Source organism: Zosterops lateralis, assembly GCF_965231275.1.
Source record: "Zosterops lateralis genome assembly, chromosome: 26".
Taxonomy (NCBI): Eukaryota; Metazoa; Chordata; class Aves; order Passeriformes; family Zosteropidae; genus Zosterops; species Zosterops lateralis.
Window position 1 is genome coordinate 2,079,167 of NC_139786.1, and position 66,068 is coordinate 2,145,234.

General features: G+C 44.5%; 3 protein-coding genes across 4 annotated transcripts; 1 reads left to right on the forward strand and 2 right to left on the reverse strand.

The window, feature by feature from the left end:
• The first annotated feature begins 10,396 nt into the window (after positions 1 to 10,396).
• On the forward strand, positions 10,397 to 34,008 carry TSPAN2 (tetraspanin 2). Its single transcript, XM_083878384.1, has 8 exons — positions 10,397 to 10,751; positions 13,396 to 13,498; positions 25,359 to 25,456; positions 25,895 to 25,969; positions 26,446 to 26,547; positions 27,707 to 27,778; positions 28,515 to 28,598; positions 30,102 to 34,008. Exons 1-8 carry the CDS (start codon positions 10,683 to 10,685, stop codon positions 30,165 to 30,167), a joined length of 669 nt encoding a protein of 222 aa, XP_083734510.1. The 5' UTR covers positions 10,397 to 10,682; the 3' UTR covers positions 30,168 to 34,008.
• Positions 34,009 to 37,121: 3,113 nt separating this feature from the next.
• On the reverse strand, positions 37,122 to 39,125 carry TSHB (thyroid stimulating hormone subunit beta). Of its 2 annotated transcripts, XM_083878598.1 has the most exons (3): positions 39,080 to 39,125; positions 38,077 to 38,239; positions 37,122 to 37,421 (listed from the first exon to the last, which is right to left on the reverse strand). In XM_083878598.1, exons 2-3 carry the CDS (start codon positions 38,236 to 38,238, stop codon positions 37,179 to 37,181), a joined length of 405 nt encoding a protein of 134 aa, XP_083734724.1. In that variant the 5' UTR covers position 38,239; positions 39,080 to 39,125; the 3' UTR covers positions 37,122 to 37,178. The 2 variants fall into 2 exon arrangements, with proteins under 2 accessions (XP_083734724.1, XP_083734723.1); XM_083878597.1 differs by lacking the exon at positions 39,080 to 39,125 and having other exon boundaries at positions 38,077 to 38,449.
• Positions 39,126 to 46,557: 7,432 nt separating this feature from the next.
• LOC310919131 (bile acid receptor-like) lies at positions 46,558 to 58,574 on the reverse strand (the record flags this gene model as incomplete). Its single annotated transcript, XM_083878311.1, has 11 exons — positions 58,364 to 58,574; positions 54,071 to 54,196; positions 51,958 to 52,314; positions 50,975 to 51,115; positions 50,197 to 50,336; positions 50,002 to 50,106; positions 49,811 to 49,910; positions 48,619 to 48,747; positions 48,176 to 48,295; positions 46,908 to 47,021; positions 46,558 to 46,787 (listed from the first exon to the last, which is right to left on the reverse strand). The coding sequence occupies exons 2-11, from the start codon at positions 54,159 to 54,161 to the stop codon at positions 46,558 to 46,560; spliced, it is 1,527 nt and encodes a 508-aa protein (XP_083734437.1). The 5' UTR covers positions 54,162 to 54,196; positions 58,364 to 58,574.
• Between the last annotated feature and the right edge of the window lie 7,494 nt (positions 58,575 to 66,068).

Here is a 66,068-nt window from a genome sequence, read left to right on the forward strand (position 1 = left end):
GGCTGTTGAGTGCTGTTGGTTCCATTCCCACAAAATCAATCATTTTAGGGCATCACACTCCAAATGGGGACACAACAGGGAGCAAGACCATTACAGTGGGAGCAAAGAGCAGCTCAACTCTCCAGGCATTTGCTCTGTTTGAATTTAGATTTTCTTTAAAACTCCCAGAGTATCCCACATTTCTGTGGTTGATCCATGTACAAAGACAAAACACTATTGCAATCAATCAGGAACTTTTACATTATTTCCTCCTAATTGCTTACAGCACCTACAAGAAAAATTTAGGCCTGTAAATTCACACCTATTCCCCAATATTGGGATGTTGGTGGAAATCACTGATTGTTCTACCAACCTGATATTGATAAATCCTGATAATTCCCGTGTTCAGTTCAGTCCACTGCTGCTCCTGGATAAAGATCCTACTACTCTGACCTTTATCTACTCAAGAAGAAGCAGCTCAAGTGCCCTCTAGTGTGGTTTCAGAACATCCAGTCCATGCTTTTCCCAAGTTTTTGGAATGAAATGAGAGGGTTTGTTTTTGGTTTGAAGCATTTCTATAGATCCATAGAATTTCATCACTTAAGCCACTGTGAAAAACAGGTTGACTGCAGAATTGATGGTGATTATGATTTTTTAAATAAAATTACTGAATGATAGTTATGGCTACTCTCACTTTATCCCCAAAATAGCAAAATTTACTCAACATGTCTGATATTTTCGTGACCATTATATCTGCTTCTGGAGTGTTGCTATTATTGGATTGTTTTTCCTGATATAAAAGGGTTTGGAGCATCACCATTCTACAAAAAAAAAAAAATAAAAATAAAGATACTACTATTTACTTTTCCAGTTTCTTGTAAGCCCAAACTTTTAATACATATTTATCAAAGTCAATTTTATTTTTCTATCTCCTGCACTTTTAATGGCTCCCACAAACATTCCCTGAACTGCTCAAGAGATTCTTACTGCTCCATTTGAATTACTTTCCTTAGCTGATTCAACCCGAAGAAATTTGGCCCTTTTAAAGCTATTCACAGTGTCTGAATAATGAACGTGCTGAGATCATCTCGGAGCACATGTTTCTGGAAGGTTTCCTGGCTGGGCTGCACAGGCTTTGAAATAAGCTTCCTGTTTTAGCTAATTCTGATTTAGCTCCAGTCGTGTGTGCACCATGTGAGAGAACAGACCCGGGCACCAAATGGATTTGTTTTTTTCCAGACTGAAGGTGGAAATGGGAAGAACACAGGCTGAGGAGAGGGGGACTCATATTGTTTCAGACATCTTGCATGGTAGTGAAATTCTCAGAGCTGACTCGAAAGAAATGCCAGAGAAATGAATGTATGTTCTGGTAGCAGCGATGGACTGTCCTCTCCATGGGCAGCTGCCAGTAAATGCTAAAGGAAACAGCTTGGGAATGCAAGGGTTGGAATAGGAGGAGCACATTCCCAGTTTGGCCTGCTGGAATTCAGTGATGTTTGTTTTAAGAAGATCAGAAGAAGAAAATTTAGAGTAAGAATAATGGGAATAAGGGCAGGCTGGAGCTGTGGGATGGTTTCAAAGGAAGAGTCCTGTCCCTTGGCTCGTGGTTACACGGATTGGAGCACTGCAAATGGGGCTCTCCAATTCTCCTCTGCACTTCACAGCCAGCCACGAAGACTCCAATACCTTTCCCCTAATTTTTCCTAAACACTTAATCCTACTCCACTCTTAACAGCCTTTTCTATTACTTCTTAGACCTGGGAAAATAGAGAAGTCTATTTAAAACACTGGCCACTTTCCAAGCAGCAGCAGCAGCAGCAGCAGCTGTGCTCAGATCGGCTCTCCCTGATGGAAATTTTCTCTTCTTGTACCCAAACAGCATCACACCACGATCACACCAATGTATTTCCTTCAAGTGTTCCAGCCAGAAGAGCAGCACTCATGTGAATGAGACAGAAAATGAGATTCTCCCATGATTGAAATAGGGATCCATGCGAAATAGGAGTTATGTCCTCGTACTGCCACGATTTTCCTTTCCACACCTGCAAATATTTTTCCACACTGCAAGTATTTTAACAGTCCTGATGAGTGTTTTTTACAGGGGTTAATAGGAACTGAGGAAGGGGAGGAGATTTATAAAACTCAGTGAAGTTTTCTGTGGTTAACAAGCAATAAATATTGATTTTAAACATGGGGTGATTTGACTTTGCATGAAAATAGATATTTTGGTCTTAGTGGCAGGTTCTTGAGATAAACATCAGTCACTATTAACATCTGATTTCAGTCTTAAAGTCAAAAGTACTTGAATTTTCTACCCAGATTCACAAACAGTTAAACACCTTTATGAGTTGCCAAATATGTCTGAATTAGTCTGAGTACGTTTGCTCTGGAAGGACATTTTGTACCTCTCTGACATGCAGTTACAGATGCAAAGGCTTTGTATAAATAGCACAAGAATAGTTTTGGATACATAATTTTTAAAAGTTCCCCTTCTCCTCAGTTCCTCTGCTTTCTAGCAAATTTCCATGGAAGATGGAAGACTCAGCAGCATTTCTGTTTATTTGAGGGGCAACCATTCACACAACAAAGTTCATTTTGGACTTTTCCCTTCTGTTTTGTCCTTGCAAAGGAGTAACTCAGGGTAAAATTCAGAAAATCTCTTTGTACTCTTCAGTCATTGACTGAGATTCTGTCCTGAGCAGCAGCTCATCCTGCAGGGATAATTTTACATTTAATCAGTGCTGAGGCTCTGGACCCCAAAGTTTCCCCAACATTGATGGTGGATGTGAAGGAGCTGAGTTAAAACCATTGAATTCAAGGGGCAGCCCAGCAAAGAAATTTACTCCTGGAGTGAGGAAGAGGAGCAGGAGAAAGGCATTGGTGCTGCCAGTTTGAGTGGAGCCCTTGCCATCCTGTAGCCTGCAAGACAGATTAAATAGCAAAGAAATCTTCCAAAAAATTAACAAAAGTATTTATCATAAACATGTTGTACTGATGATTTCTTTGAAAAGAAACCAAAACTTCCCTCAGATAACTGAATGCTGTGTCCAAATATTCTTCTGATACAACACAGGCAGAGTTTTTCTGTGCCAAGAGAAAATCACATTTCATAGTAAGGGTAAGAGCAGGCAGCATGGTGGTGCCCCAGATATAACAATAACCAAATGTTAATAATGATGAAGCTTTTAAACTCCACAGTGTCATTTGTCAGTTTGTTTTAAAAGGTGCCCTTCCTGATGGAAAGACATCAATATTCAGAGAAATAGGAAAATAAATGTGCTTTCTAGGCTTCTTCAGTTACCTTCTCTTCTGTTTAACCAACAAACAAATCTACATCCTTAAAGGCCATAAAGGTGTTGAGATTTCCCTTTGCCTTGGGTGTCAGGGAATATTTCCTGTGATACCGAGCACCTGCTACAGTTCATACATCATCTGCTGCTGCTGTCCTTAGACTGAAACTTAAAAAAATGCCTAAATCTCCATCAGTTCCCAGCTTAAAGCAGTTTTGTGGAAGCAGACACTTCTCTATACAGATTTCTGCTGCCTGCTGGGTACAGCACCATCATTCTCCACCATCACTACGAGATACAAACCCTGCAAGTGCCACTCAACCCCTGCTGTCAGTGAAATCCTCATCTCCTGCCAGCTGGAGGCAGCTCTGAACTGCAGCCAGGCTCTGCTGGAGGGAGCACACCCAGCAAGGCATCCCTCCCGCCCCGGGAGCTGACCCTGCTCCCAGACCTCACTGGTGGAACTGGTATTTCTCATGGTGCAGCAAATGAGCCCAGTCCCCGATGGCAGCGCAGTGAAAGCAGAGAGGACGTGGCACGTTTCACCACTCGCTTCTCTGATTTCACATTCCAGCCGCGATGCATTTTTGAAGGACCACAGAAATGTGCAGTTTAAAACCTGTCTAGTAAACTTCCTTGATCCCGAGGCATAAGCTTTGAATTTGAGCAACTTTCGCTTTTTTCCACTGCCCTTTGGAGCAGTTTCCTTTTCCTACTTGGCTCAAACGATTTTCAAGTCAAGGCAGCAGCGACAGCAGCAGCAGCTTGTTCCCTCCTGTGATGCAGATTGTGAGTCAGGGCCTTTGGGACGGTGCTGACTGTATGAAATTCCCTGTGCCCCCAGGGGATTGTCCCAGGGGTATTCCTGGGATGGCTGACAATGTTTGGAGCTCTCTACAGCACCCTGGCTTTCTGCTGTTGCCACTTTCCAGGCTGAGGGCAGAGCTGCACACCCTCCTCTAGCTCCTAGAGTCATTAAGATTGGAAAAGATGATGGAATACAGCTCAGAGATTAGCAGAGCTTTTTAATAGGCTTTCTGTAATAAACAGTCCCAGAACAGTATGAAATAAGTCACTCTTAGACCCTTTTATATGTATTAGATTTTAATTCCCTAAAGAGAACGACAGATTATATGGGAGTAAACCACAGGGCTGAGCTAGGACAAGGCTCAAGAATTTACAGTTCTGGGATCACTCCATTGGCCCAATCTCTGCAGAAAATCTCCACACTGGTTGTGATACACATCCCCTGGACCTGTGGAAGCCTCCTGAGCCCAGAGGAAATGGACACACAAAAGTTCTGGAAAAACAGCTGTCACTGGGCATGGAGAGCAGGCAGTGTGTCAAGGTGTTCAGTCTGTAAGAATGAGGATTAGAGTGTCAATCCTTCTCACTGGGAAGGCTGTAAATACAGGAGAAATATCCACGTGCAAGGAGGGACCCCCTTCTGGGAACTGCTCCCGCTGTAATCCACAGCAGAGACTCTTTGGCCTGGGGAAAATAAATTAATCCCTGTCCAGCTGTCCAGACCCCCTGTGACTCATCATGGAATCAGTTCTCATTTTCCATGCTGACCCAAACAGCCAGATTAGCTCAAAAAGACCTCAGCCATCACACGTAACAGAAGAATTCCTTCTAATTAAACTTGAGCAACAGTTCTGATAACCTGTTTTTCCTTAGCGTTTTTCACAGTTTGACAGATCATGTTATTATCTTCTAGGCCAGGTTTCCTGGGAAACAAAGCATCTTCTTACTTTTCTAATCCTTCCAGGGAAATGATGCCAAATTAAAACATTTCATGAGCATTCATTGCATTTTGTCAGAGATTGTTCATGGATAAATCAACGTCAACTGCCCAGAATGTGCTACTGATTAATGGGGAGCAGAAACAACTAAGTTTGCTTTTTCAAAGTCTACTTCATGTCCAGAGGCAACCAGGGACAAAAGTTACTCTCTGGCAGTTCTGTGTTTTGGTCAAGGAAACTCCACTGCTGAAAATGGGAGGTTGCTACAGCAAAAATGTGTGAAAGGGGCTCTTCCTGTGGATACCACATCACAGAATCCCAGAATGGTTTGGGCCATTGGGCCAAGGAAAGGACCTTAATGCCACTCTCCTTCAACCCCTGCCATGGGCAGGGACACCTTCCACTGTCCCAGGCTGCTCCAAGCCCATCCAACCTGCCTTGGACACTTCCAGGGATCCAGGGGCAGCCACAGCTTCTCTGGGCACCCTATGGCAGGGCCTCCCCACCCTCACAGGGAACAATTCCTTCCTTTAAGGGGTTATGCTAGAAATAATATCCAGATCATGCTTGCTGTAGAAATGACAGGATTCTGGGATTTTACACCCTTGCAATGCATTTTCTGAGAAGCAGCTTCCAGAGACAGGCCAGGATTTGAAGCATAGCATATTCTGAATACTCCTGAAAAAAGAAAACAAGGCCAGTGCATTTGCCAGGGCATCCAACCAGTTCTCAACAGCCCTGGATGAGCTTTGCAGACTGACCCAGCGTGCAAGTGCCTGATGCAAAACAAGTAAATATATCAAAAAAACATTTCAAAGCGTGGAAAGGTACAAAGGAGCAGATGATTTGCCCAGACACTTGGAAAAGTGCAGTCTCTTCTGACCTCCTTTGTATTCCAGGGAGCAATTCCTGAGCTGCATTCAGAGACAGAGACAAAGTTGCCAGGCCCAGAATTCCGGCAATTACTCAGTGGAAATGGAAACAGCAAGTGAGATGCCAAAGGTATGATGCAAGTTTCATTGTCCCTGCAAGAATAGGAGTCCAGTATGGGTTTGGGGCTGTTTGCTTGGAATTTAAAAGTAGTTGTAGTTCCACATAAATCAAATATTTAAGTCAGAGAATCAGATTATTTTTATTAAGGAAGCTCCTCCTCGCTCCCTGGCTGATGTTTCTCTGAAAGGCTATTTTGGACCCTGAACAGGGAATTTGAGTTTATCATGCACAGAAACAGCTGAGAAACAGGAAACAGGACAAGGGGGAATGGCTTTAAACTGAGAGAGGGCAGGGTTAGATGGGATATTGGGGATAAATCCTTCCCTGTGAGGGTGGGGAGACCCTGGCACAGGGTGCCCTGAGGCTGCTCCATCCCTGGAAGTGCCCAAAACCGGGTTGGAGCAGCCTGGGATAGTGGAAGGTGTCCCTGCCCACATCAGGGGGGGATTTAAGGTTCCTTCCAACCCAAACCATGCTATAATTTTGTTCTTTAATTCTATGAAATCTGAACAATCCTCTGCAGAGCTAAGAAACACTCATAGGAGTTTTGCTGTCCATAAAGCATAAAAGTAGATTATAAACCACTTAGGAAACAGTCAAATGCCGGAAAGAAAAAATAATATTGTGCTCTCCTGATATCTGAAAGGTTAATGGGTTACCAAAGAACCATTTGGAACATTGAAAAACAGAGGAAGGGTAGGTCAGATGTGGAAGGAAAATGGTAAAATTCACCCCTCCCTCACCCAAATACATTTTTAAATATTTTAATTCTCAAGTCAGGATCATATTTATGGGAATAATAACTCAGGCTTTCTTCTTGTAATTGAAATTAAACAGCACTTGTTCTAGCAATGACAGTTTCTTATCCATCTGTCACCACAAGTACAAATAATTCCATGTGTTTAGCAGTATCTGAACACCTAGTGCTACAGTTGGATAACACTTCCCTGGAACCTTTCCTAGCATGGTCTGCAATCAGAAAATAACCAAAACCAAATAGTCTTTGCCCCAGGAGCTGCATAATTTAATCTAAGTGCAAAGAAATTGCCAGACTTGAAGCCTGTTATAAATATCCACATGCTTGTTTCATCTAAGAACCTCAGGGGGAAAAGACACTTGGATAAGTGAAAAGCCTTTAATATAAAAAGCAATAAAATCCATGGTGGACATGTTCAAGGTGGAAATGTCACTTTTCCCAGCAAACGGGACTAACTACAAGAGCTCATGGAATAATACAAGCAAATGTTTCCTTCACAATCTGATAACCCCACTGACAAAAATTCAGTGCCTCTCTTCTTCCCTCAGCAGGATTGATTTGTTCCAAATAGGCTGTGAAATAAAAACACTGATGACTTTTGTCAGGACCAGCATCCAAATGTTCCACCATGACCACAACTGGTTCTGGTGCTGGCGGCACATCCCAATCCCAATCCCAACCCCTTTGCTGCCGGTGATCCCCAAAATTCCGGCTGGGAGCCCCAAAATTCCAGCTGGGATACACCAAAAATCCCCTCAGGAATTGCAGATTTCCCTAGGCACTCAAATTCCAGCCGGGAGTCCCAAAATTCCGGCTGGGAGCCCCAAAATTCCACCTGGGATATCCAAAAAATTCCGGCTGGAAATCCTCAAAAATTCCAGCTTGGAGCCCTGAAATTCCAGCTGGGATACCCCGAAATTCCGGCTGGAAATACCCCGAAATCCCCTCAGGAATCCCAGATTCCCACAGGAACTCAAATTCCAGCCAGGAGTCCCAAAATTCCGGCTGGGATACCCCAGAATTCCGGCTGGAATTGGCTGGAAATACTCCGAAATTCCAGCTGGGAGTCCCAAAATCCCATCTGGGAATCCCAAAATCCCTGTTTGTCTTTCCCCACACCCTCAGGACCCGCTGAAGGCCTGAGGCGATCAGCGCTGTTCTATCCGCGGCCGGGATGAGGCGGGAGCGGGGGGCACGCCCGGCCGCCAGGGGGCGCTGCCGCCCGCGCCGTGAGGGCCCGAGCGGGACCCGCGGAGCCTCCCCGGGGCTGAGGGGCGTCCTGAGGGTCAGCGGCACCTGCCCTGCACAGACAGACACAAAATACCGCCCTGGGCATCGCTGGAGCGCTGTGCGAACTCTCCTGGAAGCTCTGGGAGCCTCAGAGCTGTGCTCATTCTCTGGAGAGCCTGGGCAGTGCCCAGCACCCTCAGGGGGAAGAATCTTTCCGTGATATCCAGCCTGAGCCTGCCCTGGCACAGCCCCAGCCCTGCCCTCGGTCCTGTCACTGTCACTGTCACTGTCACTGTCACTGTCACAGAGATGGGGTTGTCCCTTTGCTGCCCCTCGGGAGGAGCTGCGGCCTCAGGCTGGTTCACGCTGAACAAACCAAGTGCCCTCAGGCGATCCTTGTGTGGCCCCTCCGGACCCTTCACTGTGTCATGTCCCTCCTTCGGACACTCTCCAACAATTTTATATCCTTCTCATGCCGATATAAAACTTACCCCAGCCCTGGAGGCGAGGCTGCCCCAGACCAGAGCAGAGCAGGACAATCCCTCTCTCACCCAGGCCATGCCTGGTGGCCCCAGGACAGGGATGGCCCAGGACAGGGATGGCCCAGGACAGGGATGGCCCCAGGACAGGGATGTCCCCAGGACAGGGATTTCTCCAGGACAGGGATGGCCCCAGGACAGGGATGTCCCTCCTGGCTCCAGGACACGCTGACTCACATCCCACCTGCCATGGCCAGGAGCCCCAGTGCCTTTCCAGGGCACTGTTTTGCAGAGTCTCATTCCCCACTCTGTCCATACACCCAGGGTTACCAGGTCCTGCAACTCCTCAGGTGCAGAATTCAGCACTTGCCCTTGTTAAACTCCGCGTGGTTGGTGACTGCCCATCACATTTATCAAGATCTCTCTGCCCCAGAGGGAGTGAACAGCTCTTCCCGGGTTTGTGTTGTCAGCAAAATTCCTCAGTATCCCTTTGAGGGACGATCCTCATCCTGATCCGAGTCATTTATGAAGACACTGAGCCCAGCAGAGCCCCACTGGTGACTTTTTGCCACCCTTTTGTAGTCCCTGTGCCCCCAAACCTGCCTGAACCCCCCTGGGCACCCAAAACTTTGCGACCCCATGGCAGTGCCAGGGGAGGCTTGAGGTGCCTCCTGGAGATGCCAAAAAAGCACATTCTGAAAAGCAGCACCTTGGGGTTAATTCATTGCAAGAATTATGTGGGAAGGAGATTTACTACTTATGCTTCATTCCTACACTTTTAGAGAAAATCAGCATGAAAATTACCAGAGAAATAGAGAAGCCTAAGAAAAGATTTTTTTTAAAAACTGTTGATGTTGCCATCACAATCCAAGGCAAAACTGGTCCCTCGTTTTTCCTCTGCTTCAAATGTATTATCAGAATATAATGAAGACTTTTGCTACTGTTTGATGCATCTCATTGTCGTGGAGTTATTTTGATTATTCAAATGCATTCATGCTTTTGTCATTTTAGAAGGAATACATTTGACCTGATAGGTCAACACTATATAGAAGAGAATCATGGAAGCAAAAAAAAAAAAAAAAAAAAGGAAATTGTGGGTTTTACTCTGAGTTATAAGGTAGATTCAATGTTTCTTAAAAAAAAAAGAAACCCAAACAACTAAACTATAAAAACCCCAAACAATAAAAGGTGTTTCATTACAAATGGAATAAGGTATTCTTAATTAAACTCTCTCATTGCAATTCAAATAAACTGTTTGGAATTATTTTTCCAAAATGTGGCGAGGCTTTAACGCAACCGAAAATGAAGAGCAAAGTGGGTGAAAAAGGAAACCACCTCCAACGTGCTTTGGTATTATTGCGTCATTAGATGAGTGTGATTTGAAATAACAACAGCAAACATCTCTTCCCACGCATTTTTGCATGGTTTCCATCCACACCTCAGGGAAAATTTATACTAAACCTGAAAATAATCTCAAGAGGTAGAACTCTACAGTTATGACTAGAGAACAAACTAAAATAAATAGGAAATATGTCCTTTATTCGTTAGATAAGGAGAGGAAACGTTTAACATAGAAACCCCACTTTTCCACAGACACAACTTTACTTGTCAAAGCCCCACAGGCAACTTGGGACTCAGAGTTCCTGGAGACTTCGAAGGAGCAGTTCAAAAAAAAAAAAATAAAATCAGAAGATGGTAAAGCTGTAAGATTTTGACAGCAGAGGCAGCATTTTGGGTCAAATTAGAGAACAAATTAACGACTAGAAAATGAACTTGAGGGGCTCTTAGCTATGCTATGAACCAAGATGGTAAAGCTGTAAGATTTTGACAGCAGAGGCAGCATTTGGGGTGGAATTAGAGAATAAAGAAAATGAACTTGAGGGGCTCTTAGCTATGGCTATGAACTAAGACAAGTTTAACATCACATTCTTGGTCCTGGCTGTCAGTTTGTGGGCAGCATCTGCAATATCGGAGCGTCTTTTAGAGACGAGAGAGATCTCACCGACGGCACGGGGCGAAGGGACTCCCGGCCCCGCCCGTGCCCCGCCCGGCGGCCGCAGGAACCCCCGGGCTCGGAGCCGGGCACAGAGTCCGCCCCGGGGCGGGCCCAGGTCGGCGGATCCGCCCGGCCCCGCACCTGCCCCCGGGGCCGCCCCGCCGGAGTCCGCCCGAGCCGCCTCGGGAGCTGCTGCCGGAGCCGGCGCCCGCCATGGGCGTGGGCTATGGAGGGATGCGCTGCATCAAGATCCTGCTCTTCATCTTCAACCTGACCTTCTGGGTGAGCGGGGCCGGGCGGGGCAGGGGCACCTGCTGCGGGTGCGGGGAGCCAGGAGTACCCGGGGTCTGGGGGTGCCCGGGGGTGTCCGGGGACTGGCAAGGGCGCGGCTCCCTCCGAACAGCCCTGCGGGATCCGAGCTGAAGCTGCTGGAGCTCCCGCCCAGCGCTCCCGGCTTCTGCTCGCTGCTAGAGAGATGCAGCTCTCCCTGGGAAAGCACCGCTCGGTGTAGGATGACATTGCTGAGTAGAGACAGCATCTGTCTAAACTGATCGTTTAAAGTAGCGATCATTTCCCCGGCAACTGCGCGGCTGCAGGAGGAGGCTGGGAGAGATTCCCCCAGTGCAGTGCAGTGAGCAGGACATTTCACAGCATCATCACGGTGCTTTTTACTAATGTCATCGCAAGTAGGGAGCCAACAGCTGCTGCAAGTTCATCCTAAGACAAAGTCCTCGCATCACCCCCAAGAGTTTAAGGAATGCTGTGTCCATTCTTCCCTCATTGCACCTTTTCAATAGTCTCACAGTTCCACGCAGCTGAATTCACGCTTTCTCTTCTCTCACTTTCCTTCATTCTCTGTTCTCCCTTCAGCTTTCCAGAAAACAATCAGCAATGTTATCTTCTTAAATGTCTTTTTCTTTCCTTCTGATTCACTGGGGTCTTTTTAAAAGAAGTCACAAAGTCATCCTGTTCAGCCTCTCTGGAGCAAGCAGTTTTGGGCTTTTGTCTCCTTTATGCTTGAAGCACAGTTAGAGCAAAGGCTGTTCCCTCGTGGTGACAGCGCTGCGCGCTCCGGGGACACAGTGCTGCTGTGCTCGGGCTGGAGGGGCACAGTGATGCTGCCCAGCTGCAGCTGCAAGGCAGCAGAAGGACAAAGCTTTGTGTTATTTGTTTCTCGAAAGTGACAAGTACTGTGTTTTGTTATCTGCCTTGTCGCTGAGATGGAAGGAACCATCTCCTCAGCTGGCTGGGACATTCATCCCGAGCTGCCAGGGGCACTCCACAGCCTGGAGAGGCCCAGCAGACTGTCAGCAGGGAGGTCCCCATGCTGTGACAGGGTGGCAGGGGACCCTCACCCTGTGCTGGGACACCCACACCCTGCAGCTGGGATCCCCAGCTCTCCAGCTGCACAATTCCCTGCTCTCTTGACTCGTGGAGCTGTGCCAGTGGATCAAGTGCCAAGGAATGCAGGACAGGTTAGGGGAGCACCGTGCCAGGCTGGCACCCACATGGGGAGCAGCAGGTGTTTGTGAGCCTTGTCCAGGTTGTGCAGGTGCCACAGACTGAGGCTCTGGGCCTGGGCAGCAGCAGGACACTGTGCCTGCTCCTGTTGACAGGACACACAGCTCTGCTCCTGAGGGGTGCTGGAGCTCTCTGCTAGGACACACAGCTCTGCTCCTGAGGGATGCTGGCGCTCTCTGACAGGACACACAGCTCTGCTCCTGAGGAATGCTGGCGCTCTCTGACAGGACACACAGCTCTGATCCTGAGGGATGCTGGAGCTCTCTGACAGGACACACAGCTCTGATCCTGAGGGGTGCTGGAGCTGCCTGCAGGACACACAGCTCCGATCCTGAGGGATGCTGGAGCTCTCTGACAGGACACACAGCTCTGCTCCTGTGAAATCCTGGAGCTCTCTGACAGGACACACAGCTCTGCTCCTGTGGGATGCTGGAGCTCTCTGACAGGACACACAGCTCTGCTCCTGTGAAATCCTGGAGCTCTCTGCCAGGACACACAGCTCTGCTCCTGTGGGATGCTGGAGCTCTCTGCCAGGACACACAGCTCTGCTCCTGTGAAATCCTGGAGCTCTCTGACAGGACACACAGCTCTGCTCCTAAGGGATGCTGGAGCTCTCTGACAGGACACACAGCTCTGCTCCTGTGAAATCCTGGAGCTCTCTGACAGGACACACAGCTCTGATCCTGAGGGATGCTGGAGCTCTCTGACAGGACACACAGCGCGGCTCCTGAGGGATGCTGGAGCTCTCTGACAGGACACACAGCTCTGATCCTGAGGGATGCTGGAGCTCTCTGACAGGACACACAGCTCTGCTTCTGTGGGATGCTGGAGCTCTCTGACAGGACACACAGCTCTGCTCCTGTGGGATGCTGGAGCTCTCTGACAGGACACACAGCCCTGCCTGGCAGGCTGATGATCTGTCTGGTATAAGACCTGTAGATCTTTCCCCTCAAACAACAGGCTGTGACACTCCTTTGTGACCTAATCTTGTTCACATTAAAGAGAATTTTTCCTTGCACTTGACAGCATCTATGACTGGTTTGTAATTTCTGTGATCCAAGATATCTAGCCAGTAATAATTCTTGTACCTCCCTAGTTTTGGTGGGGGTCCCCTGCCCCACTCCATGTCTCTTTCAGGCCCAGTTTTGATGATTAAATGACTGACAAGGTCTGAGAGTCACTAGTAAGTTCAGAAGCACCACTACACTGAAGAGCTGAAAAAAAGAAGCACATTACACTGTAATAGGAATTTGTTGCTATCAGACCCTGGCAAGTGCTGCATGAATTTTCTGACAGTGCAATTCTGAGCTGTGAGATTTCAAGAAAGCACAAGGTGCCAAGACACCCCTGTGATGCTCTCCCTGTGTATGTCCCTGCAGCCCTGACTGGTGTGTTTGTGTTGCAGCTGGCGGGACTGGCTGTCATTGCCTTCGGGCTGTGGCTGCGCTTTGGAGGGCCCATGGCAGAGTTTGCTACAGACAAAAAGTCTCCAGAACTTTTCTTCATGGGTAAGTTCCAGTGCTGGGAGGGCAGCAGCCTCCAGCCTTGGTTGTATCCTGGGGCAGGTGAATGTACCTTACACATTGACAAGGTCAACAATTCCTACACAAAACTGGATATTCTGGTGCTGTGTGCCATGTATGTGATGGCTTTTGACCTTTCTCTGATTGGCATCCACTTCCTTAGACCTAATTAATCTCTTCTCCTGGATTAGATCCAGTCCCCACATATCCTAAGTGAATTGTGCTAATACTCTCAGAATAGAAGGTGAGACAGGTCAGAGACTTGTGGGGCTCACCAATATATCCCTCCTGAGTTTTCTGTGCAGCTGCCAGCCAACAAAACAAGTGTCCTTTCAGAATATTCCCAGAACCAGGGCAGCAGCAAAATTCTGCTCAGCAGTTCTCCCTGTGGAGGCCTCAGTGGGACTGAAGTGTCAGAGCAAATCCTTCCACAGCTGAAAAGTGAACCTTGCCTGGTGTTCAGTCATCTCAGGAGCTGTTTGTCCAACCTGGGCAGGAATCAGGTAGTTCCTGTGCCCACAGAACTGGGATTAGTTATGTCTAATTTTAGCATTTAAGTTAACTTTTTTCTCCCTGGGATTTCCAGGTGGATTTTTGGGTAATGCCACCCATATTTCATATCTATAGACACCCTTAAATAGCAGCTATGTGAGACTGCCAGCAACTGCAGCTCTCTGCCACTGGCAACTGTAACAACCTTTACACTAGAAAAGTTGGATTTTTTTTCTGTTTAATTCATCACCCCTGGAGATAGACCCAATAAAATCCCTTTGGTGCAAACATTTTTGCCATCTACAAATGCCAAATGTGAGTGAATACCCGGTCCTGCCCTGGCCATGAAGCCACTCTGACAGGGTGGAAGGACTGGGAGTTGACCAGAGGTGTCCTGCAGCAGTTTCCCATCACTCCAAGACTGTGCAATTACCTTAAACACCCCAATTCTCTCAGTGGAGACTTTGACTTGAATCCACCACAGCCCCAGGCCCAGGTTTCTTTAGCATCTGCAGCCAGGCTGGAAGCACAGAACTGGGAATAGATGGGGAGAATGTCCAGCAATATTTCCATGGGATTTTGTGAGGCTGAATAAAACCATTCAGATGAAAACATTGTTTGGGACCTGAGTGTTATTGTAAAACACCCTGCAGCATGTCCACAGAGAGCCAAGGAAGTATGATTTACTTTTTCTCTTACATCTGAGCTGCTATGACAGCAGCATATTAGATCACCAACTTCATTTCCAGATCCAGTTTATACCTGCTGAATTCCCTGTGCTGTAAATTGGAATGTTTCCCTGCCTGATCCACTTATGTTTGTCCCAGGAGAGCAAACAAGACAGAAAGATGTTCTGGCCTTCCAAATCAAGTGCTGCTGGTTTGTTGGAAGGCAGAAAGTGCTAAATCCTGTGCTGTGAATGTACAGCCTGGAACACACGGTGTAAACAAGATATTATTTGGTGCATGTGCATTTAAATCTCCAAAAGATGTAGTCTGCTTCTGCCCTGTATAGAAATTACAAAAGTTGTTCAAAGTTGTTAATTTTGGGAAGTCCTGGGGAAGATTCTTGTAAAAATTTCATCAGACACCATGACATTCAGTTCTTGGGCTGCCACACGTATTTATAGAGCTGCCTGTTGAAATATGTAACTGTGAGAGGAAGTGCTGAGGAACAGGGCACAGAGATGTCCAGAAATCTTTTAAACTTGCACTTCGGACTGAATTCTAAAGCAAAGGTTTTGCCCTTTTTTTGTAATAGGCACTGAACAGAGCATTCCTGTGAAAGAAAACCAAAGAGTTTTCTGCCTCCCTCCCTCTCTCATTACAAATCCTGCTAAAAGCTGTTGTGACTCCTGAGCATCTGATGGCACAGCCGTGCTCAGGCTGTCAACAGTCTGGGACCAAGGCCCCGGTAAAAGGACAGTGAGAAGTTCAGTTACAGTGGGGTTTGCAGCAGACAAAGCTGTGTTTGAAGGTCATGCTGAAGAGCTTTCCCTCTCTAGGAGATTTCAGCTCGGAGTCCCCCTTGGCAGTTGTGTGTTGGGCCTTTCTCAGAGTCTCTGGGACTGTTGTTTGTTTGGCTCTGTGTGTTTGCTCTCTAACATGCCTTCTGGGTGGCAGCCAGGCTTTTGCATAGGAATTCTTAATATGGAACACTGTGCAGCACACCAGGAGCAGCTGCCCTGAGGGCTGAAAGAGAAAGCACATCAGCAGTATGACTTAAAATATCAGCATAACTATACATCCAAAAATAATTTCTATGTCTCTGTTCCACTGATGGCTTTTGTGGCTCCTTGTGATAACCCAAGGCCCTGTCATCACATCAACTTGGAACAACAGTGCAGGTGCATTTGGAGTTTACTTTGTAGGCTGAAACACTCCATAATCACCATCTTCTGAAAAAGTTAATTTTCTTTCTTCTAAAGGGCAGCACATTCTGCTCTTTCTGTACCTGGATCAAGTTGCCAGCCGAGTCTAACCAGCTTCTCTCTTCTGCTTCCTTGTGATTGTTTTTTTCCTGGATCTGAAATGCTGGGTTAGTGTAAAATAATTGATAATTCTATCCTTGCATTTTCCATTAGGCCAGAGTGAGTCTCCTTAAATAGCCCTGTTCTTTACCAGCAGTCCAGCTGTCTGTTCTGCCCCTGGAATAGTTCGGGCCATGACTTGGCAAACCAGGCCTGTTCATCTTTTCCAGCCACTGAGATGTTTTTGTTGGTTGGAGAACAGCTTAGAGGCAGCAGTGCTGTGGGCAAGCACATATGTGTTCCTCGCTTTCTGTTGCTTGTGGTTTTGTGTTTGGTGATCCATATTCCCCGCTGCAGTTTGCAGTGAAAAATCTACAACAGGAAAGGTTGGAATTGGAAGTCTTTGACCGACACAGTCTCCAACCATTTTACCAGACATATATTAGACTGGAGCAGGCTCCTAAAATTGGACATCCTCTCCCTGCAGCTCCCCAGCTTTTGGAGTTCCCTCTACAATGGGATATATTTTTATGTTACTCCATCTCACAGTACAGTTTTTGTGCCTGTGCTTCCAGTGCTGAAGCAAAACTGTGGCTTCCCTGTTCAGCTGCAGTTCAGCCCTGGTAGAGTTCACAGATCCCTCTCTTAGCTGCACTTGAGAGAAAAAAAAAAAAAAAGAGAAAAAATTATAATTTCAGCAAAGGTCCATAGCTGGCAGATACCCTTTTATCTGAGTTGTCTGTGACACTGCACTGATCAAACAGAGAAAAGATCTGTAGAATTAAAGGAATTCCCTTGATTGCTCATCCTTATGGAGACTCCTGTAACAAGACTGGGAAATTTTTTACTGGGCAGGAAGGTCAGCAAGTCAAAAGGAAATAAGATGCTTGTGGGAACTCAGGGTGTCAGCATTGCTATCTCACAAGTAATTGGCCCTTAATTAATTCCTTGCAGTAGTGCTGTTCTTAATTTTAAGAATAACTAAAGCACAGTAGTACAGACCAAGTGCTGCTGAGTGCAAGTAAAGCAAAAACTGAGATAGGGACTTTTTAAGGATCAGTTCCAGACTCCTTCCTTCTCTGCTTTTGGTGGACAAAGGGCAAGAATCAGGACAAACTCTGTATTCCTCAGAAATGAACTGCAGAGGGTCCCATTCCTGCCAGCACCAATCAAAGTGAAGTGTAGGTACTCAACAAACTCCCTCAGGAATGGTAACAAAACCTGATGAATGCAAACAAATCAGCCTGGGTGGCTCTTTCTCAGCCTTGAAATGTTGCTTCTCCTGCACAGTCAGAACTCACAACCCTCCTGCTCTTTTCTGATCTCTTTGTTTCAGTCATATGATCCAATCTGTGGATCCATCAGGGCCAAAACAGCTGTAGACAAAAGTTTTAGGGTGATTGTGGCTTTTTCTTGGGGTCAGCGAGAGCAGGAGTGATAGTGCTGGCTTTGAAAGGTGCAGTTAGATGGAGCGTGCCTTCGGATATGAAGTCATGTCTGGAGCTGAAGGATATTAGTAGTTTTTCTCCATAGCAGTGGATGCCCATACAAACAGGAGCTGGCTGGAGTTCCATCCATGTGAACTGCAGTTCTCTGCTCCTGTGCCTCACTTTGTTCAAGTTCTACTCATCTATTTTGGAGTCAAGCACTAAACCCTTAGTCAACAGGATTTTCTCTCCTAAATCCACCACCTTTCAAACTCTACCAGCCTTTAAAATGAGAGCTGTTGGCAAAGCAGCCCCTGTGTAGAGATGTGAAACCACAGGAGGAGCATGAAATGATCCTGCCATCATGTATTGGAGAGGCTTTTAGTCTGTACTTAAGACTTAAGCAATGAATTTGTCTTTCTTCCTATCATCTTGTGTGCAGAGTTCATTTTCTGCCACTCAGGAAGAGTGTTTTAGAAAAAGCTGATAGTGGCCCTGAGTGGAAAACGGAAACTGCTGCACTGGAAATTGGCTTTAAAAATATGACAACAACATTATCACCCCCTGAGAAAACCTTGCTCAAAGTGAAAGTTGTTCTAAAGGCCTCAGTCTCTGTTCTGGATCACAAAACCTTGCAGCAGTTCCTGAGAGTCAGTATTCCCCCTGACAAAATAAAGGCAATTCTGACCAAACAAGCTCATTTAGCCTAATGGAACAATCTGTCCATCTGCCTCAGGGTTATTGCTGTATATTTGCAAGATGCTAAGGTTCAGGAGGCTTTTTTTCTTTAATCACTTAAGCATGATAATGCACTTTATGCTTTTTGCCTGTTAAATTGTCCTCCTGGGTGACTTCTCCCACCCTCCTCTCCCTGCTGTAGCTGTGTAAGAGCCAGAGAGCCCCAGGCCAGAGCAGCAGCCAAACCCACAGTTACCCCATTTCCTTCTCCACCCTGGTTCCTGCTCACTGGGGGCACTGCTGTGACTGCTGAGCCCCGGGAGGGCTCCAGGAGTCCCTGTTCTGCTCAGGCTGCCCAGGGCCAGCCCAGAGCTCACCACAGCAACACTTGGAGCTCTCTGGAAAGAGCCACCTGCAGGAAGGGACTGGGGATAAACTGTCCCTGGTCCTGCGGGGAGTAAAAGGCATCAAGGTGCTTCCCACCCTTGGATGCCCCTGGAGCACCCTGGGATGGTGGAAGGTGTCCCATGGCAGGGAGCTGGAGTTACATCATCTTTAAGGACCCTTCCAACCCAGCCCTTCAATGATTCCTCTTGTTGGAGCAGCACCCCAAGCTCCAGGGTTGCTCAGGCTCCTTTTTCCTACAGTCTCTTCAAAAGGAGCTCTACATGCTCTGAAGCAGTTTCTACATAACAAGCAAACCAGTATAACCCATTATAACTCCCATAAAGGAAATGTCCTGTGCTGTGTTTCACTCTGACAGAGCTGTAAATACATTTGGACTGTTCACTTTGAAGCCATTAAGAGGAAAGTGTTTTGTCTGCTGGAAAAAAAAAAAAAAAAAAAAAAAAAAAACCAGGAACCAAAAAGCTCTCAGGATCCTTTTTGGGGTGTGCCAGTTCAAAAACATCTTCAGAAGATTTGGATTGAGCTGGCTCATGCCCTCACAGGATTATCCAGAGTGTCCTAATCTAGAGAGGATTGCAGAGAATCACAAGAGGATTTCAGAATACCAGATGACTGAGTGTTACAAAGGCAGAAGAAATACAGTATCAACAAAGTGATGCAAGTGGTAACAGATAATTTAAGCAGTACAAACACTGACAGACTTTAAATTAGCTACAACCACACGTGAATATGATCTTAGACTCACTATCAGTTGCTCTTGACAACAAAGTGCTTTGCTTACTGCAGTCAAACAGGCATATGAATGTCAGGAATTATGAAGAAAGGAAATGGGAATCCAATTGAAAACATCATTGTGTACATTTCCATGCACTCTGTGTCCTGAACGCTCTGTGGTTCTAGACAAAAAGGATGCAACAAAACTAGAAAAAGTACCAAGACATTTGGCCCTGTGGTTCTGACAACAGGTCCCATGGGAGGAAGTTTTCCCATCCTATTCACATCATTGAACTGTAGAATCCATTGCCCCGGGGGTCTGTGAAGTTCAGCCAGGGCAGAACAGCTCCAGCTGGCACAGGTGTGTTGGTGACACCTGAGTTTAGTGAAGGTGACAGACACCGACAGAGCCTTTGGGAACAGCTTTGGGAACACCCTGCCTCAGGTGAATCTGGACCATAATTATTTAGGGATGAATGTGAGCAGGATTTGTAACCAGGGCCGGTGTTCTGGGGGAAAGGGAGGAACTGGACTGTGATGTTACATTAGAGTGAGGCTGCTTTTAAATTGAAATTCATAATTTGTGCATCAGCAGAAGCCTCCATACTGGCTGGTGCCTGTAATGCTTTTGTGGTTTTGGAAGATTAACCACGAAAACCCTGCTGAATTCACACAAGACAATTAATCAGATATATCCATTGTGCTCAAATTAAGGCTATGCTCCACTTTTCCAGAAATTCATGTCACTTTAGAGGCCTCTGCAGCTTTTCTCCAGTTCTGTAAATGTATTTTATAAATAAATATACAATGGAAATTTCTAGTAACAAGCCTGTTTCAGGAGTTTGGTGCCACACACACAACCGTCCCTGTCTGGCTGTTTTTTTCTCAACTCCTACGTGTGTTTCTCATATTTTCCAGGAGTGTGTCTGTGCTAGAAGTTCCTTGGTGCTCTCCTAAGGGCTGGAGAGCCTCAGTCCTTCAGGGGAGGAGGATATCTGCCTCCTGGGCTGCAAGGAACACACAACCCCAGGAAAATCCCTCCAAGCCCTGTGTGGGTCCTGGGCTCTGCTGTTGCTGCTGTTGGGTCCCTCACCCCCAGAACAGAGCTGCTTGTTCTCTCCGTGGAGTAGGAACAGTTGGGGGTTTGTTCAGTGTTATTTACTCAGCCCAAAAGAGAAGGAAAAAAAAAAAAAAAAAAGGATAATTATTTCAAATGGAAAGTGCCCATAGCAGCCAGGTAAACAAGAAACCCATGTGAAATAAAGCCAGACAGAGACAGGGTGTGTTTGTCTGCTCCTGCTCGTCGCAGTAGGGATTTGTGCCTCAAACCTTCAGTAAGACTTGTGGAAAAACAGACAAACAAACAAACAAAAGTAGCTCTGGGAGTGGGTTTTCTTCCAGAGTCTGAAATTAGATCTCTTCCAGCCCAGGCTGGTCCTTCCCTCACTCTTGATATACATAAAAAATATATTGCAGCCAGTAGCTATGAAATTCCATCCTCCTCTTTTATCTGATTTAAAGAGATGGAATTCTGTATCATTGCTAATCACAGAGGTAGTGACACACAGAATCCCTTGATCCTTTTTAAGGTGCTTTTTCAGACTTGCAGATCTCCTGTCTCCACGTACAGCCCAAGAAGGGATTGTCCTTATATCCAGAGAAATATCTTAGGGAAGAACTCTGTGCCACGAGCACTGAGGCTGATGCACAGATCTGCTGGGTTGTGGATTTGCCATTTTTCACTACTGGGAGCCACAGGATACTCTGAGACTGCCAGATAACATTTTGATTAATTGTAATTAATTGCAAAGCAGAGTCTGCTAGAAAATGGGAATCCCTCCTGTTGAAATTTTCACAGGGAAAACCCCCATTTGACAAATTCATTTCAGGAAAGAATGATTTTCCCCATGGGATGAATCAAAAAATCAAATATACAGAAAAACTGCTGCTTTATGGCTTTCCAAATTTGTCTCTGCAAAAGAAAACAATGGCAGAAGAAGGGGCTTCCCCTCTTACACTCACTAAATTACAGCCAGAAGGGAAATCAATTTGTTATCAGGTGTTCTCTCACTTGACTCACTGCTAAAAGGAGAAGTCTTTATTTCTCTTCACATCTATAAAAAGCTGGGGGGGGGAGGGAGAGGGAAGGTGTCAGTACAGCAAAACAAACCACACCCCAAAACCTCAATATTTCCTCCCAAAAAAAAAAAAAAAAAAAAAAAAAAAAAAAAAAAAAAAATTGAAGAGAATAGGCTCTGTCCAAAAATTCCCAGTGCTGTGACATGTTGTTTTTCATCCTCCTGGGGTTATAAAGAAGCCCCCGTTTCCTCCAGAAGCCCCTCAGTGCACTGGCTGTGTCTGCCTAAATCAATTTTCTGCCAGATTTGCACATGGATTTTAATCTTTGGAATGTGCCTCTTCATCCTTTTGCATTCAGGACCTGAGACTGACCTGCCTGTGGGTCCTAAATGCAGGTGGAATAAATATTCCGAGTGTGGGCAATCCCAGGTGGCAGAGCTCTGTCCCTGGGGCCACTTTGGCTCTCCTCGATGCCACGGCAGCTCTCTGCATTCCCAGCTCTCCCTTTAGGTGCCAAACCTTCTCTCCTCTCCGTGAGCACACACAGACCAAAGAGCAGAATTGCAGGAAATGAACAGAGGCAACGAGAGGTGAGAGGAAAGAATTCACAAAGGCCACAAACCTTTGCTTCCTTTCCACCTTGTACTTTTTTCCTTCTGCTGCACAAAAAGCTGCAGCTGGACAGTCTTCTCATCATTTTCCACTCGCCAAAACAAGCTCTCTACCCTGACCTGACTCACACTCTTCTTTTTGCCGTGTTGAGTTTTGTGGTGAAGTTTTTGTGTCAGTTTGTAGCTCTCAAACCTGTCCCATTTTGTGCCTATAAACTGACTTTTTTTTTTGTTTCCCTGCTGTGCAGTAGATGCCAAGTTGGAGGCCATGCCAAGGCTTTGTATTTTGCAGTGGAAGTGCTGATGAAAAATAGAAGTTGATTAAGGTTTTCCATCCTGCTTTTTTTGGGAAGGAATGGGTTTTAGTGAAGCTGAGGTACTTCTGACACTGGATACTATTGCAAGGAAAGGTGTGATATTAACAACCAAATGTCTGGGTTTGCACTGCTGATCCTGACAGCTCTCAGTGGCTTTAGGTGAGGCTGGGATTCCAAGGGCTGTGTGCCAGACATTGCCACCCTTTGTTTTTTTTCCTCTCCAGAGAGTTTCATTTTAAGTTTAGGTCTGTTCTTATCAAGAATTTGAGGTGATCATGCCCACATTGCTGTGTACAGCCCTCTAAGAAAAGAAATACCAGATCCTTGTTTTACATACTTACACCATCCAGGATATTTCTGTATCTACAGCTTTGATATTGTTACAAACCAGTTCGAACAGAAGAGCAAAGAAAACAAAGTCTGTGAATAAAAACAGATCAAACCCAAAAAGGTTCAAAATCTACTCAAAAATCATTATTTAAAGCAAACGAGGTTAGATCTTGGTGCCAAAACTTTGATATATTTTACTTAATAGTAAAAGAGGCAAAGAGTGCTGAACTCCATCCCTGTGTGAATGTATCCCCAGGTCTGAGCGGAGCCACTTTATCTTATCTCGAGTAGTGAGCAGAGCCTCTCTGCAGCTTTTGTAATCCAGCTTTGCTACAATAGGCAAAAGTCCTTCCTGAAGATGTTTAAGCCATAAATTATAACATATTTCCTGGAAATCATCTTCCACCTGGATGTGGGTGCTGGGAAAGCTCTCAGTGCAAACTGAGAAGTAACTTGGCCTCTTGGAATTTTTTTTTTTTTTCAAGCTACTCTTCATGTGTCTCATGGAATATTCAGAATTGGAAAGGATCCACAAGGATCATTGAGGCCAAGTCCTGGCCTCAGGACAACCCCCAAATCACAATTTTCATTCCTGTGTGAAAGATTACATGTGTGTATATAGAGTAGAAAAGTAAAAAATAGATTTAAATTTGTGGAAATTTTAAGTGCCAACGTTATTTTCCATCTAGAAATAGCTGGGTATCAGCAAGTGGCAGTCCCAGGATGAGAAAGGCAAAGGGGGATGAACTCTCCTGAGCAGAAGATGGAAGAAGGTGGATTTTAACTCCTGGCTGGCTCAGCTGTTGGGCTCAGCTTTGTTTAGTGAGTGGTGTGAGTTCTTCCTGTAACACGCCTTAAAAGGGAAGTTCTCATTGAGGTAGTGGTTTAGCTCTGAGTCATCCGAGTGAAATGCTCAGGCTGTTTCTCTGAGAAATGCAAATCCAAAATCCTGAAAGTGGTCTCGGCCCTGAGACTCAGCGAGCTTTGTCTTTCCTCGCTGCAGATAACAGAGAGAAATGGGAAGAGTCCTTTCCTGTCTCCTTACTCACATTTATCTTTGCTAAGTGGCCTGATAAGTACAAGGACAGGAGTAGGGAGTGACACACTGGATACGTCCAGGAAACTTCTTTGTAATTATACTGTGTTTGTTACCATGGAGATGCCAGGAAATGGCAGTGTTGGTGTTTGGCTGTTCAGCACCAGGTTCTGCACCTGAGCAAGGGTTTTGTGTCTTTTCCAATTCATCTTCCATCTGACCTTTCTCCCCTGAGCCATAAATATCTTTGTACATCGGTAAAAAACAGTGCTGTGAATATGTGTACAAGTACAGCCTGAAGAATGCTCAGTCCCAGAAAGTCCCAGGTGGCTGACTACTAAAAATCCAGAAAACATGGAATAAGAACTGCCAACACAGAGAGCAAACAGCGTCCCCCCAGCACTGTGAATATTACAATTAGTAGGGCAAAGCCATATTACTTGTAATTGTTTTATTGCTATTTATCAGAATGTATCTGTCAGCAGGAACTGGGGCAGAAGGAGGGAGGGGAGAAGGATCACAAGAACTGGGATAGACACAGAGACTGGAGGGTGATGTGGCAGTGAATGGGCAGCAGGCAGGAGTTTCCCTTCCCCGAGCAGGCTGCACCACTGAGGCACAGCAGCTGCACAGAAGTTCTGCACTCATTGACTGGTTTTACATTTTCCCAGCAATTGCAAATTGTCGTCTGTAGGATTTTCTAGTCCAGGTTACACAAGGCCTGCTAACAGCAAATTCCAGCAGCTCTGCTAAGCCTGGGTCGGATTTTATAATAATGTTTACACTGGTAATAACTGAGCACACTAAAGGCTCTCATTGGAAGCCTGGGCAGTCCAGGCTGGGAGCAAAGCTCACTGTGCCCTCTAGTGCACTCCAACTGCAGCTCCACTGTCCCTCACCACAAGGACACGAGGAGAAGGAAGATGAAGCCCTTTTTCCCTTGGCACGGCACATTTCTGCACGTCCTGCACAGGGCAAGGACTGGAATTTCACCAAGACAGTACCAGAGCCAAGGCACAGCCTCGTGGTTGTGGTCTGGTGGGAGCTGACCCCCACAGGAACCCATGTGTTGCCTAAGCACAGATCAAAACATGAACATTCACAAGTTAGGAAAGAAAAACTCTGTGCTCTGACTTCCGTTTGTCCTAGATAAAGCCCATACAAATAAATAAAAATAAAAACAAAAACAAAACAGCTATTGAATAAGAGTATTTCTAGGTGCCAGGTTACAGCTGGGGTCCTAAATCTGTATGTAGCCATGCTGTCATCTCCCATGTTCCTTTCTGTTCCCCCTGCACATTTCCAGCCCCAGGTTTCCCTGAAATAAGCCCTCTAGCCAAGCTGGGGGGTTTTTGCCTTACACTGCTTATTACAGAGGTGTAAGGGGGTTCTGGATTGGTATGAGGCTTGTTCTTCCTGCACTCAGCTGTCCCTCAACAAACTTGGAAGGTGGAAGTCACAGAATATTCTCAATTGGAAGGGATGGGCCAACAATGATCATGAAGTGAACGGCCCATCCAGGAATTAAACCTGCAAAATTGGTGTTTCTAGCACCATGCTCTAACCAACTGAGCTAATTTCAAATTGTCTTATGTGATTCTCCAAGAATTCTGAAGAAAGCATTGCTCTCCTGCCGTGGTGGTCAGAGAGCCTTTTCTGTGTAACCAGTTTTGTGAGAGCCAGAGACCTTGTTCTGTCTGTAAATGGGTGATGCTGATGAAATAGGTCGCAGGCTTTGGGGAGAGAAACCTTCTGAAATTGTTGCCTGGCTCTGATTTCCACAGGACTCTATGTACTGGTGGGAGCAGGGGCCATCATGTCAGCAGTTGGATTTTTCGGGTGCTGTGGAGCAGCACGGGAGTCCCAGTGCTTAATTGGAACAGTGAGTAAAAAAAGGTTTCCAGGGCCCAGACTGTGAAGGAAACCATCCAAAGCATTCAGTGCTTGGTGTCATTAATGGAAAGATCTTTGCAGTTCAGCACCTCTTATGTCCTTTTACTGGCCAATCCAGTTTCTCTGGACTCAGCAGCCACCCCGCTCCTGCAGAGCTGGTGTACATGTAGAGGTGCCTTTGCTGTCCCTTGGGATGTATTCCCTGGAATTACCCTCTGATTTTCCTGAAGCTCCCTCTGAGCCACATCTTTGCCATTTCCCCTTTGTTTGAATGTGACAAGAAATCTGCCTTGGCAGCCCTTTGTAGAGCCTCCTGAGGAGCTCCTCAGGTTCAGGGTGGGCTGTTGAGGCCTGGGGAGGACGAGGGGCTGGCTGGCAGCCCCATGAACAAGCTTCACTGATGTGAGATTCTCTCCTTCCTCTGCAGTTCTTTGCTTGCCTGTTGGTGATATTTGCAGGTGAGGTCACTGCTGGAGTATTTGCCTTCATAGGCAAGAAAGTGGTAAGTAGCAAACAGCCTCTGATGGGGTAGTGGCTAATGGGGTAGTTACACTGACCTGGCTCTTCCATAGGAAAACTTTCCAGGAGACTTTTCCCTGGAAGACTCTCTGATATTCTTATCTGGAACCAATAGGATGAATAGGATGAAATTTTTGCCCCCTCTGTTCAACAAAAAGTGGAGGTGTGGTTCAGCCTTGAAGGAACATCAAGGGGAACTGTATGAAAAGAGGATATTGCCTGGGAGAAGGGCAGACAAATTTAGGCACTGAACTTCCCCAACTCAGAGTGTTTAACCAAAGCACAGAATAGAGCCTAGGACCATTCTGACCCAGGCCACAAACCCTCCTGGCTTTTGAGTCACCATACCTGTTTGCCAGGCCCAACTTCTTGCCCTGGAGGTTGAGGACACAAGTTGAAAGTCTTGGACTGGAGGTAAGACTTATTTACATCTCACTTAAGAAAGTCTGATTTCTGCAGGCAATACAGGAAGCCCAGAAAATCTATGAAGATGCTTATGAGGACTACATGAAAAACCCAGTGGGGAAGGTCAACAGTACCATCTATCGCTACCATGTGGCTGTGAGTATTCCTCCACCTGGACACTCATCACTGCTCCACTCTCACCCTGCCCTTAGAATCCAGAATTCCTCCCTCTGAGCCATGGCAAAATAGAACTGAATGTAATTCAAATCCAGTCAGAGGTTCACAGCCTTGAGAGTTTCCTGAGGGCTCTGTCAGAATTCTGGATCACTACGTTTGAAAGTACAGTTAGCCAGGCTTTGAAATTTCTGATGTTTCTGATCTTTATGTGCAGAAGAAATGACTGTTATGGCCCTTCTGCATATTGAAATCCACAGATAAATACTTGCAAATGCAGAGGGAGGGAGAAATGTCTGCATCCCTCTGTGTTTGTCAGAGAAAACGTGACCTATGTCCCAGGACAGTGTGGCTGAACCAAGTCGGTGAAAGACCAAGAGCACATTTGTGACACACAGTTCAGGCCACCCAAAAAGTGAATGTCTGAGTCAGAGTTACAACCTGGGACTTCTTTAATCCTGTTTGTGTCCATCCTGGATCTACACTGCCTCCCACGGAGAGCCAGCCCAAGCTTTGTTGCTCCTTACAGCAATTCCCACGTTCTTTAGAACAAACATTTCACAACCTCAGACCCTTTTGTCCTTCTCCCATAGCTCTTATTTCTGACCCAAGGAAGAATTCCAAGCATTTTGTGGGAGATAGGCAAACAGGAAAAACAAACCCTCTGAAACTCTGATTTATTACTGTCTCCAAACCCAGCACGATGTTGTGTCAGAAATAAAATTCCAGCATTCTCTGCTGTAGCTTTTATGCACTGCCCATAATTCTGTATGTGATATTTGGACTTTCTGCATTCTCCCTTTAACAGCTCCTGTTTTCTTGTAAGCCAGGGATCTGCTTTTCCCAAATCCACTTGTTTGCTTTGTTATGAAATACTATAACAAAAATCCCTTCTGGACATTGTTGTTAATACAAATGTGGCTGTTTGTTGTGACCTCAGAAAATTGAAACTAATTTTTGAGAATTTTGTCCCACGCAGTTGGAACTCTACCAGAAGCAGCAGTTTAAATATAGAGAATAAGGTTATTACTTGATTTGTAGAGATTCTTTTTTTTTTTTTTTTTTTTTAGTTATTTATTGTCTCACTTTCAGTATGAAAGTTTGTGATTTCACTCTCTTTTATCCTTCATCTCTCATTCAGCTCCAGTGCTGTGGTAAAGGTAATGTGGAACAAACAGGATTACCCTGTCCAGAGAACATCCAGCTGCCAAAGGCAAGTGTCCTCTGTCCTGCTTGTCCTAATCCCTTTTCCATGTCACTTCTTTAGTAAAATTGGAGACATTCTGTAAGTAAAAGAAAGGAAGGTGTTTCTTTTTACCTTGCAAATTCCAGCATGAAATTCCTTATGGAATGGAGCAGAGTGGAGGCAGAATTAAGCTGGAGGTCACAGTGCCCTCAGTTGTGACACCTGTTTGTGCCATCCCACGGTGGCTGAGACAATATTGCATCATCTGAAAGGAAAACAGAGAAGGAGGGAACAGAACAGGACCCCAAATTCCCCATGGAGGCTGAATTTTGGCAAGTGCCCACCTTAGTCATGCATGGAGCCTCCTGGCTAGAAACCTCATTGGTGCTAAGAAAGATTATTTCTGTAATTTCTGTCTTTTCTGGAATCTGCTTGTGAGTTCAATGTCAAAATGAAGCACAAAACCTCCTGATTTAGCATGGCCTGTTATATAAAGGAGTTTAAATTTAGGGAAAAAACTGAGTGTAAGAAAATTACTTGCATGTGTCAGCCACTCCAGGCAAGAGGTACAGATGCCTCACCAGAAAAGGGAAGATGCTGGGAAAATTATCCAGCAAAACCTGAGGTTTAGATGCAGGAATAAGGGCAGTGACTCCACTAATATTTTTGTGTTTATCTATTTTTCAGTGAAAACAGCTGATAGAATTGATTGAAATGTAGATTTCCAGGCATAAAAACAATATTTTACTCTTGTTTTTAACAGAACTGCCTGGTTGAAATTCAGAATGTAATTGATACTCATCTGCACTTAGTTGGAATTGTTGGAATTGCAATTGCAAGCATCACAGTGAGTAAATCTATGTTCTCCAATCTCTCCTTGTGCCCTGTCCCTTACTCAAGGCTTTGTGGAAGGTATTTTGCAGCAACTAGTGAGATTCCTCAATTCTTATCACTTCCAGTGTGTCTTGTCCCTGGGAATTGCCCCCATCACTGCAAGCAGGGCTGTGTGACTGTGCTTTTCAAATTCATTTTGTGTCCTTAGACAGGGTCCAAAGTGATGGTAATCTTCTTTTGTTGTAAGAGCAGGAGAGCAGAGGCCACATGAACCAAACTGAAAAGCAAAAGCTGAAGCAATATTTAATGTATGGGAAAAAAACCCCTGCAGTCTGATGCTTTAAATCCTTTAGGACACATTCTTTAGTTTTCATGAGGAGCAGAGAGTTCCCACTGGAGCTGTGACCAATAGATGTCACCCTGTCCCCAGGACAGGCAGGCTGGGCTCACCAGGCTTTAGCACAAAGCTTTTTCCAGCTCTCTTTCAGAGTGTTTCACTCACTCAGACACCAGCAGCATGAGGAGACACAGTATTAGTAAAGAAACACTCCTTTAGCTGCTGGGAAGAGCAGGATGTTCACAGGTTTATGTGGACACTGAAAAGCAATTGAAGGGTTTCTGGAGATAACAGAAACCATAGGGAGTATATTGAACAGTCCTGGGGTTTGTATGAAACGTGAAGGGAGTCAAAAATACAGCCAGGCACAGGGCTGGGACAGAGATCAGCAACATCGAGGACACACCAGAACTGGGATCAGCTCCCCTTGGATCCCCACCTCAGACACAGCAAAGGTCCTGAAGTGACCACAAGAAATGCACCTGCACCTTTTCCTCTGCTTGTTTCTGTCACTGGCTGGGTGTGGGAGCTCAGCCGTGCCCGTCCTTAGGGAGCTGCGTGGGGAGGGACATGAACCCAGTGCTTTCACTGCCCATCTCCCACCATCAGCAGTGCAGCCTCAGGAGGCAGCTCTTTGGAGAACTGAGCTGTGGCAGGAAAGCAGAGCCTCACTGCTCTCTCTCTGCTTTTATCATTCCCTCGAGTGAACAAGTTCCCTGACACGAGTGGGGGTTTAGATTTAATGTACAGTCTTGCTCTTGAGCACAGGAACTGTTCAGAGCTCAGCACCAGCTCCAGGGGCTCTGGAATCACCCTCTGCTCTGACTCAAATGTGTGTCATATTCCATGTGGGGAAGCATCTGAAACTCAGAATGCTCCTGTGCAATACCAGGATACCACCAATAGTCACAGTTATTATTATGTGACTTAAATTGATGTTAATAAAATTAATATTTGGGGCAGCTGTGCTTGCCTGGACATTTAGAACAAAGAACAGTGAAACCAGTGAGAGCTGGTAAAATCAGAGAAACTTCTTCCGTGTTAATTGTCTGATGTTTTGGGGTTTGTAGATGGAAGCAGTCACTGCTCTGCCATAGGGACCTTCAGATTGTCTGATATGCAAATTGTTTTCTAAATGTTTTGTAAATGGATCCCTAAATCACATCCCTTCTCTTCTAGATCTTTGGCATGATATTCAGCATGGTTCTGTGCTGTACGATCCGTAACATGAGAGAAATGATCTAAAACTGTCACTGCACAGCAATGCCCCAGGAGTTCCAGACTAAGCTTACAAGAAGTGCTCTTCTACCCAATTTAATAATTGTAATGCATCTTAATCAGTGTTTTAACATACTGAGAGGAAAATATCCCATTAGGTGATCAGGTGAATTGTATTAGTTACAGTAAAACTAAAGTGAACAAAAAAAAAAGGGGGTTAAAATGTTCTTTTTAATGAAAAAAAGCAAAGGTGCATCTAAGACTAATTTGATTTTTAATGTTTGTATATGTGCAATTAAGAGTTTACACATGTATAGACTTGGTGTGAGCACCTGTCTCCTTACAAACACATCTGGATGTGAGCAGGTCCCTGGATGTGCAGGACCTGCAGATGGAGCAGGCTGTGTGTCCATCCAGAGTGTCCCTGTGCAGGGTGTGCACATCCCCCAGGGACAGAGTGCTCTGAGCCCCCTCACACCAAACCCCTGTTTGCCAGGAATTAGCAGAGGGACAAATGCCATTGTAAGACCTGTGATCCGTTTTGTGACTTTATTTTTCAAAGCCCAAACAGAGTAGGACTAATAAAATTGGACTTTATTTAAAAAAATAATTAATGCCTAAAGGGCCTGCTCCAGCAAATTTGAATTCATGTGAGTAGACCCACTGACTTCACTGTCATGCAGAGACTGGGTATTTATTTTATTAGGACTGGACCCTTCATGTAAATGCAGAAAGCTCTGGGGGAAAAAACATGTCCAAGGAGATCCAGGCTAAAGGAAGAGGGGGAAAGAGGTGGGAAGCTGGGAAGACCAGGCAGTCATTTGGGACCAACTGCAGTGCAAAGTGTGCTTAAGCTTCCCAAGCTAGGCTGAGATACACCAAAAAACCCAGCTGTGAGTTCAAGGTGCCACTAAAATCCACATCCAGCAGCCCCTTTGCCCCAAAACCTCACTGTGGCTACAGACTGGTGCAGGAGTGGAGCCCAGGTCCAAACAGCAGCCCCTTTGTCAGATCTCTGGAGAATCTACCTGGCCTGTGGAAGCCAAAAAAAGAGTGAAAGTGGTCAGAAAGAGACACACAGCACTTTAATATCCTCAGTTTCTGCTTCTGTGACTATCACAGCTTCCACGGGGCTCTTACCTCAACCTCTCGCCCTCTCCTGGGGGCAGAAGGCAGGAAGGAAAGATGGGACATTTTTATAGAGCCGTGAAGTTTTTCTTACTGGCACCTTTGGATTGCATGTCAGATATAAAAACTACACTGTGTGCTTGAAAATACCTCAGGGCTTGCGTTTACATAGTTTGTTTCTATGTTTTAATTTTTTTATGTGTCATATTTATTCATAAGAGAATGTTTCTTTTGAAACAGCCTAAAAGGGAGAAAGGTTGTTCCCAGAAAAAGAAATCATATCAAAGGCTCAACATCTCTTAATTTTTGGCTTACTCGAGATAATTCACAGTTTCATAGAACAGCTCTTTACTGACTGTACCCCCATGGTGATCAGCAGTTCAGATTCCTGATGCAGTTGTTCCAGACCTGATGGGGAGCAGTTCAGTTAAACTGCACATTCCAACAGACCATTGTCTAAAGGGGCCTTGGAATTTACAAGTCGTGGGGTCCTTATTCCACTGAAATACAGTGGAACAAAATGGGATTTCAGGAAATATGTGTATTCTAGTGCACATGTTTATGTGGAATACACCACCCTTTATCTATTATTTATTTGTTATCTCTTACTCCCCAAAGAAACTCAAACTCCCATTAGTTTTCTGTCACTTCAGGACTTGGGGCAGTGCTGCTGCTGTCAGTCTCTGGTTTAGCTGACACATCTTCCTGTCTCTTACATGGATTTTTCTTTTCCAATCATCCAACACGAGCTGTGGCACTGCACTAAGAGCTGGGCACAGCAGGCACTGCTGACTGAGCCGTGTTTAGGCTGAGCTTCAGACACCTGAGATCACACACCAGCAAAGAGTCAGCCTTGTGTCACTCTGCCACAGCTGATTAGCAATGGATGTTAATTAAAAACAGAGCTTGGGACCTCATTGAGCAAGAACCAGAATAGGAAACAGGGCCCTGATCTGCTGGGAGAGGGAGAGACAGGCTCAGCTGGGAGAGTGGCAGTGGCAGCAAATCCATGAAGATGAAACTTTAGACATCAGTTTAACACAGCAGCCAGCAAAGCAATTTCCTGGCTCCCAGGTGTACCTGAGGCTGTCCCTGCAATGGTTGTGCTCTGCAGAGATGATGGGCAGTGCCCAGCTGGGGTCTGTTATCCCAACATGGTACTGGCAGAAAGAAGAAACTCCTGTAGAGTGTCATTTTTGCCACTCAGGACAAGCCAGTTTTCCAGGAAAATCAGTAAAAACAGCACCACAGCCAGTGGTTCAGGTTCCAGGATTGTTGCCCTACAGGGAAAGAAACTGATTACAAATAAAACAATTATCTTGTATTACACTCTCCCTCATAATGACAGTATCCTATTCATTTTAAACACATTATTGGGTTTCATGCCTCAAACTCATAGCACCAGAATGTAATGACAGGACCAGAGTTTATCCCTTTATTTATTATTTCTTGAGGAAGTTGGAAGATGCCCACTTCTGCTTTGAGATGCACTGAATGCCAAGGCAGCTTGCAGACCCTGCTGTTGCTTCCCCAGCCCTCCACTCCCCCAGGAGTACAAAACCACCCCAGTGCCTTAAGAAAACGAGAAAAAGTAGCAAAAACCTTTCTATAAATTCAGATTCGAGCCACCAAACTTTCTGCTGAAGTGTTTTTGGGTTTGGGATTTCTTTTTTTTTCTTCCTCTAAAGAGGGCATTAATTTTCTGAGCATTCCTGCATAAGCTCTAGGGTTACTGTTATTTAGGTCTAGGGGATACTTGCACTGCATTCCAGGAACAGGACAACACCTGTTACTGGTTTAGTTCTCTAAGTTATTGGTATAAATTAAGCTGGAAATCAATATGTTATTCATATACTAGTGCCTTTAACAGAATCCAGGGATAAAGGTCTTTTGTAGTTTCCTGCTGTTGAGAGGTGCTTAATAGGATTGCAGTTTTCTCTGAAGGTATTTTTTTAAAGTTACTGCCACATAAGGCAGAAAAAAATACCCATTTATACTGTCCCTTGCACCTCTGTCAGAGGAAAATGACAAAAGATCAGATCCCTCCAGGTATTATAATTCTGAAAGCACATCACACACGTTTTCTTGTTCTCCTGTCAAACAGTTTGTTCTAAAGCATAAAGATGTAAGTCGCTGATGCCCTTATTGTGTCTCTAAACATCCTTATTCACATTTCCCTCGTCTAATTTTTCTAAGTAACTGATTTCAGTGGGAGTGATTTTTCCCTTTGTCACAGGGAAACCTCAGCCAGTTCTGGTACCTCTCAGAGATCACACAGCAGCTGATGAAGCTCAGCCCTGTGACATCCTTACAATGAAAAACCTTCTTATTTCACTCGTCTCGATACTGATAGTTTTATAACAAAACGTGTTCCGTGTTGTCTTGAAAATGAAATTAAGTTGTCTCAAGGCCTGAAATGCTGTTGTTGTACAGCCTTTGCAGGATTAACAGCATCGGATACTGTTCATAGAAAATGTACATAAATAAAGCTTTTCAATCTTTTTCCTCTCTATTGGTGCTCCAGCCACGAGGTCTCCAAAACACAAACCACTTCCAGGATAATGTGTATGGTACATAAATTCTGATTTTGGACACAACTGGCGTTTCGGTTCGTGCTGCCCAAGTCTGGGGCAGAATTACCTCTTGTTTTGAAAGAAAACAGAAACTCTGTGGCTGAAATTAGCTTTTCGCTTCCCTATGATGTGTTCCGACGTGGCGTTTGTGTCTTGAATTTGAAACGACTTCCTAATAAAAATAACCTGGAATAAACGACTCCCGGCGAGAACTTGATCCGCGCGGACAGAACCCCCACAGGCCCTGAGGGCACCCCGGGGCTGCCTCCGCCTCACCTGCTGCATCCAGGACACTGGGTGGGCTCCGGGTGACGGAGCAGCCCTCGGCCAGCCAGGCAGGCAGGGCCCCGGACTGGGGACCGGGACAGGACCAGGACCAGGATGGGGACTGGGACCGGATCGGGACCCTCCGGGATTCGAACCCCAAACCTCCTGAATTCCCCTCGGGGACCCCCGGGCCGGGGAGGCCCCGCCCCTGTGGGCGGAACAGAGGGCAGTGCTCGCCCCCTATTGGCTAATCTCGCAGGGGGGCGGAGCCACACTCCCAGCATGGTTTGGGCGGGAAGGACCATAAAGCTCATCCCATTTACCCCTAAGTCCGTCCAGGCTGGCTTTGGGCGCTTCCAGGGATCCCGGGGAAGCCACACCACCCTCACAGGGAACAACGTCTTCCTAGCATCCAATCTAAACCTACTGTCTGTGTGAAGCCGTTCCCCCTTGTCCTGTCTTCCCTGTAGTCACCCTTCTGGCCCTGGAAGGGCACGCAATAAACTCACCCGGAAGCTTCTCCTCCCCAAATTGAACAATCCCAATTTCCCAGCCTTTCCTCCAGCAGAGCTGCTCCATCCCTCTGCTCATCGTGGTGCCTCCTCTGGCCTGGCTCCAGCAGCTCTAACTCCTTCCTGTGCTGCCTCCCAGGTCTGGGGGCAGCTCTGCAGGTGGGGTTCTCACCTCAGCGAGGGAGAGTGGGGAAATTTTGCCCTGAAATTCTGCCCAGGGCGCTTTTACAGGCGGCGCTGTCCCGGGTGTGGGGTGTGGGGGGGCGCCCTCAGAGCCCTCCCCACAGCGCCCCCTGCCGGCCGGGAGTGCCGCCGCTCCTTCCCTCACGGGAAACCGGGACAGCGCGGGCTCCTTCTCTTTAATTTCCTTCTTATTTTCCTTCTTATTTTCGTTCTCCTTCTTCCCGCTCCACACGGGAATGCGTTCTGTGCTTCTCCGAGTATCCGCGGCGGTCTCGTTCTGTGCAGAGCCCATTCTGAGCTCTCCCCACCCAGACTGAGGGACCGACCCGAGGGGAGCGTGTTTGGGTGGCCTGAAAAAACATCGCTCAGTTATGTGGGAACGGTTTTAGGGTAAATGGAGGGTAACAAACACGTCTGTAAGGAATCATCACCCCAACAGGGATTTATCACTGAAAGTTGAGCATGAAAACTGCTTAGAAGTCAGAGGGGCACAGTCCTCTGTGTTAAATAGATTTGTTAGCACAATGCAAAGGTCTCAGTTTGGGTTTTTCTGAAGTGTAAAAAGAGGCACATTGTTTGTTTTTCTCTCAATTGTTTTGCACAGGTATTAACCATAAATAAACCGTAAAACCAGACTTGGTTTTTGTTGGTACTGAAGACAAACAAAATGTCAGGCAATAAAAAACCTTACAATAACTTAACACTGTTGCTGATGCTGTAAATAGGCCAAGTACCCTTTTTTTTTTGTTTGTTTTGCTCAGTAAAAATGCTGCTTGACAGTTAAATTAACTATTTTTTCCTGTGCTAAATAACATTTTTAACAGTCCAGACACCTTGAGAAAGCTCTGGTTGATCTTAAAGCCAAACACTTTGTTTCTTTAGCATTTACCAGATACCATAAGGGCTGCTTTGTTCAATAAATACCTTTTTTCCCAAGTTTTTTCTACTATTCCTGTGCTTTTCACCAACTAGAGAGGAGCAGTTCATGCTGCAGCTCTTTCCTGGAGACCACAGCTCCACACAGAAGGGGCTGGGAATACCAAATTCTCACCACCAGAAATTATTTGTAGCTTAATTGTAACTACCCTCTCCTACTGCAAAGAGTTTTAGAAATATTCTTGTACAAAATTAGCTATAACTGTGTTGTTTAAACCATAGGGATCAGTTTTACAGAAGTAAGGCTGCTCCTGCAGATGCTCTGCATTTTCTGTAAATTTTAGCTGTGTTTATGTAGAATTTAAATTCTCACACCTTGCCTGTGAAGGTATTTCTTTATCACCAAATTATGCACATGATAATTGCAGCTCATATGTTGTGTAGAATATGTGACATGTATTCAAATTATCAGGGATTGGTTGAGGTTGGAAAGGACCTTGGAGCTCTTCTGCTCCAAACCCCTGCTCCAAGGGGGAACCAGAAATTTCCATTGGGCTTTCTCACAGGTTTTGCTGCAGATAAAATAATATAAAGGTGTTTGGAACAGAGAATCAGATTCTAGGAACAGTCATGAAAACTTCAATCCCAAAACCAAGATTTTTCTAATGTTAAATTCCCTATTTGTATCCTGTGAATTCTGGTTCCTTTATTTACTGTTTCAAGCAACGTGTGAATGGAGTTTATTGGGACCTACAAACTCAGTGGAAAGGGAGCAGTTGTTATTTTACATTAATTACTCATTACTTTTCTGTATTCCTGGCTCTGCACCTCTCACCTGTGCCTGTTCAGCACCCAGGGTGGGCTCAGCTCTCCTTCCACTCCCAGGGGACCTGTGGGGAAAAAATGGGATTTTTTTTTTTTGAGTTTTGTTTTCTGTGTGATGGCAGCACACTCCCTTTGTGGAGAGCAGAGCAGGAAGGTCTGGACAACAGCAGGGAGGACACAGATCTGCAGTGTCTATACCAATATTTCATAGATGGAAAAATACTGCTGCTAATTTGAAGGCTGTAAGTATGTGTCAAAATCTATTTAAAATGTTCAATACCAACAGTGCGTGTGGCCTCTTTTTTAACTCTGAAATGTATCAAGTGAAATATGATAACTCTGAAATAAATCAGTATCGAGATATGTCAATATATTGAATCTCTGAGCATCTCTTCACAAAATACCTGGGATTTGTGAGCAAAGGCTGATACATCCACACAGTCCTGTCTCCTTCTTCCCCAAAGTAAATCCATGTGGGTTTTCAGTACCAACATGCAGCCCTTATGATTCTTTCCTGCCTGTCTCAGAACACCCAATTAACTGAAACAACTAATTATACACCTTCAGAACAAACCTTTGTGCACAGCAGTTTGCAAACCGAATATGAAACACACTTTTATTTCAGTTCAGGCGTGAGCAGAGCAGCACATTTCACCCTCATCCCACTGAAAGCTTCACAGGTTACAGAGTTTCTGTGGCTTAGTGCAGTAGTTTGTCCTGACCCTCTCACGGACACAGTCACTGTAGTCAGTGTTGCACTTGCCACACTTGCAGCTCAGGGCCACGGGGTAGGAGTAGTAGGGGATGGTGTGGTGAGGGCAGCCCGGGATCAGAGCTGTCCTGTACAGCATCTCTTTGTAGGTACACACGTTCTGGGACAGAGCACTCCTGAGGAACAGCTTCTTGCCGTTGCTGTCCTGCAAAGAGAAGAGAAATGTGTTGTTTCACTGAAGCACACAGGTGTCAGAAATGTCCTGTGAGGCGCAGAGACTAAAACTCACACCTGAGCCCAGCTCTGGTATTACTGAGTTCAGAGCTGTAATTGTGACTGGAGCTCCCTCCCCACACAGACACATCCCCCTTGTTTTTATGATTTAACTAATCCACATGGCTCAGAGTGTTCCCTGTGCTTTGTGATCTCTTCTGGCTCCCTGCTGCCCGAGCTGGAACTCAAAATGCTGTGTTGAGCAGTGAAATTGTGTGGAGTGCTGTGGCTGCTGCAGAGCTGTCCCCACAGCCAGCTGAGACAACAGCAGTTATTTACAGTAATTGAGAGTGACCCACTATAATCTGCCCCTCACCTGTTCCATCCTGCCCTCACAAACTGCCCACAGAGGCTCTGCAGTGGCAGCAGCAGTCAGGTCTCTGCTGTGCCACTGGTCTTTATCAACTCCATAATTCCCAGAGGCTTGGGCATTTTTTCATCTACACCTTTGCAAAAAGCTAACTTGAAAACATGATGATGGTGCAGTTTTTCTGCCTGTGATAAACTGTTACAATGAAGCCATTTGCACAGTGTTTTGTGGGAGGACAGAGCCTTGTGGCTGTTGCAGAAACACCTGTGACTCGTACCCGGGTCATGCAGAATCCAGCACAGATGGTGGTGTTGATGGCCAGGCAATAGGCACATTCCCGTTTCTCCACGTGGATTGTGTACTCAGAGGGAGCACACAGTGATTCTGTCTGTCCAAAAATCAGCCCACAGAGGAGAGACATCACAAAGAAGGGACTCATGCTGGATGGGGAAGAGCAAACAAAGAGAGCAAACCACAGGTAAAATGGGATGTGCCTCCCGGCCCTCGGCATTTGACAGGAACAGCCAGGACAGTCACAGACCTGGAGAAATCTTAACATTTCTGGCTACAGCCTGACAATTTCTTTCCAATCTCAGTCCTTATTGAAATAATACCATTAAACAGAGAACAGAGGCCATTAACAACATAGAACAAATTACTTTCCCCCCACTTAAGCATATTACATGGAGCTTGTCACTAGTGAGTGATAAAATCCTGACACAGAACAAGTAAGAGGAGCTGAAAGATTTGAAAGTGTGACATGTAAGAGAACATGAGCTTTAGAATTAAGCAGAGATATTAAAATAATCTCACTGCTTTAGAACAATTTTCTAAAGAAAGCATCTTATAAAATGTTAAAGAGACAAAAAGACAAGGCTGTGCATATCAGGCATAAAACTGGATTTTTCAATTTCCAGTGGCTTAGAGGCATGATGAGATGGGAACACAGCCAAGAATTAAATAACAGATTCAAGCAAATTACAATAAAGAACATCAACAAATAGTTCAACTCAATGACTCCTTCTTTATCTGTCTGTTGTGCTGACCTCCTTTCTCAGACCTGCGGGGGGGATCCTGAGAACAAAGCCTTGATTAGCTCCAAGACAATTTCGGGATCTACTCTAGAGCCTCTAAAGGATAAACTTTAAATGACAGTGTCTACCAGCATCTGGACATCACCCTCCAGTCTCTCCCAGCTGCCAGTTTCCCATAGCAAAGCCATCCATTGCACAGGCTGGTTTACCCTGTAGCTGCAACAACACCAGTCTGGAAAGACCAACCTCTTGTCAGCAGAATTCTTCCCTACTACAGGAACCTGATTCTGCCTTGAGCTGGGAGAGGCAGTGACCCAGCACAAGCTCTGTGTGTGCTTTATACTCTCCAGGCTAATTGTAGGCTGATCTTGCTGTTTATATAATTGCATCTGAATTGCTGCTTTCTTATCACAAAGTCATCTATTGAAAATTCATACTGAACCACAAAGCAAATGTGATAGGAACAAAACGTGTCCATAATATCCTAACCTGGAAACTGGAGCTGGAAATCTAATTATATTAAGAGACATTCTCTCCTCAGGCTTTTAAACTAAGCAGTGCTTTTAAAAAGTTACTATTGATTAATTTAATTGCTCCATAGGACAGCAAGACCATGGCAGGAAGGTTGGCATGGATATGTAGCCCTACAGAATCCCAGATGCTGAGTTTTACACCTGTGTTTTGCTAAGGTTTAGCAATGCCTGGTTCACTCTGCTTGCTCCTCACCAGACACAGCTGGGAGCTGCTGGCACAGGGTGCCCAAGGGACCTGTGGCTGTCCCAGCCCTGGAACTGTTCCAGGTTGGAGCAGTGAAGGTGTCCCTGCCCATGGCAAGGAGTGGAATGGGATGAGCTTTAAGGTTCCTTTCAACCCAAAACCATTCTGGGGTTCTCTAAGTCTGTGCAGTGCCCATGAAGCAACAAATCTGCAATCAAACTCTGCAGCCTGCTCAGGCACAGCCTGACTTACCTGCTCAAGCAAAACACACTCAGAAATTGGCTGGCCTGGAACCTACTCAGCAAATATTGAAGCAACAAGCAATTCACTCAATGCTGATCAATAGGGAAAAACAACTTATAAAACTACTCCTCACAGCACAGGAAGAAACAAAATATTTCATCAATACCAATAAAAAAAATGTCCAGAGATGGGGGAAAACATGTTTGGGGGAGCAAGTGGGAGAAGAGGTTGATAAATCCACAATTCTCTGTCAGCTCCTCCCTGAGCTCCGTGCCTGCAGCTCTGGGAACACGTGCCCTGCCAGGCAATCCCCGAACTCCCATTTGGAATCTGATCTGATGCGTGTCTTATGCAAGTCAACCACATACCTGATTTACATAGCCAGAAGAAACATGGAAAACGTGAGTTTGAGGTGGTAAATGTGGTCACTTGGAACTGTTGGAGGAGTGATCCAGTTGGTCCCAATTGGTGTTCAGCTAATTTCTGAATAATAGTGTCTTCTTTTCCTGTGGTTTCAGATTGCTGCACACAGCTCTGTGTCCTGGACTAATTTTTCAAGCATTTTTTGGATAACATAATAGAGGCTTTGTTCTATTAAGACCAGCCAAATGCTTTCTGTTTTCATGGAGTCTTTAATTCTGCGTTAATTTCTACCATATAGTTTTTCAGGAATTAAATATAATTTAATAATATTTGAACCTCTTTCTGGCTTAGGGAGATGAGCACAGTATTAATTGTACTCTTTGTAACATCTGTCCATCTCACTTAGCAACAAGAGTGTAACACTCACTTTGCTACTACTCCAGTATGTGATTTAGCTCTGTGTTCTTCTGATATATTTGGAATACAAACACTCAGGTTCTCTCAATACACACTACACTACAACCACACATATATAATGTAAATTTGTATATATACACTGTACATACACGTGTTGTTTGAAGCTTTAACCACAGAAAAGAATGTTTGTTCTTGGGAAATCCAGAGAGTATTTCAAAGGACACAAAGAAACCTGAAAGGAAAAGAACACAATTCATAACACTAAAACCTGCAGAGGACAAAAACTGCTCAAAGTAAGAATTTAAAACCAGCATTCTTAAAGCAAAAAATATCACATGTGGCCCTTGCATGCACAGCTGATTTTTTTTTTCCTCTAAAGATTCACAGCTTTAGGCAGTTGGAGCTGGATTTGTGCACCCTGGAGACCACCACAGCCAGGTTTAAAGACCACCACAGCCTATAAGAACCGAGGCAAAGAACAGGTCAGAGTGTGAGGACATGTACTCTTTGCTGCCTCAAAGTGCCAATTTCTCTGAGCTGAGAAAACAGGGTGTAAGTGGGGGATGAGATTAGGGTAAAAAAAAAAAAAAAAAATTAGGATTTTCCTTTAACATGATTTAGGGAAATGTCTGGAAAAATCAGTAGCAAATTGTAACAAGGCTTGAAATTTGTAATGAAGATTAAAAAGAGAGTGCAACAATAAAAACTATAGCAATAAAAATAGAGGAAAACCAACAACAATAACTGTCAGAGGTGAGAAAATGCAGAAAACTTATACAGGAAGCTGAAGAGTAGGAAATAAGCTTTTGTCAGGCCAGAGGCCAATAATAAAGTCAGGGAACATTACAAGATGAAGACAAGCTGTTGATACAGAGTAAGTGCAAAGGCTTCAGCAAGAACTTGTGCTTTTAAAAACATAGTGACTGAACAACCACACACAGATTTGCAACTCAAATTATTAAATACATCATATAAGGAATAAATATTTTTAACTCAACATGATTAGCTAGCTAATGCTCATTTCAACAAGTCTGGAATACTGAGGAAATTTCAAAACATTAAAAGAAAGTGCTAATACTATGGCAATATTTAATGAGAGAGTGTTGACCCAGGTAACTCTCCACCAGCCAGGTAAAATAACAGAAAATTGATACAGGATTTGAGCAATAAAGAATTAACAGATGAAAATGTAATTACTGATGTTACATAAAATAGGTCATGCCACACAAACCCAATTTCACTGTTTGCAGTGATTACAAACGTGGTTGATAAGGCAGGTGCACAGATACAATGGCTTTGGTCCCATCTGTGCAGAGCCCTCCTGTCAGGAAGGTTTAGAGCTGTCAGGCAGAGCCCGGTGTGGGGATACTGAATGCTGGCAATTCTCAACCCCTGGAGCAGTCAGTTTAATCTCAGTGCTGCCTTTATTCACTGCAATCTTTTTACCCAGACTCTGAACACACTGGAGAAATACCTGACCAGGTATTACAGATGAAAATTCATTTATCTGGAAGGCCAATAAATTACTCTGAGTGGAGCTTGGGACCATTGTCACTGCTGCTTATCAGCTCAGCCCCCTGCTGATGTGGTCACAGAACCTCTTGGCTGCTGCCTTTCCCTCACTGGCTCCATTCACTGCCCATGGAAAGGGTGGTATTCATGTATCTTCAGTAATTTACACAAACTATTACTATTTACAGCTGGTAAAAAACCTCCTGGATTGTCCTTCTGGAGCTCTTCCACTACTGACCTCTCTGATGGGAGTGAAATCCCACGAGCTACAAGGAGCAACAAGACAAAAGACTGGCAGGACAACGAAGTCCAGTGTCACAATTTGTGAGTGCCTGAGGCTTCTTCAATACAGTTTCCTAAAATCCATCATCCACAGTCTGATGCTCATGGATCCCTTTCTTTGGTTGCCCTCCTGCTGACCTGCAGAGACTCAGTGATAGAAAATTTTAATGTGCTTTTATAGCCCGGCTTTGCAGCCCTGTTCTGGAACAGCCAGTTACACTGTTAATTATTTATCTTTAACCTTTCTGTTAACCAAACCAATCCATTCCCTGACATCAGTGATTTTACTCTTTCATTAAGTGGACGATGGTGTGCTGATGTTCTACAGGAAGTGCTTCAAGTGATATGTGTAAATAGAATTTAGTAATTATAAAAACCCCGGGTTCATTCCCCAGGAGTGTCTGTAATGGGCTACAGAAATTCAGTGCATACCAGAAGCTCATATGTAACTAATTTAATAGGATTCTCTGTCACTGACCAATGCCTAAAATAAAAGAAGTTATCAGACATTATTCCTACTCACTCTGCCCCTGGTAGTGGTACAGCACAAAGAAAACTTTATGATCCCATGAGCAGGTTAGTTACAGAGCAGATCACTCTTATTTACATGAAATATGCAACTGTAAAGTAAAAACATGTCCACAATGTCTGCAAACAACCAATAATTGGAAGCTCTGCTGATGAAAAACAGGCAAAATCAATTAGATTCTGAAAGATGAGTATTCTGGTAGAGGAATTATTTCCAACTCCATCTAGTTGCAGCCCTCCACTGATAAAAGGAAATAAGATCCTGATATGCTGCCATAGAAACAAGTGTTTTTGCCAGGTTTTGCATTTAAACAGCCTGTGGCTGCTGAATTTTCAAAGCTAATCTGCCTATTGCCAGTCTCTATAACAGCCCAAAACACAGCTCTCATCTCTGAAATTTATAGATTCACAGTCTGCTCTTCTCTTTCTTTCCTAGGATTAGCTGCAGCATTTCCTATCAACCACAGATTAAAACAGCACATCTCTTTGTTGCATATCATATGCCAGCAATCTCCATTTATGGTCTGAAAATACTTCATAATCCTATTTGCTGTTTGGCTCAGACGATGGAGCCCTTTGGATTTGGTTTCATTTCTTTGGAAAGTGCTGGATATTTCTGTTAGTCTGAGATACAAAATCACTGTGCTGAGGGCAAAGCTAAACAAAATAAACCCAAACAACAAACCACACCAAAGACTACCCAGAGCCTTCAGCAGTGTTGTCAAGGATGAAGAGTACAAACCCAGCATTGTAATAGTGCTAAAGGTAAAAATAAAACTGTGCCCCAGGTGTGACCTAGGACCTGCCAGGGAACAGGGAAGCCACTCTCAGATTCCAACTAAAAGTTAAACTGGCTCCAAGGAAGGAAAAGGGAAGGCTGGTTTTCCTCTCCAAGATGCTCCAGGTAGAAGCAAGGCACACTGCAGTCAACTTGTCACTCCTGGGTGAGTCCTGACAGTGAGATTTCTGCAGACTTGTTCTTATTTCCCACATTCTGTTTTGCACGCTCTGCTCTTGCAGCTTTTTACACACAAATTTGTAAACAGCACTGGGAAATGACTTTCAGTAGTGTGGAGTGGCAGTTACACGTCTCTGGGAGGGCCTGTACATGTGTTCCCTGTATGGGAGTTTTAAATTCATTGTTTATAGATAAAATAAAGCCAGACGGTGCAACTGGGATAACCTACTTAATTTTTCCAAAGAATACTTTGACTTCAATCCTTCCACCTTTCAACAGACTATTCAGAACCAGTTTCACAAAGATTTTCAAGTGCCTAAATCTTATTCTGATTAAAACATACAGACTCTCAGGCACTTAAAAAAAAAAAACCACAAAAAAAACCAACTAAACAAAAAACCCACAAAAAACCACACTAATAAATTTGGAATCACCTTAATTTTTAAAGGTTTGTCTCTAAATGTTCTCTCTAATGTTCCCTGAATCACAAATATCTCCTCTAACTGATTCAGCTGTAAACAGGAAAGAGATAATTATTATTATTCCCCTTTGCCTTCTTATTAAGCCTTGAAATATCCACTGAATAATGTTTTAGGAACTGTTTGTGAACAAATTAAGAGGCTCAAAGACTTTAGATAGGCAGAGTTAATGTGTAGCTGATTTATTCATCTGCTTCAGAGCAAAGTTTTACTTGCTGTGAAATCATCTCTGAACTATGAAGGGATTCTGATCAACATATTTATAAAAAAACTAACAGTGAAACTGTATTTAACATTTACAGCTATGAAACTGTTACACTACTCATGACAATATGAAATGAAACAATATTAAAAAATGTTAAAGAATGTGAAAGGTAACATTTATTTCAGTTTTATGTGAATCAGTGATTTTGCCACAGTACAGGGATTGAATGGCAAATTAAAATCATCACCTTGGCATTTGTTAACCCCTGCACAAACTTAAGGGTTAGTTTCCTATGGGTAGATTTGTAAATAAGGATTGGGAAGAAAGAAAAAGATTACAGCTAACGTGAAAATATGATTTTTATTAATAGATCTTGCAATTTTCAAAATTACCAAAACTGGTAATGGCTTTGGAACTCGCTTTTTTACTTCACAGTGGCTTTTCAAACCACTGGGGTTTTGGTTTTTGCTTTTATAGGCTGTGGCCAGAGAGGAAGGTTTTGATGAGGAGAACTCAACAGCTGCTGCCTGTCTGTGCTCAGGTCCATGATAAAGGATTCAGGAAACAAAATTATTTCTTTAAAGTCCAGTAGTTGATACTTATTTCTTTCCTTACTCCCATGGGTAGTTCTAAACACCACATCTGACTATGTTGCAGTATGAAAATGTAATTTTACAAAGTTTTCAAGTCACAAAAAAATAGGATAAATAGCGTAACTCATGTGCTGTCAGAATATCACATTTGAATCTAAACATATTCAACATGAAACAATAATCTGCTTAATTCACATAACTCAGTGTAGTGACAGAAGGTTTTCACTGCACATTTGGTCTGGTGTAAGCAGGACTTCAAAGCCAGTGCAAGGATCCAAGTGGGGCACTGCTCACTGCTGAATCACCCACATCAAACGTGGATTTATCATCGGTGATGTGCAGTTACAACACAGAGCAGATGATCAAGATGATTTCCTTTAGTCTTGATAGAGAATAACAGCAGAAGTGTTTGAAATGAAAGTCAAAGGTGTTGTGTCCAGCACCAATCTTGGCGGTCTGTAGAGAAATGAGTTCAGCGAGTTTCACACACACACAGAACCACGGAATGGGTTGGGTTGGAAAGGACCTTGAAGCTCATCCAGTGCCATGGGCAGGGACACCTTCCACTATCCCAGCTTGCTCTGAGTCCGGTCCAGCCTGGCCTTGGACACCTCCCAGGACAGGGCAGGATGTGTGTGCTGGGTCAGGATCTGCCCGGAGCCCCAGCAGTGTCCCCGTGTCCCTGTCGGTGTCCCCTGGCCCGTTCCAGCACAGCCCAATGGGACCATTGGCCTGACACAGCCCCACGGCCCGAGTGCTCCCGGGCTTTGGCCACGAGCCCTGCCCAGTGCTCAGGAGTGGCCACACGAGAGGTTTGAACGGGTTTTTTCTCAGTTGGCCTGGAGAAAACCGGTGACATTGACACTCAGCACTGACACTGGCACTGACATCGCCACTGGTACCAAAACCAACACCAACACCAGTACTGACACTGACAGTGACACCAGCAGCGACAACCAGCACTGGCACCGACACTGACGCCAGCACTGAGCGTGGCACCAAACCGATACCAGCACCAGCACCCACACTGGTACTGACAATGAGACTTTTACTGACACCGACACTGGTACCAGCACCAACACTTGTACCAACATCGCTGCCACCACCTGCACTGGCAGCGACACCAGCAGTGACACAGGCACTGAGCGTGGCACCCAAAATGATGCCAGCACCAACACTGGTACCGACACCAAGACTTTTACTGACACCGACACCAGTACCGGCACCAGCAGTGACACAGGCACTGAGCATGGCACCCAAGCCAATGCCAGCACTGGCACCGACATTGGTACCGACACCAAGACTTGCACTGACACCGGTACCGGCGCCTCAGGGCGGCCGCTGAGGGAGGGCGAAAAGGGCGGGAAACGAGACGGCGCGCGCCCGAGGCGGGAAGGGGCGCGCGGGGCCGGCGGCGCTGGCGCCCCCTAGTGGAGGTCCCAGAGGTCGCGCAGCGGCGCCGCCAGGCGCGGGTCCCGCGCGCGCAGCGCCCCCGCGTGGGCGTGGCGGAGCGAGCGCAGCTCCGTGAGGCGGCCCAGCAGCCGCGCGAAGCGCTGCGGGTCCCGCGGGTGCTGCAGCTTCGAGTGCTTGTACAGGATCCCCAGCAGCGGCTCCTGCAGCTCCTCCACGTGGCGCTTGTCCCTCAGCAGCGGGCGGTCTGCGGGAGAGCGGCGGCGGGGACACCGCGGTGAGCGGGAGGCTCCGCCGCCCCTGAGGGGAGAAATGGGAGCTCTTCCCCCGGGGCAGGTGACAGCGCGTTGTCACCTCCCCGGCTTACCTGAAAAGAACACTGTTGTTGCTACGAGCAGAGCGTATTCGGTCTCGGTCACTTTGAGTTCCCCCATGGTTCTGTAGAAGTAGAAGAGGGCGGTGATGAACTCCTCAGTTATGCCTTGGAAATGGAAAAAAAACCAATATTTTTTTGGTTAGAAAAAACAACAACCAAACAAAACCAAACCAAACTAAACCAACCCAAAAAAAACCAAACCAAAACAAAACAAACAAACAAACAAAAAAAAAAAAACACAAAAAAACACCAACAAAAAACCCAAAAAAACCACCAAACAAACGTGCAGAATAATGAGGATGTTATTTCAGTGCAGAAACAGTTTCCAATCATCTTTGCCTGAGGGGTGCAAGGTGACCCTCCCTGGATCCACCTGGATCCCTTTATCCAGCCTGGGGCCCCCCAGGACAAGGGACACGGAGCTCCTGGGGCAGGTCCAGCCAAGGCTGGCGAGGCCATGAGGGGACTGGGACATCTCTCTTACGAGGAAATGGTGAATTTGGTTGGACTCTGTGATCTTAAAGGTCTTTCCCAAGCTAAGTGATTCTGTGGAAGGCTGAGGGAGCTGGGGCTGCTCAGCCTCGGGAGGAGCCCCAGCTGAGAGGGGCCTTTAGCCCTGACTGCAGGGACGGGCTCTGAGCAGGGACCAGCAATGGCACCAGAGGGACGGGCAGGGAAATGATGCTCAGGAATTCCACCTGAACGTGAGGAAGAAGTTCAGATTGCCCAGAAAAGGTGTGGAGTCTCCCTAACTGGAGACATTCCAGACCCATCTGGACATCCATGAGCTCTGGGATGGCTCTGCTGGAACAGGAGATGGGACAAGGTGACCCACTGTGATCCCTTCCAAATCACCCCTTCCCTGATTCTGCGATTCAGTGATTCAGTGAATCTTGTAAGGCATGTTCCATTGCATGAAACAGTTAACCAACTTTGTAAAAACCACGTTAATTGCTAAAATAATAACAAAAGTTGTATGGCAGTTGTGCCGTGGAGCTTTGAATGGATATATAACTCAAGAGATATAAGGAAGCATGAACACACCTCATCCTGCCACAAGGATTTAAAGCCAGTGTGTGATACCTGAGGAGGAAATGCCAAAGCAGCTCAAGGGAGAGGGAGAGGAGAAGGAAAGGGAGAGGAAGAAGAGAGGAAAGGAGCTGGAGCAATGGCCGTAGGGACAGTGCAGCTCCTTGTAATAAAAATAGGGCCAGTAAAGCAAAAGATTCATAGGATTTAGATTCTGAGACCTCCATTACCTGTGGAAGTAGTAGAAGTTGGCCTCTCTTTATTATGACACATTTCCATGGAATAAATACTGTTTTTATCGAGGTTTTGAACATGACAACATGTCCCGTGCTCAGAAAGTCTTACATGACCTGGAATGAGGCAGATGACAGTTCCCAGTCAAGCTTAAAGTGATCTTAAATATCTGTCTGTATCATTGCTGAAAAAGTGTGATATTTCCCAAACCCATGAAGATACAAAATCCTTTTTGGCATCTGGCTCCAAGTTCTTTGGTTGTGTTTTTGTTGGTCAAGGTTTCTTTGTTTTAAATTTGACACAATGTAATCAATACACATATGTAATTAATACATATGTACGTACATATTAATATATATATAATTACACATATGCAATTAATACAGCTAATATTATCCACCCACCCCACAATGATGCAAATCAAGCATTTCAGACCTACTTTCACTGGTTGATGGCTGGCACTCACTCATTCTTTGGTTGTAAATTTGGGCTGATCTTAAGAACATTGCCTCCACCGTGGACCCTTTCAGCAGAGCAATCTGGTCCTCACTGGCTAAACTCTCAAACCCTGCAGAGAAAAGTGCACGTTCAGAATCAGGGAAGGCTGGGGCTGCCTTTAACATGATGTGAAAAAATATGTTTTTTAAAAAAATAAATATCTTTACTGGAAAGGAGCCATAGTTAAATGAAGCATGTACCAAAGACTTGGGATGTTTCTTGTCAGTTTGCAGATTAGACAATCAAAAAGGAAAAAAAAATGGACAACAAAAAAAAGGAGGGGGCAGTTTTCAGTGTTAAAAGATTTACGGGAAGATACAAGTAAAAATTTTGGGACTAAGCAAGTTGTTATCAAAACATTCTTCCTAATATCTGATAAATATCACTTGGCCTAACATCTGATAAATTTGCTGCATTGTTTAGTGACTGTGGATACTCCTGTCATTATTATATTATTTTCTTTTTAGAAATTGTGTTCATCTTTTGACAAGCTCATTGTCTGCACTTGTAATTCACGAGCAAAGTGATTTTTTCCTTAAACCAGATCAAGGCGGGATATGTAACATGGGAAAACAGACAGTTCACCCCTTCCTTCAGCTCTGCCCCCCAGAGATGCTAAATTACATCAAATACCTGCTTTAGATATGGAGATTGACCTTTATCAGGGAGTTTTACAAAGAAAAGTTATCACCCTCCTTGTCAAATGTGACTTTGTCAACTTTACACTGAAATGCAGTGACTTTAATTCTTGTTCCCTTGTTCTTTATGAAAGGAAAATACGAATAAGAACACCTGGTTAGTCTGTGCTGCTTTTTCTTTTGGTGATTATGACAAATTGCAGACTCGACTGGATTTCAGAGAATGTGGTGAGATAGTAATTCCCTCAAGGTGGTATTTTGAGGTCCAAGTGCTTCCAGAAAATGTCTCTACTCCGTGTCAGAAATGGAGAAAAAAATCTAATCATAGCAAAGTTTTGAAGTAAAAGCTTCTAGCTTGTCCTCATGACATGTAAATGGTAAGTCAGAAGTACAAATAATCAGTTTAAAGCCTTTTCTTAAAACCTGTATTATTCTCTGATTCATGCCACCAGTTTGATTTAGTTCCTCTAACGATCCCCAAAGGGAGAAACTCACCTGGGAGTCTTTTGGTGAAATCCACCAGCACCTGGACATGGACAACAGCCGTCTCAGACAGGTGGAGAAAACTTTCCTCAGGACTTGCAGTTTCCTGTAGCTGCACAAAAGAGCGTTTGCACATTGGATGTGGCCAAGATACCTGAGAGCAATGACTTTAGCAGAGCAGGCTGGGTGTGCTGGATACCTACAAACTTCTTGGCTTCCTCAAGGGGAATTGTGTATTTTTGGTGTGCTGCTACAATGTGGTCGAGAAGCTGATGTTCTCCAGGAGTAAGTTCCATCTTCTCTGGGATCTGATAAAAACATTAAACCAGTCAAGTCACAATGATTTGGAGTAAGAATAAGTGGTAAAAAGAGATATTTTAAATAGAAAAATATCCCACTTTTCCAGATCTTGTTGTAGATGATACTTGCTTACTATTCAGTCCCTCATCTTCCAGCTTTATGTTGCAAAGGAAACTGCTCCTCTGCTTGAAATTCTTCCTGAGTCGCTTTGACTTGCACTGGACTTCAGTCAGCAAACCTGTGAGGTGTGAAGTGGCCATCAATGCTTGTATTTTCAATTAATTACAGCCTAAAGTCATCACTTTTATTAGAGATAACTCCAGTCTTGTATCACAGAAGCTTCACCTATAATTTCCTAGAGAATGTGTTATTTATCAGGTGAGCTGATGTTCAGTGGCCACCAAAGGGCTGAGGGTCTGCAGTCACCTTTGTCCTTGTGGCTCTGTGACACACGGGCATCTGAATTTTTCATCAAAGCCCATCATGCCATTTTTATTTATTTTTTTCCCCCCTCAAACCCTAAAGCTTATCTGATCTGCTCACTGCTGTCCTGACAAGGCTCGGGATATTCAACTTCTGTTAGTACTTCCTTTTTTTTTTTTCCTTAGAACAACAGTTCCCTTAAGGTGAGGGGATACTTCCCAAGCATTGCTGACTTCTGCACACCAAGATGCTACAGCTGCCACCATCCCCAAAGTTCATTTTCCTACAGCCAAATGAAGCTTAGACCAGGGATTGACTTTGGAGAAGGTTTTATCTGCAGTGATTATTAAAGAATCCAGCACGGAGGAGTGACACGGACTGGAAATGGCTGTCCCTGTGACCTGCTCTGAAGGAGCAGCATTTCATCAGTGCTGCTACAGATGAACCACTTACACTCTGCCAGCATCCCCACAGCTCTGCACTTCTTGAGGCGGCACTCCTGGCACTTCCTCCTCATGTACATGTCCATCTCGCAGTGCCCCCCGCTCTTGCAGCGGTACACGGCGTTCTTGGTGATGCTGCGCCGGAAGAAGCCTGGGGACAATGAGCAGGAGATGGCTGGAGCAATCTAAGGAGATTTGTCTCACGAAGAGATAAGAATCTAAGGAGGTTTATCTCTTTAAAAGCATCCTCTGGGTTTGAATGGTTGGGGTTTTATAAATGGAAACGTTAGCTTGATTTTAAATCTGCTTTTTAAAAACATAGTTAGGTCTTGTTCTTTCTGATTGATATTAATTTACATTTTCCGTATGTAGACTCATAGAATGTGCTGGTTTGGAAGGGACACACAAAGATCACCAAGTTCATCCCCTGTCCCTGCATAGACCCCCAACAATCCCACCCTGGGCATCCCTGAGAGCTGTGCTCAAACTCCTGGAGCTCTGGCAGCCTCGGGGCTGTGCCCATTCCTTGGGGACCCTGGGCAGTGCCAGCACCTTCTGGGGAAAGAAACTTCATTTATCTCCAACCTAAACTCCCCTTACAAAGCTCCAGCCCTTCCCTCAAGTCCTGTCCCTGGTCAGATCTGCCCCTCATGAGACAGCTTCCATACCAACAAGTTAAAATACCATTAGCAAGTAATTACTACTCACTTTTATTCAGTGAAATTAATAATACTGAAATAAATCTCTAAGAAATGTTCATGAGAAAACCAGCACCTGCTTACGCTGACATTATTCTAGGGAGTCATCATTGCAAAAATGAGACGCTTAAAGTGCTCGTATTAAATACAGACTGTGAAAATATTTCTTCAAAGATTGTTATAAAAATGTGAATTTGGAGTCAGCGTGTTAGGTAGGATGTTCATTAGATAAATTGAAATGGTAACAGCAGCTCAAACCCCAGGCAGATCAGTTCAGCTCGATGTCCTCGCTCACCTTTGCAGCCCTCGCAGGTGAGCGCGTTGTAGTGATAACCCGAGGCCTTGTCCCCGCACACCACGCACAGCTCCTCCTGCCCCTTCAGCCTCACCGGGTGGTTTAACCGGGGCCTCTTGAGCCCCTGGAACGGCCCGTCCTCGGCGTGGGGAGGCAGGAAGGGGCCCTTGCTGAGCTCGCAGCTGCTGCCCACGCAGGGCCCGTCGCCGTACGGGGGGTCCAGGCTGTAGGAGCCGTAGGGGCTCGGGGCAGGCTGCGGCTGCAGGGCTGGCACTGGCACTGCTGAGTACTGGCAGTACTGGGCAGCCTGGAAATCTGCCTCCTGCAGCTGGTAGTTGATGTGTTCTGGTAAAACATCTGTTAAGGGGAAAATCAAAAATCGGGATATTTAGTTTCTATAAGTACTTCCATTTTTTTCTTGTTCTGTCTTTGAACAGCAGTTCTCTTAAGGTGAGTTCTCTCTCTTTTCCCAAACGTTGCTGGCTTCTGCACACCAAGATGTTACAGCTGCCACCATCCCCAAAGTTCATTTTCCTACAGCCAAATGAAGCTTAGACCAGTGGAGTAAAAGCCTGGAGAATCTCTCGACATCAGCTGCTCCAAAGTTTAAAAAAGTTTTATAAATTTAGTAAAATAAATATTAGAGGAACACATTTTCAGCGGGGCAATCTGACACATTAAATTTAATGCTTCCCAAGCATTGTTGGCTTCTGCACACCAAGATTTTACAGGTGCCACCATCCCAAAATTCATTTTCCTACAGCCAAATGAAGCTTAGACCAGTGGAGTAAAAGCCTGGAGAATCCCTCGACATCAGCTGCTCCAAAGTTTAAAAATATTTAGTAACATAAATATTAGAGGAATGCATTTTCAGCAGGGCAATCTGACACATTCTATTTGAATTTAAACCTGTAATGTTCTTAAGTGAAATATGAAATGTAGCAAAAATGGCTCAGTAATGGTTTGGGCAATATCATGTAGGTGCCACTGAATTAGTGTTGGTAGATAATGGAATATCACTTCCCAACTGATGGCACAGCTGCATTCAGATCTTACACTTAAAGGTTGTTTTTATTTGTTGTCCATGCTACAGTCAAATATTTCCCATAAGTGAATTTTTTAATGAATGAAGTGATTTTTACTGATACATATCTCAGGCAGCATTTTGAAAATGTTGCACAGGGGTCTAAGAAAAATTGTGTAGAAATGACAGAGTACCAAAAATTACTGTGACAGGAGTCTTGAAGTTGAACTTCAGAGGAGTAAAAAACAGAGACATGTTTTATTTAGTATTTTCCCACACGTGTCTTTACAGTTATGAGATTTTAGTTTAGTAAAATGTAGGTACAGAATTAAAAAGAGAGTTTCTTCCTGCCTTTCTGTCTGTTGAGTTTTAATTTTATCCAGCCTCCCTTAAATACACACAGCTAGACCAAAGAAAGCCTGTGCAACATGCATCATGTTTCATTCTTCCTTTGGGATTATTAAAATCTCTATAAAAACAAATTGGAAAGATTTTTTAAAACAGTTTGGAGGTTTTTTTTTTTTTCCTTTTAGTGGGCTTTGCATCCTGCCTTTAGTCTTCCAGAATCAAATTAGTTATTGCAATTATAATTACATAAGATCTAAAACAGGCATTATCTATTTATATTTATCTGGAATAAAACCTGTGTCTTCTCCATGCAGGTCAAAGGGAGACGGCACTGGGGATTTTTATTTGGAATGCTCAGTCAGAATAATCACATTGTGCTCAGAAGTCTCTGTGAGCACACAGCAATAGATTTCAATACACTTTCAGTATGAGCTTGGTAAGAGCTTTCAAGTGCTTTGAAAATAAATTAAAATGAGGAAGGAAGGAAGGAAGGAAGGAAGGAAGGAAGGAAGGAAGGAAGGAAGGAAGGAAGGAAGGAAGGAAGGAAGGAAGGAAGGAAGGAAGGAAGGAAGGAAGGAAGGAGAGAAAGAGAGAGAGAGAGAAAGAAAGAGAAGAAAGAAAAGAGAGAGAGAAAGAGAGAAAAAGAGAGAGAGAGAGAAAGAAAGAAAGGAAGCAAGGAAGGAAGGAAAGAAAATAATTAATTTTGTCATATTTCCAGAGCACACAACTTGCTTTACTCACCGTAGTACTGGATGGGCTCGGGAAGGCCGTACCCGTCAGGGACGGTGACAAACGTGTTGGCCATGCTCTGCTCCCAGCTGCACTGCTTCATCCACTCTGCTGTGAGATCAGCCTTTAAACAGCAACCTGGGCAATGGGGAGAGGAAGAGAAACGTCCCATGGGAAACAACTGCGGGCTAGGGTTAGACACAGAGCCAGAAAACTCCAGCATATGGCAGTTTTCAGATCATAAGAAAATCAGATGTCTGTGTGAAGTCCCATAACACCCTCAGCGAGGCTACAAAATGTTTGAGGGTCCTGATTTTACAGATTCAGGGTAAAACTCTCTCCTAAATTTCCAAGTTATCGTTAGAAATGTTTTGCTCTGAGTTTTACACAAAACCATGTGGGAGAATTAGATTAATCACTGGTAAATTCTCTAGTTCAGAGAAGGTTAAAGGGAGAGTCACTGGGGAGAATAAACTTGCTTGAATTGGAGCATTTGCTGCAGTGTAGATGTGGATCTGTCCTGTTTGTGGTCAAAGATGGGCTTTTAATGAGTTTATTTCATTCACTTTTTAGGCAGAGTTGAAGCAAGGAAAATAGCATGGAAAGGCCAGCGTGGAATATCTGCTCTTCATCATGTAAGTACTCATTTATGCAGTAAAACTCAACTTTGCCTTGCTTAAGCACTGTCTGAATTACACATCCTGTGTTCCTTTAACGGTGTAAAGTTTTCAGTGAAGACCAAAATATTGATTTCCTATAGGATGTGCTGCCTCTAAAGAGCTTTGCACTTCCCCTTGGTCCTTGAAGGAGCCTGGGCTCCTGGCTGGATTCACTGACATCCCCAATAACAAAGTTATTGCACTGAGAGCTCACAGTGACATGGTGAGAAGAGCTGCTGTGCTTGGAGTTCAAAACCTCTGGTATTGCTTAGAACTGAGAGCTAACAGAGTAACCATTAGAGGAGTAAATAAGAATATTTTTCTTGCCCCTTTGTCCCTCTGCATGAGTGAGATGTGGCCACAGGTTAAACCTTTGCTGAGCCTGATGCCCACTGAGCAAGGGCTGTAAGAGACAATTTGCCCATGAACCACTCACAGCCTTTCCCTGAGCAGACAGGAAGGATAGAAAAGATGAAAAAAGCATGGAAGGATTTGGAAAATACAGCAAATCCAACTCCTGCAACGGGATTCTCTGCAGAATTTACAGCAAGTTGGGTTTAAAGACCTTCCCTAAAGGAAGAGGTTTGGGTTGTACCTTGCTGCAGCTGAGACAGTGGATGGATCACCCAGGGAATCTGAAATCCTGACTGGAAAAACACAAATCCCTTCCCCCAGAGTGGACAGAGCTTTAGGGCTGACCACTTTCGCTTCGTGTTGTCAGCAGAAGGTGAAAGGATGCAGTGAGGCTGGAATGCTGGGGGTTTGTTATCTCTGCTAGTAAATATTTGTTTGAGAGCAAAATAAGTCACTGAATCATGAGGTCTTATCAGCTAGATCAATTTGGCCTGGGCAAAGTCTACATTTTTTCCCAAAAATGTGTGTTTGCTGAAGAAATGCGTCTCCGAATTCCATTGGTTTCTTTAAATAAAAGTCATAATTGAATGGTAGATTAAAAAATTACACTGGTCCAGTGTTATAAAAACAGTATATTGGGAGTATGAAGTACCAAATGTGAGGTGGTCGATTGGTTAAATGTTCTAAATCTTGGAAGCAGATTTTCCTTAGGCAAAGTTTCCTCAGTTTAGGTATTGTATGAGAAAGGATCCAGCCCTTCTCACTGATTTTTATGACTAATAACAGTAACCAGTCGCACCTACAAAATTTCCAGCTTAGACTGAGACTTTGTAAACTGAAATCTTAAATTAGGAGGATGTTAGAACAGTGGGAATAGTAAATCCAATGGTTATCTGAGGAATGCTCTACTGTCTTAGAATGAGACTTATGCGTAAAGATCAAGAGTTTCATTTTCTGACATTTGAGAATTTAGAGTTGACAAGCTTGTTCTTCTGATCAGACAAACCATTGGGCTTTTTAAAGCAAATAAGCAAGCAAGCAAGCAAGAAAGAAGAGAATAAGATATGTAAGGAAGGAACTTCATTTCCTAGGCCAGGCAAGTTTTGATTATTTATGAGTGACTGTGGGAATCGTTTTTCCAACCTTTGCCTCCCCCCTGGTGAGCGAGGCAGCAGCAGGGAGGTCTCCTCCAAACTTCAGCTATCCCTGGGATTCCATGATCCATGTGCTGCTCTCCCCAAGGCTCTGTGGCCGTCCCAAACCCCTCACACCTTATGGGACTGAGCCTTGACACTTCCCCAGCCCACACAGAGACTCAATAACCCTTGGCCAGGCACAGGAATTCTGCACAGTGAAGCTCCTGACAGAAGGTACCAGACATGCCCAGGGGTAATTCCAAAACAGTAACTGGAACAAAGCTGAAATAAGAATGGAGCAGCAGGTTTGGGTGTTTGGGGCAGTTGCAGCCGTGCCATTCCCAAAACAAAAATTCCCATTCCCAAAAAAAAATGTTTAGGGGCCTTTTTTCTCTTTTCTGTGTATTCCCAACATAACCACATGTTTGTGCATGAGTGCTTTAAGAGGAAACAAAAATCTGAATACATTCCCAGAGAGGATGCAGAATGGTCTTGAGCCTAAAGAGTGGAAATAACTGGGAACAAAAGATGAAATTTTTAATGACTTATTTTGTAGCATCCCAAGTGGTAACACAAATAGGGGTGGGAGCCTTCAGTCCTCAGTCACACAGACTGAGCTGACAGAAAATGTCATTTGTGTAAAGCACACCCTGTTCCTGCTTCTCCTTCTTCTGCTGGGCATTTCCACATGTGAATCCTGACCAGGTGAGGGGAATGGTGGTTTTTGGAAGAGGTGACCTACACTCATTTGAAAATGTTGTGCTTTTACAGGCTTAGTTTTGCCAGTGCTGATCTGAACTACCAACATTCAGTATAAACCAGAATGTGTTGATTCAAAGGCTTGATTATCCATCTCATGCAGAAATTTAGATCTTAGTCCCAACTGAAAGACTTGACAATTTATCAAAAATGGAAACCGCTAAAGAAAAAAAAATAAAAATCCATTGATTGATAAAAGTAATACAGAACCATAAATAGAACGTCCACGTACAAAGCAGAATCCGAACTGTACATCTATTTATTTCTATTTATGGTGAAAGATGTGGGGTTTATCATTTTTATTGCTATAAAAACCCCCATATCATAAAGCAACATATCATCAGCTTATCAAATTTATTGGGATACAAACCATCCTTCATGGAGCAGGGCCACAGGGAGCCCTTGCAGAGGTTGGTACTGACAGTGCTGGAGCTGCTGTCATAAATATTTTGACAGTTGAGTCATGGGGAAATTTCTTGTTTACAGGGAATTTTAGGAACTCGAGCTGAGTGTCTTCACCATCTATTTAGCACACCTTGGGGCACGTTAGTGGTCACGTAGGGGGACTCAGAGCACGTTTCAGGCTTGGGTTTAATCACTGTACTTTACTTGCAGCTGGAAGGCAAAGCTTGGTTGTTTTTGTTTTTTTTTTTATTTGGGAAAATTTAACTAAAAACTGAAAAAAAAAAGGAACTGAGCATAATCAGTGCCAAGTAGGTGTGATGCCAGCGGATCTATTCAATTTCACTCAAGCAATTCAGTAATCACTGCTTAATTAAAGAATGATTTTGCAGGGGGAATTGTAGGACCACTTGACTGATCCTGTATGCAGCTTACACGCATTATTAAAGGTTTTTCTGTTCCTCCTGGTTTTAATGTGCCAAGAAGTTCCCCAAAGCTCTCTTTGAAGAAATACCACTTTTCTTCTTATTAAATGTGTTCCTTCCTGGTCATATAATAACCATAACAGAAACTGGCTTATTTCACCAATGGGTTGCATTGAAATTATCTTGAAATTTTTCTTTGGATGATTAATTATTTCAAAGGCGTAATTTTTATACATTGTGAAATAAGAGGTTAGAAGTTGTTTGAAACTCAAAGTTTCCCGGCTACTGTTGGGAAGGGAAACAAATAATTGAATTTAAAAGTTGCTTTTCTTCGCTCTGTATGTCAAATGAAGAACTGTTGGAACAAACCCTTGGCAGCAGAATCCCAGATTTAAAAGCTCACGCTTGTTGTTTCCGTTTAGTCAGATGTTTAAAAAGAAAGGAAAAAAAAGGAGGTAAAGAAGAAAAAAAAGCCCATCACCTGGAATATTTTCACACAGCACATTGATATCTGGCTTGAGCAGCAATTTGTAACCTCAGAGCATGCAGAGAAGGGAATTAAAGACTCACAGTGGCTGCAGGGAGCTCCTCTCCAGCGCAGGCTCCGCGGGGCTGCAGCTCCAGTCCCAGCTCTGCTCCAGCTGGAGCCCAGCAGGGCCTTTCCCTATTTATCAGTTTGTGCGCACACCCCGGGCTCCAGACACTCGGCAGAGCCACGCTGCGGCTCCGAGACACCAACTTCCCACACAGCTCCTCTGGGGTCGGAGCAAGGGCAGCTGCGAGCCCACATAAATCACTGCAGAACTGGGTCATCAGGGACAGAGGCCATGGGGACCCTCACGTCACTGCTTCCCAGAGCCCTGCCTGCCCAGCACAGAGATTCTGCTCTCCTGCTGGAACTCCAAATTCTCCCCGTTTGTGATCGCTTTATGTTGACATGTCGGGGTGGTGATGGAAAATGTTCGATTCCCAAGTGGGAAGAATGTTGCAGTGGTATTATCTGGAGATTTTTACGTGACATAGTGATTTAATTTGGAAAGGCTGGATCAGGCCAGGACCTCCAAACACCAAACTCTTACCTTGTCCTCCGTGTTCTGATCCAAACACCCCTGTGGTGATGCAGCACACACCAGGCTCACACTCACCTCAGTGAACTTAAGTTCATGTTGCCATTAACTCAGCAAAATTTCATTCTTAAAACCCCGAGTATTTCCATTACTAGTAACTTCTAAAAAAATCAATATTGCAATTTGATGTTTCCATTGTTTCCTAGGTAGATGTGACCTCTTGGGAATTTTCTTGTTAGGTATCATGCTGTTTCAGGTTGTAAATCTCCTCATTCCAGGAGGAGCTCACCTGCCTTCTGGTTAAGATCAGTTCTGCATTCACCTCAGGAAAAACTGCTTCTGTTGGATATACTGCATGGAATTCGATGGAAAAGGAAAATATACTTTCCTGTTGCGTAACTTATAGCAAAGTCACTTAAAATTCTCTTTTGGGACAGTAGGTTTTGGATAGTATATCCATCAAAATTCTCTTTTGGGACAGTAGATGGATAGAGAACCATCACCCTTCAAAGGAGGGACACATTTATATTCCATGGGCTCCAGCCCTAAGGCTCCTTATTTCCATGTGCCATTTAGGAATCTGTCTGTGCAGTGGAATGGTTGAGTCTTTCAAGAACAAACAGCATTGACTGATAAATGTTATTTATCAGAGCATATTATGGGGTTTTCCAAGTTTTCAGATGTCCTGCATTGATTGTGTGTGGTGATGGGGTGCTGGAACACAGTGATTATGCAGCAAAAATGAAAATAATGATGTTCTAAGCTTAATTATCAGCAGCACTTGTCTTTCTGGTAAAAGCAGCCTCATACAGAAACTTGCCAAATTGTCAAAAAAAAAACTTCAATAGTAAAACTGAAGGTTTTACAATTGATAAAACAAATATTTTTTTTCCCAGAAGTATCTCTTTCACAACATCCCATTGACTTTTTCATCCAGCCTTTCTCGTGAAAGCTGGAAAAACAAGCCTGTGAAATATTGTGGTTAGCTTTTAAATGCTACTGACTTTTATTTTTAGCATTTTTTTTTCTGATAGAAGGAACCTTACTGATAAGCTGTTCAAATTAGCTGTAGGATGTGGGTATTTAGAGCCTGATGACTCCAGGGGACTTAAGCCTGAAGCTCAGGTTTTTAAAAGGCATAAGATCCCTATTCTACTCAGTTTATAAAGCCTGCTGGATTCAGGGTAAATTCAGTTTCTAAAATCAGTATATAAATAAGTTTATTAAATAACTATATAAAAACTTAGCTGTAGTAAAAATGAATTGCAGTAATTAAGTATTAGCCCAAGGTTAATTAACTCCCACGCTGTAGTAATGAAACAATTTTGCATAATCATGAAGTGATTCAGACCAGGTGACTGGCTAAATACATATATTTATGTAAATACCAATATTTACATTATTTTAACAAATCACTGTTCCCATTCAAAGCTTAGCATGACAAAAATGGGAGACTTGAGGGCACACGTGAGTCACCTAAAATACTGCTGCAAAGAAGAGGAAAATAAACTCTTTTCCATGCTTGTAAATAATCAAAACCCAGAAAGGTTATTTAGGAGTAAGGGAGATTTAAATTACAAACTAGAGAAAGCAATTACTGTGGTAAAAATAGCACTGGAGCGAGTTCCTTGTACAATCTTCTCCCACTGGATGTTTTGAAGATCAGTTTGGGCAACCAGGTTGAACTCAAGAATCGTTTTTCCATGTTGAACTCAAGAATCGTTTTTTCTGAGTTGTTTTGATCTGTAGGGAGGACTTTTTGTAAAGGACTTTTAAGTTCTCTTCCAGCTCTGTTTTCTGTTATTTTTCTATACATACATCAATTCTGTAAAACACTGCTGAAATCTCTGCTCAGTAACATCCTCAGAGCCACTTCAGTGGCAAAGGAAACAGTACCAGACTCCAAACTTGCTTTGCTAGCAGAAAGTAAACAAAGTGTCACTCACAGATAGGGCCTGAAAATAGGAGCTGAGCGAGTTCATGGCAGGAGCCAAGAGCCACAAGTGGCACTGAAGTGGGGAATAAGGGACACACACACGTTTTCCACAGAAAACAAGCAGAGCTGAGCTGGACACTGGTGCAGCACTTGTGCAGCCCCACTGCAGACCGGGTGGGCAGCCCAGTCCCCTGGAGATTGGCAGCTGCCCCCGAGGGTCTGATGGGTGAAGGAAGAGTTTCCCTGGGTCCATGCCTGCTGAGAGAATCCGTTTTCAAGGTCAGCACAATTCTTGGTTCATCTGGACTGGAGATTCCAGCTGTCCGTGACTCATTTGGTATCCGAATAGTTAAAGGAAATCGCATCCACTCCAGCTGGATCTTCTCTACATAAATGACCCGTTTGGCTTGATCTGGTATTGGATTGTTTACGTAACTTCAGTAATTAACCACTATCAGCCTCATTAATGAAACATAAACCACCTCTTCTGCTCATTTATAAAGCATTTGTCAAACAAAACTCAAACAAAGGGCAGAATCTCAGCAAAGTAACAGCCCTCCAAGAGCTACTGAGCCCTGACTGCAAGGCACAGCAGTCACTTTGTTGTTGTTTTTCAGTAGAACCGAGGCAGAAGTGATGGCATTGTCTATTGCTCTTGGCTAACTTCTCCCCAAGCCATCTGAGATCTGTCACACGAGGGCAAGGATGCCTGGAGAACTATTTTGGCCATTTCAGTACAAAATACTGATGTTCCAGCTCATTACTGTAAATCATTAAATGATGAAAGCAAGAGTCAAATACTAAACGACTTAAAGCCCTCAGAAAACTAATTGCTAATTACAGTAATTGTTGCTCTATGTGAGTTAAAGGTTATATTAAAATAATGATTATTTTATTGCAGGATTAAATCTCTCCTGTTGGTAAACCATTCTGAGCAATATTAAAGAGAGCTGAGTATTAACAATACAGATCAAGTATCAAAATTATCTAACCTTATCTTTACCTATTTTTATGTCAGAGAAATAAAAAGGTTCAGAAGAATAAAATACACTGGCAGACATATCCATGCCAAAATTTGTGATCCGAGACCTGGGATTTCCTTTCCAATTTGTTGAGGAACTCATGAAAAAGCCACCAATTTTCTGTTCCCCCTCTCTCCTATTATTTATAGTTCTTCCAAAGGTCTGGGAATGCTGGCACTGTTGGGATTGTTCTTCATGGGTGTGGATGAACCTCTCAGTCCTGGGTGAGAAGCAGCACAAAGTCTTGTGAGTATCAATTTTGCCTGTTGGTGTTACCCTGCACAGTGAACAGCTCCCATTTAGCACTGCAGAGAGATGTTCATCAGTGTGAGATAACAGAAATACTCTTTGTTTTGCATCAAATATATCAGACAAATCCTCTCAATCAAACTGGATGATAAATATCTCAGAAGATGGAAGTTCTTGTTAAGTTCTTTAATGCTTTCATGGGATTAAATTATTAAATACCAGACCAAAGAGTAAGAATAATTTTGATCTTTTTAAGACTGATTTTTTTCTTAATCATGAAATTGTTGGATGGTTTCACCTTGCATTTTCTTACAGGCTTGGTAAGGCCAATCTATGTCAAATTTCAGTCCAAGAGCCTGACTGCCTCAAACTCACCTGAACCCTGACACCTCCCCCTCTGCCACATCTATTTCCCCTTGGCTGGAAGACCAAAAAATTTTAATAATGTGCTCCAGCAAGGCACAATGTAGAAGAAAGCAAAGTTTGATTACAATCTCAAGAGTTGGTAGTTCCTAGAGAATACTCTAAACTACAGTCACTGCAGTGACTGTACTTTGTAGATACAGCAAAAGGAAGCCAAGACCTGATTTCTATAAAGCAGATCTTGACACTCTGTATTAAGCATTACAAAATAATTATTGTGGAATCCCTTGCTCAGCATTTTATCAGCAGTGGTCTTGCTGCTGAGGGACTGAACTAACTGGATGTATTCATTTATCAATGATAATGTTTTTTTCCAGCCTGGATTCCATCTTGAGGACATTTGTTTTAACAGTAGAAAGAATATTAGACTCATAAATGTGAGTGCTGCAGTGCAGTGGGTGACTCCTCAAGATTTATCAAAGCAAGATTATTAGGATGAACAATAAGACTGAGTTTCTTGGTAATAACTTTTGTCACAGGACAGCTCTGCATTATGCCACGTTAATGTACCTTGAAGTATGGGCTGGGAAATGCAAGAGGAGGATTCCTTTGGGCTCCTGGCTCTTGAGTCTCTGAGCTACACTTTTGTTTAAGGCCTCAGCAGTGAAATTGTGACAGTAGCTGAGAGCTGTCTGAACACCAGCACTTAATTTTAAAAGCAAGCAGCCAGAAAGTGTTGGGGTGTGTGGTGTGAGAGGGGGCTGGTTTGACTTTTAAACAGCTGTAGCTGCTGAAATAGTTGGGTTTTGAAGGAAGGACTTGTAATGGAAATGAGAATTGTCACAGTCTGTTTTTAAAAAGCTTGTGCTCTGCTGCATCACCATGGGAGACACTTAGCCATGTTTCTCCCTGTGCTGACCACACTTGTAATTAATGTAATTTTACTGAAAATCCAGGAAGTATCCTAGAAATTTGCCCTTTATTCTTTTCTCTCCTTCCAATATCTGGATGTCACTGCATCTGTCACAGAGGTTGCCATTTGATACCGGTCTGTTCATAGAATCCCAGAATGGTTTGGGTGTGAAGAGGCCTTAAATCCCATCTTGTTCCACCCCTGCCATGGGCAGGGACACCTTCCACTATCCCAGGCTGCTCCAATCTTGTCCGGGACACCTCCAGGGGTCCAGGGGCAGCCACAGCTGCTCTGGGCACCCTCACGGAGAAGAATTTCTTCCACAGATATTTATAACTTGAATTTCCGCTCTTTCAGCTTGAACCCATTTCCCCTTGTCGTGTCCTGATGAGGGGTCCCTCTCCAGCTTCCCTGGAGCCCCTTCAGACCCTGGAAGGGCTGGGAGGTCTCCACACAACCTTCTCTTCTCCTGGTTGAACAGCCCCAGCTCTCCCAGCCTGTCTCCATAGGGAAGGTGCTCCAGTCTCCTGAGCAATTTTGTTCACTTTTGGTCCATCTAGATTTCTTTCCTTTGTGATTTTCTTACTGTTAGCAAGACCCTCCTCAGCTGTACTCAGAACTGTTATGTATTTATCCCACCACAGAAATACTGTTTCTGATTTTCCAAAGATGGCCTGGAAGCGGTTTGGGCTCTGCAGCAGCAGAGTTGTTGTCCTGAGTGTCCCAGTTCTCTGCTATCCAGCCTTCCCTTCTCCTGCTACAACAACCCCGTGCTCTGTTTGACAAAATACAGCCATGTGGTTGAGAGTTATTAAAAGCATTAAAACATTAACCTCTTGTAACCCCATTTTTCACTTTGTACACACACATAAGTGTTTAATCAAATCGAAGTTAAACACTAAAAACTTTGAGAGGCCAAATTTATACATTCTATTTAGTTTACACAGAATTGATGTGATAAGCCAAAGGAATTACAAGGCACCCCTACTCAGAAATGCTCATCTGTTGATTTGTTTAAGCTCTGTTGCTACACACTCGAAGTTCTGGTGAAAAGCATTCCCAGCATTTAAACCAAGGAGTTTTGTCCTACTGGGACCCGCTGTGTCCTGGCGCCACAGGAGCTCACTCTGCTGTCCCTTGGAGCTGGACAAATGAATCTGTGTCCAAATCTGCTGGAGAGGAGCTGAGCCCCGAGCCCTGAGCAGGAGCATGGGCTCAGTGCAGTGTGGCAGTGCTGTCACAGACCCTCACCTCCCTCATCCTGGGGTTTTATTCCCAGAAGCCAGAATGGCACAGAGGAAATAAACTGATCCTGGAATGACAGTCTGGTACAGCAGTGCTGGCTCTCACCTACCCCTGCTTGTCCCTGTTGGCAGGGAAGGCCAGGATGGCACCTCTGACACCAGGGAGAAGTGAGGTTAAATCAGAATTATAAACACAAGAGCAGGACAGGCCAGCAGCAGCTCAGACTCATCCCAGTGCTGCTCATCATTTCCTGGTGAAATGATCCCTCACCCTGCCCAGACCGTGGGCTCCTTCAGCTGATTTCCTGTGGATGTGAAATGTGAACTGGAATTCCCAGTGCCACATCTCTGAACGACTCATCGAGTGCCTGAATTCAGTGGAACCTCAGGGGCTGCAGGTTTGGTTTCACAGAAATGCCTGTGCTGGATGAAGTGAAAAAGGGGAAGGTGTCTCTGGCACACAGAGCGCGGTCCATGGGGCTGTGCCAGGCCTGCTCTGGGAGTGGAAATGGGCGCTCTGGGAGAGGCTTTGGAGCAGGCACAGAGCTGGGAACAGGAGCAGAGGGAGGAGCAGCAGGTGCTGAGCTGCACACAAGGAGCCCTGAGGATGTGACAGTGGGACAGGGCAAAGCAGCACCGGCCGTGGCTTGGGGATGTGTGTCCATCTTGGGACAGGACAATCTTTACCCAGCTTGTTCCGTAACCAGGATGGTCCACACAATATTTGTCAGTTTGCCAAGTGTTCATGACTTGCCTGTTAGCAAAGAGGAATTCTGATAAACTGTCTTAACTCTCTAGTGTTCTCTAATAAGATGAAAAATAGGCAAAGACCAGAAGGTGAAATATGCTATAACCATGGTCTGGGCTTTTATTTCCAAACTAGTGGAAGGATTACATTTCCCGAATTTGCAGAATAGCTCTCATACTTTACTAATTAATCTGATTCTGGTGAAATGCTCCAACTGCAGCTGCTTATCCTGTTCTCTTTTGCATCGTGTGCATGTTTGGAGATTGTTGCTTTTATAAAATCATCTCATTCAGCACTTCTGCACCAGGCTTGATTATCTCTGGGACCAGAAAGAACCTTCATCTGATAAAGCATCCTGGAGTTTTCTCATGTGTCTGTGTGAACAGAGATTTAAACTCGAAAGATGATTCAAATCAAAGCAAAATATAATTGTTGAAAACATTGTTAATGAAGCCGTTGGTAGTGAACAAAGCTTTGTGGCACAAAGCCTCAAGGACAGCCCGGATCACCAACGGGAGCTTCAGTTAGCAAATAAAAATCAAAGCAGCGAGTCAGCATTGCACAGCTTGTTATTTTGAGTGGCGGATGTTTACTGTCGGAAGGGACAAACAGCGGGATCAGATAAGGCGGGAGCCCCGCAGATCCAGCCGGGATTGATCGCGCTGGGCGGGAGCGGCCGCACAGATAAGCGGGGCCGGGTCAGGGCCGCGGGCCCTCCGCAAACAGCCCGGGC

Coding starts and splice junctions, on each gene's coding strand:
- TSPAN2 (XM_083878384.1), top strand. CDS start 10,683: ATGGGCGTGGGCTATGGAGGGATGCGCTGCATCAAGATCCTGCTCTTC. Junction 10,752..13,395: donor TCTTCAACCTGACCTTCTGG/GTGAGCGGGGCC, acceptor TTTGTGTTGCAG/CTGGCGGGACTGGCTGTCAT. Junction 25,970..26,445: donor CCTTCATAGGCAAGAAAGTG/GTAAGTAGCAAA, acceptor TGATTTCTGCAG/GCAATACAGGAAGCCCAGAA.
- TSHB (XM_083878597.1), bottom strand. CDS start 38,358: ATGTTAAGATTTCTCCAGGTCTGTGACTGTCCTGGCTGTTCCTGTCAA. Junction 37,422..38,076: donor CTGGATTCTGCATGACCCGG/GTACGAGTCACA, acceptor TTCTCTTTGCAG/GACAGCAACGGCAAGAAGCT.